This window comes from Lepidochelys kempii, chromosome 3, assembly GCF_965140285.1.
Source record: "Lepidochelys kempii isolate rLepKem1 chromosome 3, rLepKem1.hap1, whole genome shotgun sequence".
Taxonomy (NCBI): Eukaryota; Metazoa; Chordata; order Testudines; family Cheloniidae; genus Lepidochelys; species Lepidochelys kempii.
Window position 1 is genome coordinate 163,215,010 of NC_136382.1, and position 72,089 is coordinate 163,287,098.

At 41.2% G+C, this 72,089-nt stretch overlaps 1 protein-coding gene across 2 annotated transcripts; it reads right to left on the bottom strand.

Moving 5' to 3' along the window:
• Positions 1–19,878: 19,878 nt before the first annotated feature.
• On the bottom strand, positions 19,879–58,700 carry LYPLAL1 (lysophospholipase like 1). Of its 2 annotated transcripts, none has more exons than XM_073338868.1 (5): positions 58,420–58,700; positions 53,659–53,758; positions 35,330–35,499; positions 20,725–20,840; positions 19,879–20,133 (listed from the first exon to the last, which is right to left on the bottom strand). In XM_073338868.1, the coding sequence occupies exons 1-5, from the start codon at positions 58,493–58,495 to the stop codon at positions 19,894–19,896; spliced, it is 702 nt and encodes a 233-aa protein (XP_073194969.1). In that variant the 5' UTR covers positions 58,496–58,700; the 3' UTR covers positions 19,879–19,893. The 2 variants fall into 2 exon arrangements, with proteins under 2 accessions (XP_073194969.1, XP_073194968.1); XM_073338867.1 differs by lacking the exons at positions 53,659–53,758; positions 58,420–58,700 and adding exons at positions 36,005–36,080; positions 43,670–43,742.
• Positions 58,701–72,089: the final 13,389 nt, after the last annotated feature.

Below are 72,089 nucleotides of genomic sequence, written 5' to 3' on the forward strand. Positions count from 1 at the left end.
CAAAAACAAAAAGCTCAGCATGCAGCTATTGCCAGAAGAGAGCTTGTTGAAACAGCAGAGCGGGGTTCCATATTATTTATTGTCTCTCATATTTCCATATCAAATACACGTAGTTAAAAGTCAAAAGTTGATCTTTCAAAGTTTCACCACTGGGATCTGAATATGCTCATGAGAATTTAACTGGATTTTAATGGTGATGAACAAAGAGCAAGGGAATCCAGAACTGAAGCTGGATTGGTGCTAACAGTAAATATTTTTTAAAAAATCACCGAAGTAACAACAGGGAGCTAACATACTGAAAAGAAGGACAAACAAAGTTTAAGGCACTAGTCTGCCACTAGACTTCCTGTGTGGCCTTTGGCATGTCACTGAATCTTTGTGTCTGTTTCACATCTCTGACACAGGCATAATAGGAGCGCTCTCTCTATTTGCTTTCGGTATTTAGATGATAAGTTTCTCAGAGCAGGAACTCTCTCTTTTTGTGTGTGTTTGTACAGTGCCCAGCACAATGGGACCTGATCTTGGGACTAATATAATGCACATAATAAATAATAATATTAACAATCCAGTTCTGCCTATTCCCTTTCATCTACCATTGCATTTTAGCTGAAGTAAACAGAGGGCTCCTCAAAAATAAAAAGCAGTTTTAAGTACTATTTTACTCTCCCTCCACCCCATACTTTAGAACACATTTAAGCATTAGAATTTTTTCTGATATACCCAACAAACACTAAATTCAGAGCATTTGATTTTATAATCCAATGTTCTATACAATGAGTGACTGAAAACTTGGGAAACATGAAGCAATACATCATTTGATTTGGAAAATTTGACTACTTTGAAACTTTAGATGCACATTAAGAAATGCATACTATTGAGTAGTGTTCTTTTTGCTTTGCTATGAAAATAGAGCTTTCTCCATTAATATCCTATGCTTTTGAAAAAGAGATGTCACAGTGCTAGACTTCTGTTTTTAACTGTATTGGGCTTTGGTTGTGCATGTGTGTGTGTTTTGTTTTTAAACATTTCTCATAGGATTTCTCTGCAAATGAAACAGACGTCTCAATAGAAGAGTCTTAATTGCATTTTCCATATAGTGAGGAAAATAAACCATTATAAAATGAGTAACTGGGACCTTGTTTGGTCACCTGAGACACTTGCTTTTCTGCTGTTACGATTCTAAACATTTCAACTCGTTTTAAAATGTTCCATGTTTATGGTAATTCTAGTAAAATAAACATATTCTCTTGGTCGTGCGGTGAGGATGCTAACCCGGGACTCAGGAGACTGGGTTCAATTCTCTGCTTTGCCACAGAGTTACTGAATGACCGTAGGCAAGTCACTTAGTCTGTGCCTCAGTTTCCAATCTATAAATCAGTGGTTCTCAAACTTTTTTACTTGTGACCCCTTTCACAAAGCAGGCCTCTGAGTGTGATCCCCCTTATAAATTAAAAACACTTTTTTTATATTTAACACCATTATCAATGCTGGAGGCAAAGTGGGGTTTGGGGTGGAGGTTGACAGCTCGCAACCCCCCATGTAATATCCTCATGACCCCCTAAGGGGTCCTGACCCCCAGTTTGAGAACCCCTACTATAAATTGAGGATAACACTTCCCTACTGCACAGGGGGTATTGAAGATAAATGCATTCAATTTTTTAAGATACTCAGATGCTGTTATAATGGGGGCCGTATAAATACCATAGATAGACAGATATTGATTTCCACTGTTTATGAAGAAATCCATAAAGCACACAGTTTGAAGGAGCATATTTTCAGGAGGGTCTCCCTAAGTGTGCCTGCACGAGCATCTATTTGCAAGCACAAAGGATGAAATCCACCACTATGCCAAGGACCAGCTCAAGCCTATGGACCTCTTTAATCTCAGTGAAGTCCTATTTTGAGGGCTGGAGTGAAAATTATATTGTGCATACATCTTGCGCTGGTCCTTTGCATAAGTATGAAATTCCACCCAGGACTACATATCGCATACACTATGTTGTAGTTTCCGACATGCAGGTGAGTCCGCTCCTGATTGCAGTGGGCACAGACAGGAAGACTCCATAAGATGTTTGAAGCCAACATTTCATATACATCTTACATGTATTAGCTGTAACAAAAACAAAACGTGCCAGATGCGTAATAGTTTTGGCAGGTGAAAAAATATTTTTATCACGGTAAGAATTAGACGATTAGATCTGGTGCCCAGGCTGGCTAATTGTCATAAGAGTTTTGGAAATTTTTAATAAAAAGTTAGAGGTTTTTTTAACAGTTGATCAAAGGAAAGATACTTGGGACTTGTCATTTACTGGGGATTTTAATAAAATTAGCTCAGTCGTCAAAAGCCAGATTCTGCTACCCTTAATCACAAAGAGAAGCAACTTCCTCTGAAACTAACCCCCATTGACTTGAGTAGGACTGCTACTCATGGAGGAAGCTGTTACTCAATAAAGATATGGGCAGCAGAATTTACTACCAACTACAGAATTTTAACAGCTAGGAAAACACAAACCCATAGTTCTCTTTTACCCAAGCCAGGAAACACCTTAGATGTGGACGTGGTTGTGTAATAATAAAACTCTTCAACTTCAGAGGATTTTAGAAATGGTTTAAATCACTTCTCTGCCTTGTTTTCCCAAGAGGGAGCCTGTGTCAGAGCTGGGATGAGCAACTGAGGAGATACTGCCCCGCAGGCTGGGGCTCAATCTGCTGGAGAATGCTCTCTCTCTCTCCCCCCCCCCCCCGCCCCTCTTTTTGGTTCCATCACTTATGTGAGGAACATAATAGGCCAACTGAATGGTATTGCAAATTGTGCCCAAAGGAGTAAAGCAGCTAAATAGATCATTTGCAATTAAGTCACTTACAGAATGGCTATACACAACCCACATGTTGAACTTTGGCTTCCTGCCGCCTGCCCCAGTACGAAAAATGACTCCAGGAACACTTCTAGAACAAACCTTGTCCTCTTGCCGACTTCTGTGTAGCCTTTGCTCTTACATTCATTTCAAAGTGAAATTACTCCTGGTTGGAATCCAGTTGCACAAAACAAGACAGTCCATTTAATCACATTGCTGTGCTATTTCTTCTGACTTGGGAAAGGAAAATCAGCATTACCGAGAAGTGCTCCCTCTTAAAACTAACACTGTGGTCTCTTGTGAAAGTGCCTGGCTGGTATAGAAGTGTGGGATGGAGTTTGGAAGAATGCTTAAATTCTGGAGCACAATGCAATTGCATCCTTTGCCATTTTATGGGTTTCAAAAGTCACACAATGGAGTGAGCTCTGGACTTATTTAGTGTAGATTTCTCTCATGTTTAGTAACCTCTCCCTGATACATATTACATTTCCTTTCCCTTAGGCTAACAATGGTTTGTCTGAGCATCTCCTTCGGGAAATCTATTGTCTGAACAAGACTAACTGCCTAGTCTATAGGAAGAAGTCCAATGGCAACATAGCAAGTCAGGAAACACTGGACACATCCAGCAGAAGTTACTGGGGGGGAAATTAAATGCCTGTAAGGAAAGTGTTGTAATTTAGTTTTATTCTAGGTCTAAAAGTGGAAAAACTTAAAACTCAGTTGCTCACTGCATTACAGCGGCGCTGTTCAGGGTCTGCCAACATTTCCATCATGAACTGCAATTTTTAGGGGTTTATAACACCGCCAGAAAACCGCTTTGGGATGAAACTTGAAATAAAAGCTCTCTGCCTGAAAACTAATCCCCCCCCCCCCCACACACACACACCGGCAAAAACTGTTGCTGTTGGTTTTTTGCAAGGGAAAGGGGGTACGCGGAAAAATTAAATTGGCTTATTTTTAAGCCAAGTACGTGAAAAATAATAAGTGAGGATCTAGTGCCTGATATTGGTTTAGCAAAGCTTTTTAAAGCAACCTACGTCAGTTTTCTGTGTCCTTTTTACTACTACATTTAATGGCTTACCTGAGAGACTGCTACTCCCTCTCCCCTCCACCCCCTCCCCAAACACCGTTACAGGTCTGGTCAACAGAAATACTAATGCTAGACCCCACCCCTTAATATAACAGCGGGGATAGTGGGCAGGACATTCTCCCCATAAGGGGAACAGGTTTCTAGAACACCCTACTGTCTCTTTCAGGGCAAGCTGCAGGGCTAATTTGTTTCACTGGGGCTATGTCTACACTACAGCTTATGTTGGCAGCCTTAGCCTCAGCCTTTGAAGAGACAGGGGGAGTTGAAGTATAAGATGATGAGAGGAGATGGTTCAGGCCTGAGCTGACTGAACTGTGTACTTGGTTTGGTAATTTTATTATTTGTATTATTGTAGTGCCTAGGAGCCCCGGTGATGGACGAACCCCATTGTGCAAGATTCTGTACAAACACAGAACAAAGAGACCCCCCAAAGAGCTTACAAGTTAACTATAAAAGAGACAACAGGTGGATACAGACAGATATATGAAGTACAAGGAAACGGAGACAATATTGGTCAGCATGGTAGACTGGAGGTTAGTGACGGTGTACATTTTATTATTATAAATCAAAAGAAAAAATATATAAAAAGTAGGAGAACCAAGAGCCAGATTTACTAAGCTTCACCAGCTCTGCGTCACTGACAACACAGAGACGTAAAACCATCTTAACGGTTTAAGCAGAGATTGCATCACCAAAGAAGCACACAGTAGCTGAAGGTTACCAATAAATCTGGCCCCAAGTGTTCTCCTGGTAGAGGTCTAAAATCTATTCTTCCCTTACCATTCCTACTGCTAAAACCCGTGTCCGTGGCCTTTGGCCAATTCTCATTTTGACTAGCTTAACCTCTTTCTGACCTCATTGTCAAGACCTTCCAAAAAGCTGGAAAAAAAATTCATCTGCTGCTTGGATCGTGTCACTCCGCTCGTCGAATCCCTTCACTGGCTTCCTCTGTTTATGCATTAAGTTCAAGACATTTGGCCCAACCTGTTTCCAAATGCATGAATAAGAGCTTCTCTTACCCAAAAAACATCATACGCTCACTAAGCCTGATCTTTTGATTTCATCTGGTTACAGTACCTGGTGCACGGTTCTCTTGAAGTTGGATAGTCATTTTGCTGTAAACACCAATGCTGGTTTTAAAAGAACCGCTGCGCTTAAGTTCCAAGCACTGGAACAAATTGTGAGACTCTTACTGAGACTGAGTAGTACCCGAGTTCCCCAGCAGTCCCACTGACGTCAATGGAACCACGGTGGAGTAAAGTGCCACTCCATGAGAGTTAAGATAACAATCCACAAAGGGATCAGAGTTTGTTAAAAATGAAAGAATTTTTGCAGTCTAATTTACATTTCCAGAAGGGTTCAAAAATCATGAGTCAGCCCCACAAAATCTTGAGACTGCCTTTAAAATCCGGGAGAATTTTTTTTTTTTTTTTTAAAGAGACTGCATTTTGGGTTTTCTATTTGCTCCTGGTTTTTGAGCCTTTAAATCTGGACTGAGGTCATATTTTCAAGCTTTTCTCCACAGTCACGATGGCTAGCAGTTTTTTTTTTTTTATAAATGAAAGCTGAGATTCTTACGTATTCATGTGATGTCAGGAACTAGGGCTTTAAGAAACACATTAAATATTGCTAGACTTGCATTAAAATTATGAGAGCTGTTAACAAGGCTGTCATAGTTCAGGGCAACTGCACCTGCATTCCCCCTCCATGCTGCAGCAAGGGCATCCCCACTCTTATGCTTCTGGTCCCCAGTCATGGCCTCTCTTTGGTGGAGATGCATCTCTCTCCCTTCTGACCAGGGTATTTCCAGTCTGCACTGTTCCCTGACTGAACTGTGATATCCCCAGCAAAAGACAAGCAAAAGACCTAAGCAAGCTTCTTTTACCTTCTCTTCAGAGATGGTACACAGTGTAATTGCCACAGTTATAAATTACCACATAGCTCTTTCTAAGCAAGCCTATTTTATTCTTTGGTAGCAGAAAACATTCCAAAAACAACAAAAGAATCTGCACACATGCTAATAAGCCTACGAGAGATCACATCAACTCCTACCTACATGGGCTCCGGCCAGTAAGCAGTCCTTTAAAACCCCACACAGGTGTTTTCATGTGGCTTCAAGTTCATAACACCCTTTGCCCAGAACAAAAAAACATTATGACTCTGAGTCACTCATTTATCCAGTTAAGGCCTTTGAAGAGACCAGGAATAGGTAACCAGCCAGAAAATGGTTTTCTGCTCAAGGCTCAGCTTTAAAAGAATGGATTCAGAGATGGGTCATTTGCATTCCCCTTCCCACAAGTATTTCCTAAAAAATCCCCTTCACATGTATTCTCCCAAGAAGTCCATTGAAGTACCTAACACTTCCTAGATCGCATTAATTGTGTCTTCCTCCTAAGAAAGTTCTATACAATCCCACAACAGTACATAAACATTTCCATTACTAATACAATTGATTCCTAAAGCACTTAATTTAGTAAATTTTAACTTAATTTCGTAAGGGTTGGCCACAATATTGTCATATTTGTCACAACTGCATTACACCATTTATGTTGTTTGCTTACCTTTTTCTATTTCACTCAGCATGCACTGTAAAACATGACTGACCATCTTTTGTTCCCCCTTTCCCTCCCGCTATGGGTAGTTCCATTGATTCAATAAGACTACTCACGAAAATAAGGTTAAGTGTCTGTATATGTATTTGCAGGACCAGGGACTATATTAGTATTATTTGTGTTTCACACGTAATGCTGTCTGAGGTTACTATACCCTACAAAAATGTTTGGTTAAAGACTGCTGAATGTCATCTTCCCCTCATTCCTTCCTGCCAAGGGAAAAGAGCAACCTGTCAGAGCTGGTTGAAAATAGAGTATTTTCTGTAAACATTTTTGTAAAAAGTGAATTTTGTGTGTATTTGATGTAAGAAAAAAAATCCCCCCTTCCTCCACTTACAGTGGCAAAATGGAAAAAAGGAAGTTTAAAGGAGAAGGGACAGGGGGAGGGAGAGAAATAAAAAAAAAATCTGATTTTGGTTTTCAAAAACAAGGACAAAGTGTTTTTTTCTGAGGAAAAACTACAATTGTGATAAAAACCAAATATTCTCTGGCAAAATTTCCATTTTGTCAAAAAGCTATTTTTTCATTGAAATATTGTTTTGATTAAACAAATTTCATCCAACTCTACTTGTCACATTTCAAAACCTCATGCAATAAGGGCAGCGAGCCTGAAAGCCTGGAATGGAATTCAGCACATCTTAGTGGAGGATTTCAATGAAGCCACAAGGGGAAAACATTTAAAGATCCATATGTCTGTTTGGCATGAAACCAAGTTACATTAAATGCTACCGTTATTCAGCAACACAAATTTACTCACATTGTGTTCACATGAGGACTAATTGCTTTGCTAGGAATAGTGCTGATGTTTATATAAGTTTATTCTAATGAAAACAATACTTTACAAACTATGAACAAATGCATACCGATAGCTTTACAGTGGCTTAACCAAAGTACTGGTAGTGCTTCAAAATGGGAATTTTTACAATAACCATGCTCCCCAATGCTGCAGATGCTAAGTGTAGTAAGAAGCACCACTAATTCTCTTATAACACAAGTAGATTGTACCTAATCTCTACGTTGGCCATGAAAAGTTCTTGGGGTCAGGGGGACTACAAACAATTATAACCTTGGGAGCCTGCTAGGTCTGAAAATGCTTTTTAAGAAACTCTAATGTGTGTTCTCTTGTGCACTGGACCGTGATGTGAAACTGCCTCATCTATCACGATACTCTACAGAAATCATAGAATCATAGAATATCAGGGTTGGAAGGGACCTCAGGAGGTCATCTAGTCCAACCCCCTGCTCAAAGCAAGACCAATCCCCAACTAAATCATCCCAGCCAGGGCTTTGTCAAGCCTGACCTTAAAAATATCTAAGGAAGGAGATTCCACCACCTTCCTAGTTAACGCATTCCAGTGTTTCACCACCCTCCTAGTGAAAAAGTTTTTCCTAATATCCAACCTAAACCTCCCCCACTGCAACTTGAGACCATTACTCCTTGTTCTGTCATCTGCTACCACTGAGAACAGTCTAGATCCATCCTCTTTGGAACCCCCTCTCAGGAAGTTGAAAGCAGCTATCAAATCCCCCCTCATTCTTCTCTTCCGCAGACTAAACAATCCCAGTTCCCTCAGCCTCTCCTCATAACTCATGTGTTCCAGTCCCCTAATCATTTTTGTTGCCCTTCGCTGGACTCTTTCCAATTTTTCCACATTCTTCTTTTAGTGTGGGGCCCAAAACTGGACACAGTACTCCAGATGAGGCCTCACCAATGTTGAATAGAGGGGAACGATCATGTCCCTCAATCTGCTGGCAATGCCCCTACCTATACATCCCAAAATGCCATTGGCCTTCTTGGCAACAAGGGCACACTGTTGACTCATATCCAGCTTCTCGTCCACTGTAACCTCTAGGTCCTTTTCTGAAGAACTGCTGCCGAGCCATTTGGTCCCTAGTCTGTAGTGGTGCATGGGATTCTTCCATCCTAAGTGCAGGACTCTGCACTTGTCCTTGTTGAACCTCAGATTTCTTTTGGACCAATCCTCTAATTTGTCTAGGGCCCTCTGTATTCTATCCCTACCCTCCAGCGTATCTACCTCTCCTCCCAGTTTAGTGTCATCTGCAAATTTGCTGAGGGTGCAATCCACGCCATCCTCCAGATCATTAATGAAGATATTGAACAAAACTGGCCCCAGAACCGACTCTTGGGGCACTCCACTTGATACCGGCTGCCAACTAGAGATGGAACCATTGATCACTACCCGTTGAGCCCGACAATCTAGCCAACTTTCTATCCACCTTATAGTCCATTCATCCAGCCCATACTTCTTTAACTTGCTGGTAAGAATACTGTGGAAGACCGTGTCAAAAGCTTTGCTAAAGTCAAGGAACAACACGTCCACCGCTTTCCCCTCATCTACAGAGCCAGTTATCTCGTCAGAGAAGGCAATTAGATTAGTCAGGCATGACTTGCCCTTGGTGAATCCGTGCTGACTGTTCCTGATCACTTTCCTCTCCTCTAAGTGCTTCAGAATTGTTTCCTTGAGGACCTGCTCCATGATTTTTCCAGGGACTGAGGTGAGGCTGACTGGCCTGTAGTTCCCCGGATCCTCCTCCTTCCCTTTTTTAAAGATGGGCACTACATTAGCCTTTTTCCAGTCATCCGGGACTTCCCCAGATCGCCATGAGTTTTCAAAGATAATGGCCAATGGCTCTGCAACCAACTGCTTTAGCACTCTCGGATGCAGCGCATCTGGCCCCATGGACTTGTGCTCGTCCAGCTTTTCTAAATAGTTCCGAACCACTTCTTTCTCCACAGAGGGCTGGTCACCTCCTCCCCATGCTGTGCTGCCCAGTGCAGCAGTCTGGGAGCTGACCTTGTTCGTGAAGACAGATGCAAAAAAAGCATTGAGTACATTAGCTTTTTCCACATCCTCTGTCACTAGGTTGCCTCCCTCATTCAGTAAGGGGCCCACACTTTCCTTGACTTTCTTCTTGTTGCTAACATACCTGAAGAATCCCTTCTTGTTACTCTTAACACCTCTTGCTAGCTGCAACTCCAGGTGTGATTTGGCCTTCCTGATTTCACTCCTGCATCCCCGAGCAATATTTTTATACTCTTCCCTGGTCATTTGTCCAATCTTCAACTTCTTATAAGCTTCTTTTTTGTGTTCAAGATCAGCAAGGATTTCACTGTTAAGCCAAGCTGGTCGCCTGCCATATTTACTATTCTTTCTACACATCGGGATGGTTTGTCCCTGTACCTCAATAAGGATTCTTTAAAATAAAGCCAGCTCTCCTGGACTCCTTTCCCCCTCATGTTATTCTCCCAGGGGATCCTGCCCATCAGTTCCCTGAGGGAGTCAAAGTCTGCTTTTCTGAAGTCCAGGGTCCATATTCTGCTGCTCTCCTTGCTTCCCTGTGTCAGGATCCTGAACTCGACCATCTCATGGTCACTGCCTCCCAGGTTCCCATCCACTTTTGCTTCCCCTACTAATTCTTCCCGGTTTGTGAGCAGCAGGTCAAGAAGAGCTCTACCCCTAGTTGGTTCCTCCAGCACTTGCACCACGAAATTGTCCCCTACACTTTCCAAAAACTTCCTGGATTGTCTGTGCACCACTGTATTGCTCTCCCAGCAGATATCAGGGTGATTGAAGTCTCCCATGAGAACCAGGGCCTGCAATCTAGTAACTTCCGTGAGTTGCCGGAAGAAAGCCTCGTCCACCTCATCCCCCTGGTCCGGTGGTCTATAGCAGATTCCCACCACGACATCACCCTTGTTGCTCACACTTCTAAACTTAATCCAGAGACTCTCAGGTTTTTCTGCAGTTTCATACTTGAGCTCTGAGCAGTCATACTGCTCCCTTACATACAGTGCAACTCCCCCACCTTTTCTGCCCTGCCTGTCCTTCCTGAACAGTTTATATCCATCCATGACAGTACTCCAGTATGTGAGTTATCGCACCAAGTCTCTGTTATTCCAATCACATCATAATTCCTTGACTGTGCCAGGACTTCCAGTTCTCCCTGCTTGTTTCCCAGGCTTCTTGCATTTGTGTATAGGCACTTGAGATAACTCGCTGGCTCGTCCCTCTTTCTCAGTATGAGGCAGGACCCCTGCCCTCTCGCGCGCTCCTGCTCATGCTTCCTCCCGGTATCCTACTTCCCCACTTACCTCAGGGCTTTGGTCTTCTTCCCCCGGTGAACCTAGTTGAAAGCCCTCCTCACTAGGTTAGCCAGCCTGCTTGCGAAGATGCTCTTCCCTCTTTTGGTTAGGTGGAGCCCGTCTCTGCCTAGCACTCCTCCTTCTTGGAACACCATTTCATGGTCAAAGAATCCAAAGCCTTGTCTCCGACACCACTTGCGTAGCCATTTGTTGACTTCCACAATCATGTAGTCAGTCACTCACTGCCGGTATGGACTAAACATCAACACACCAAATTTCAGATGTGGAAGTTACGGGCATTTATATAATCCAGAAAGACACATGTCACAACCTATCTTGCCAATAAGGCTGCCAAATACTTTCACATATACAAATAAATTAGTGATTGAATTGTACTATAAAAACAATAGCACATCTTACGGATTTTACTTGCTAATTCCACATGGTCTGGTATTAATCAGACGCCTTCAAAAACTGTATTTTCTTCATGGGGAAAGTGCTGTTCTTCCAAGAAAGTCACCTTCAGTGTTTCAGATGTGTACATTTTTCCTTACAGAAGCATCTTTTTAAAAACACATTTGAGAAAGAGCCAAAGATGATTTAATGATGCACTTACTCAGACCTCTGCAAATTGTCTGTTTTTTGGGTCAGACTTCTGCATACAAATGTGTTTTGGCATTTGTAACTGTGGTATTATCAGTCTTTTCTTTTCAACAAGACAGTTCTGACTTCTGGTTGTGAGTCACACTAACTTATAAGGACAAATGGAATCAGAGAATCCATCATTTCCAAAGAAATGTATGTCAGCACCATATTAAAAGATACTGGCAGCCTCTTGCTTTTCCTTCGATCAGGTCAACTCTTACTGAAGTAATTTGAAGTAAGCAAAGTAAGTGTGGCTACCCGCGTTGTCACTGAATGTATCACACATAGGTTTATCCTTATTGGCCTTATAGGATATAGCTACACTGCAGTAAAACACCTGTGGCTGACCCATGTCAGCTAACTCAGGCTTGTGGGGCTCAGGCTGCAGGGCTGTTAAATTGTAATGTAGACATTCAGGCTTGGGCTGGAGCCTGGGCCTGAACGTCTAAGCTTCAATTTTATAGCCTTGCAACCCAAGCCTTGCGAGCCCAAAGTCAGCTGACATGGGCCAGCCACAGGTGTTTTATTGCAGTGAAGATATACCCATAGTGTCTCACAACACGGCAAAGCCACTGCAGTTCCAAAGCACAGATGAAAAGGGGTGGATGCCAGGAGCCTATGCCGAGGGGTGGTTTGTGCTATGTAGACTGCAGAGTATGGCTACATATCATCAGCAAGTGTGCCTGGGCCCCATAGCTTTTTTCAGGGTCTGGTTAGTATGGACAATCTGCTTCTAAATGAGGCCTCCAAACCTTTCCTTTCTCCCCCAACATGCAGGAAACCAGGAGAGCCAGAGAGGTACTTCCAGCCCCCCAAGATAGAGTAGGGGCTGTGAAATGCTCTGGTACCATTGCACACCCTGGGAGAGAACAATTCTGCCTCACTTCACACCCCACTGTGTTACGCAATACTCAGATGAGTGAGGGTTTGATCCTGCTTCCGTACAAGTCAATGGAAAATTTCCTATTAACTTTAATGGTGAAGGATCAAGCCTCTATTGAGACTGGGTGGTGGGGGCAGGATTTGGAGCAGTAGGGGCTTGATTTATATAGTTATATATTAGGAATAAGGCTACAATTTTGGTCACTGAATCCGTGACTTCCAGAGACCTCCATGACTTGAGCCTGCAGTGCTTAGGAGCTGCAGGGTCCCCCACACCACCTGGGAACTGTGGGGGCCCCGAGCTCCCAGCCGCAGCGGGCTACAGGTGCCCCGCAGGTCCTGGCTGCTTTGAGTGCCCAGAGCTCCACACCAGGGCCCCTGCGGGTGGTGTAGTGACCCTGCATCTCCCCATTTTGTCATGCATATTTTTAGTTAAAGTCACAGAAGCCCATGATCTTCTTTATTGCCCGTGACCCGTCCATGACTTGCTAAAAACAGCCTTAGTTAGGAACAATTCTATCAAAGTCAACAAAGTCATATCAATGAGAGAAAAGGAAGCGGGCTCAGTGTCAGCCTATGGACAACACAACTCAAGTTATATTCATCATTCATTGATCATTTTGGCATTCAGTTAATAAAGGACAAAGTTCTCTCAGAAAGTGATCTGAAGGTGGGCATTGGTGTTTTTGTTGTTGTTTTTTAATATAAACGAGGTTTGTTCCTGAACTATATTAACCAGCAAATGAATGATTTAACTTAAATTTAATAACCAAAACCAAACATAGAAGCAATGCCCTTGTCAAACTGCAGAAACCCCCTTATAACACTGAAAAAAACAACAATCAAAACCCAAATCTAATAGGTGGGAAAATTAGAGTTCTAACTACACAGCACGTACTAAATCACTTCATTTGCATTTTTTACATAACTGTGAGTACTGTTCACAAATATGGTCAAGATTACTTTGGATTTCACTGATCCACATAACTAAGGCCTTGGCTACCTACATACCCATACATACCTACCTACATACCTACCTTGGCTACATTTTTCTGTAAAATTCCCATTAGTGCTAGTACTATTTCAGCCTGGGACAACATCAGTAAGTACCGTAGGCTCTGACTGAAGTCACTGGGATTATTCACATTCTTAACGTTAGCCATGTGCTTAAGTATCTTGCTGAATAGGGGCCCTAGTGTAGATACATGACCAGTCAACAGAGCAGCAGGTTTAAGTAGCAAAAACTGGCCTGGCTTATCTAGACTGCGGCTCCCTCTGGTACCAGGTAGCTAGAGAAGGAATGTGCAGAGCTCGTGTGGATGTCTCAAACTTTGTGTGACAAGTATATCTTTTCACTACTAGTCAACTCACACTACAGTCTGATTGTCTAAAGCTCCAGGATTAAGACAGCGATCGATAGCTCAACTCCTCTGGCACAATGGAACTCTCTGAAGTGAGTAAAGCTTGACTGTTCAGGAGACAAGGTTTTCTCAGGGGCTGGTCTGATCCTGTAAAATGTACCCCTCCGAGAACTAAGGACCATTACAAACCTCACCACCTTCTGAGGCGAGTGCAAGAAACTTTTCTTTGACTTTTTCTTCTCCAACGAACATATAGCAACAGGTATATTTATATTTAAAAGACCCAAAATATACACACTTCCAAAACAAGACACTCCATTGCACATGCTTCTTCCTTTGGATGAGAGAACAAACACCACATGACGGATGTGCAGTCATGTGGCTTAATGCACTACTGGAAGTCATAGCATCAGATATTACGATGACATGCCTGGTATAAAAACCTATATAGAACAGAACGTGCAGCATGGTTACCATCCTACACTTTGCCAAGTGCTTTCAACTACATTAACAAGTGTACCAGTAGGTGATCAACTGTCCTGTATCTTATATTAGGTTACTTCTCCTTATTCTTGCATTTCATTTAAAATAAAAAGCCGTTTCAAGGAGCTTATGCTATATATTCTGCCACCACAAAATATAGCCCCTGTACAAAGCAGTGAAAAGGTCAAATTCTTTCACCTATTTTAACCTCTAGTCACTGCTTTTTAAATTTTTATTATTTTTAATCCCAGGTTACCTGAATTATTTGGATCTGCTCTTCCATGCCTGGTCCCAGGACCCTGGCTGCCTTTACAGATGCCATTTGTGGTCCAATAGGGATGTTTAATTCTCACTGTCTCATTTTCTCACGATCAGTACTAAGAGCCAGCAGCCAGTGTAGGCTGGGATTTCAAAGGAGCCTATGGGAGTTAAATTTCCAAATCCTATCCCATTTCAGTGGGATTTGGGCACATATTTCACTTTGGCTCCTTTGAAAATCCCTGCTGTCATTTCCCCAAGTTTATTTTTATTCATCTTCTCTCTCCTTACCCTACCCCTTCTCTTTAAAATGCTGTGTGGGAGAAGCTCAGAGTTGTGAGTCAAATGCATCCGAGGAAGTGAGCTGTAGCTCACGAAAGCTTATGCTCAAATAAATTTGTTAGTCTCTAAGGTGCCACAAGTATTCCTTTTCTTTAAAAGGGAAGCAGACACTTGCTGTTCCAATCCAGCCAATGTTAGCAGCACTTGAGAATAGTTAGGGCATAAGATAAGGGAGTTACAGCTAAAATACACAGACATTAAAAAAAAAGTTATATCTGTTTTCCTTCACCTAGAAAATGGTGGGTTGGAGGGTTGTTTTTTGTTTTACTTAGTGACTCAGTCCTGGTTTTGCATCATTGGGCTTTAGTGTCTGGCTTGGACAGAAAAGCGTAACTGCCTAATCAGAGCCTGGCTTTGAACCACCAGTATACCCTGCGCCACACTGTAATCATTTATAAATGCAAGCATCCTGCATGGTAGCGCTTCTCCTGTGGCAAGCTGTCTCAAACACCTAGACTGTCGTGCAGTCGGTTGGGCTACTCCAGGTGCTCATCCCCTCAATCTGTCAGGGAAATCTTAGCACATTAGCACAGTGTATATTAATTGGCACTGCTTTTCCCTCTGTCCTGTACTAAGGGGGACCCACTGGATGCATAGCTCCTGCAGGAGTTGTGCTATCTCTGGGTGGACATGAGGGAGTGGGACAGGCAGTAGCATACACAAGGGGCATCTGTGCAGATGTTAGGGAATCTGCAAATTGAAAACAGAACCACCAGATTCTTTTGGGGTCAAACTACCCAGAAACTGCATGAACTAGTACTTGTAGTGTTTCCTTTCAAGTCTGCATGTGAAGCCGTAGCTAGCCATCCTATTAATGTAGGTTAACCCAAGTTCATCTCAGAAAAGGGAAGGTTCAATTTCTCTTCAGACGGGACATTTTCTAAAACCTCTCCCAGCTGTCCTCCTTTGCTTTCCTGGAGCATGATCTTTAACCAAAAAACAGATATCTACTACCTTCCTCCATCCATGTCTTAACAGTTTTCTGGCTAGCATAATTCCAACAGGTCCCCATTTCCACGCTTTGCCATCTGGATCTCATCTTTGTGCATGGAAGTTCTGTTCACCCACTTGGCTCCCTTCATCTGCACAGACTTGTTAAATGGTTTTAAAGATGATTTACTACCAAACCTTGAGTGTTATGATTTAACAGGAGGAGAGATTAACGTAAGTGCAGAACTCATAATTTTGATATTAAAAATAAGGTTACCAGTTATTTTTGGCTTCCCAGGTTGATCAGCTGATTTCAGGTTTATTTGTGACTGTCTCTGGCTCCAAGTGTCTGCAGTAACATGCTAGTTAGTCAGGAAGGATTGCAGTTCATAGCACCAATCTATTCACACATTTTAAACCTCTTTTAAATACAAATTTATAATTACAGAAGTTTAAAAACAAAACACACACTTGTGCCTTGTTTCCAAGCAGCACAGAAAACATTTACTGAGCCCAAGAGAATAAGCCTAGTTTAAACTAATTTTCTTTAGCTCACTGAATTATGAACCTTACTAAAATAGCAGCAAGCTCCAGCAGGTATCAGGAACCTGAACAGTTAAATCCATTCAGTTATTTTTTCATATTTTCCAAATGGCCTTCAAGCCCAAAAGTGAAAGGACAGACTATCTAACTTTGAAAAAAGTGATATTTGGAAGGACTACTGAGAACATATGTTACATGCTGGCTAATTGTGTCCTGTTCTTCGTCAGTGACTGATCCACGTAAGAGGATAAGATCCTGCTACTGTTAAAAGCTCATGGTGTTACACCTGTGCTTGGTAGCTCACGGTTCTGCTTTTTATCCCTTCTTACGACCTAGGCTAGTGGGTCATTAAATATATTTTCTCTCCCCCTCCATCAGGAGGAAGCACCTAAAAAAACTGATGTGAGCACGCACCCACAGAATAATAAAAATCTAGTTTCCCAAATATTTCCTTGCTATATCCCCATTGCCTTCAAAGTGCACTTGGCTCACTGACATCTGAACATTTTCAGATGAAAGGCAATAATACATGGATATTTGAAAGTCAAGGACTGGGAATTGGAACTGCTGGATTCCATTCCTGCTATGAATTATTGTGTTTCATTTATTTTGATTTAAAGTTTTAAATGAGCCACGTGTACAAAGCTCTAGGTACCCTAACACATAATATAACACCACCAACCCCACAGTATTAATTATTCAAAAAGGAACTCCTGACAGTCCACCCTTCTGTCATTCAGGGAAGCACATCCTTAAACTCCACCAAGAGACCAACAGGCAGCCAGAGGAGATCCCAGAGTAGTGGTTTCATATGCTCCAGTGAGATGACCTTCTCAGCAAGTGAGCTACATTGCTTTCAGCCTCTGAATGGTTTTAAGGTGTAGCCGTATGTAAAGTTAAAGTTAAACACACATATACAGGGTTGTACTGCACTTCACAGAAATCATTGAGGTTTGTGTTAAAATGAGATGTCTTTAGCTTCAGTACTGATGCTTGCTATGTACTATCATTGTGGTGATATTTCGGGGTCTAGTTTTGGAATAGCTGTTAAAGCCGTATTTTTTTTGTTTTGTTTTGTTTTAGGTATAGGGAATAATAGAGTGAAAGATGCCATAATGGTTCTTAAATATACCCTGTTTTTGGGGGAAAAAAATCATTCTTTGGGAAGAGCGTCTGTAGAGACTTATATTTTTGTCAACAATTGTATTTTGGAGCCTGCAGGATCACATTTTAAACTAAAAGATGAGGACACTTGAGTCCTCAGTGTGCATTTAAAAGAGCTGTAAATAACAATGATACAAAGAAACCTCATGTCCCTGTTATTTATATTCAACCCTGTGTCAGTGTCTGATAAATCTATTCCTATTTCATTTTTTCCTTTGTATTTTCCACTTTGCCCCAATTCCCCCTCCCCAAATTCAATAACTTTATTGGCATGACAAGGTATTTGTGTTGCCAAAGTCAATACACCCAAGTCTCTTGCTTAACCTCCTCCTTCCCCCTTTGTTGAAGAGCAGATTTAGGACACTGTTGTATGCTCTGTCCCAGAAATCACTGCCAGTATTGGCTATGGCTTCAGTGGGGTCAGCCAACTCCACGGGGCTGAGAGGTTTCTTTCTACCCTGGTGTGTTTGGCCCTAAGCAAGCTTTCACCTATCTTGAAGAGTAAGGGAAGGAAAAAAAGTGTCAGCATTAAAGTACAAGGCATGTAATTGGCAGTAGCAAGTAACAACTTCCTGCTGCTAAAAATATTTTGCGTTATTTCATTTCACTGGCATTAGCAAGTCAGCAGTCTGCTCTGAAACACAGGACATTAAATGGCACACAAACTTTACTATTTGAAATAGTAACTCAAAAGCTTTTTTCTTTGCTGCCCTACGTTTCCTAATTATCGCAGATTAAGTTGAAACAGGTGTGTGCTGAAGCAGCTGAGCTAACATTGCCTTAGCACAGCCATAATTACAACCTGTGACAAGTAGTCTCTTAAAAGTGTAATGACGATGCATCAGTTTGGTTTTTGTACTGTTTTCTGCTCTTATTACAGTTGCTGTCATGGGAATTTGTTAAGCACTAACATTGGGTGGTAACTCATTCTGGTGACAGGCACAATGAGATGAAGAGAGATGACAAACTCTTTTCATCCTGCCATTATGGCTTTCTAATGACATCCGAGAGCAGCTCAAAGAAATTGGAACAAATATGGTGAGAATAGGAATAGTTACAAAGAAAGGACGGTCACGAGAACCAGGATTCATTTTGTAATATCAATGGACTACTTTGGTTCCCTTTATTAAACACCATAGTGGACCTGGAGTTTTGTTTAGTCCCATTGTACAGATTAGAGACCAACTGTGACCAAGGTCAGATCCAGATCTGGATTTCACTACATTTTGGAAGATGTTTGGATACAGATTTTGTGCCCATTTCTACTCTATCATCACACCTGTGAAGTAGGTAAGTGTTATCCAACTCCTGAATAGATATGTTATGATTTACACACAACCTGGAAAGGGTTTTATGTTAATCAGTCTTTATGGTACAAAAAGGTCATGAATCGTCCAATAATCTCAAAACTCTGAAAATATTAATTTTCAGAAAATCTCTATGGAACAGGTGCTCTAAGAAGTACACTTTGAAGATTACAGATGATTAAACTGGGCCACGGGGAGGATATAAGTAACGTGTTCAAGGCCTGACTTGGACAGTGAGGTTAGGCCCCCTAGCCAGGGTCTAGTTGAGGTCGGGGCATGAATGAAAGTGAGCAAGACTGCCATGATGATGGGGGGTTGCGGCAAGTGGAGATGGCAGAGGTGATATCAGACCCTTTGACTGAGGGAGTACGTTGGACATTAATTACTGGGGTTAGCAACCAAGGGGTATTTTAGACCACAGTTGCTGTTTGATGACCATATTATAGCAGTAACCATGTTCCCTTCTTGCCAGCTGCCCTGGTTGTGATCTTTTCTTTCAGTTGCGGACTGTGCCACTGCTATCCATACTTTTGTACCTTCCTGCTTAGACTACTGCAGTGCACTCTAAGGGACTACTCAGTGTGTAAAGTTAAGCACACGCTTAAGTCTTTGCAGGAATGGCACCATAATTTTTTTTCCTCAAATGTAACTTGAATCATATTACACACTGCTACATTTGTAGGCTGTAAAATTATTTTTATACTTTTAAAAAAAAAACAAAACTATTACAGATTTTTCCAGCTTGGAATAAAAATAGGATGATGTGGAAAATCATGGAACACTATATATTAAAGTTTTGAAAAGAGTTTGGGCCATTTATAAATGGTTTTAATACTCTCAGTATCTTCCACAGAATGTTGTAGCTTCCATATTTTGCATATTGGACAGTAAAATCATCAGTAAGTATCAGTAGTTTATCATCATCCAGGCTAGGTTTTAAGAAAGTTGTACGTAACATCAGTGTCTATCTGAAGCTGGATTTATATTTACGAAATAAATGATGCACACTCTTAGGGCTTGTGTGTGATGAAGGCTAGTGTGCGGTAGACACACACCCCAGTTTTCCATTCACTAGTGGACCATGCTGCCATGTACTAACCATTCCCTATGTACTTTGATCTACTCCTGTTTCAAAGCAGGGTAGACCAAAGTGCACTAGGGAACTAGTGAGGCAGCAGGATCCTCACGGACACTTAGTGCATGGCAAGCTGGGTTGTATATTTACCTCACACTAACCTGTTGTGCATTAATTTATAATGTAGGCAAGCCCTTGCTATACATAAACATGTTATTTTGAAATGTTAAGTTAATTTCATTTATTCATTTGACATTGCTGTCTCCACAGGCAATTTCTTTACAATCCAGGAGCTCAATTTTTCCAGTTCAGTTTTGTGTAACTCATGATTAAGATTTGGAAAACTATGAAAAGATGTTGCTACTCCCAATGATTTTAACATCTTGTTGGTCTCTTCACCCCACGAGTGCAGAACTAACTCATCAGCTGTTCCATGACACTGAAATAATTCAGGAAGGACACTTTCATTTTTCTGTAAAGCCTAGATGGGGGAAGAAAAAGAGTTCAAATATGGATTTTAGAAGATGCAAATGTTGATATATGAAAACTTTATATATGGAATTCCAATGTGCTAAACAAGCTCCATTTACAACTGCAAAAAGCTACATACGGCGTTTGATCCTGCTCCACGTAACATGAACAGAAAGATTCATGTTGACCTGAATACAGCAGAATGGAGCCCATGACCTTTATAATCTGCTAGACATTCTCAAATAATAGGTACAATAATTAAAGATGCCATGTAACTAAACAAATAATTTGATTGTCTAATGTTCCATCGCACACTTGGCATACTTTGCACAGTATAATAGCAGTGAAACTGCAAAAGTAAGCAAATAAACAATGTGTAAAGATAAAAGTAGTTTTTAAACCTTTATTCCCTGATATTTTGCTTACCAATGTTCTCAGTGCAGAACATTCCCTGCAGTTAATGACCACCTGGAGCTAATCAATTCCACTCCCCAGGTAACGCCGTGCTTCAACTGTTTTTGCCTAATTATCAGTTTATCTTTTTAGGTGGAATTTGTATGTGCTCCAAAAGGCATTTGTAAAAAGACTGGCATTCACTCACCTGGTAAACAGCAGATGTCTTATTGAGAAAGCTAGAAAGAGCAAAGACTCCAGCCACATCTTGATGATACCTGTACGCTAAATGCATTGCCATGCCACCTCCCATTGAAAAACCTCCTAAAACGTGACCAAAAAAAAAAAAAAAAGTATTTTAGATTTTGGAAAAATATCATACATATAATATTTTATGTTATATATATAAAAACAAACTAAGATTCAGTTAGAAAGCTGGAGAGCTAAAAAGAGGAGGAAAAATTTATAAACCAGAATGGTACTATTTCATAATCCTCTCATTTAATGGTCTCCACCAGCTGTTTGGATATTGTAGATGTGTGTTTTATAGACAATGCAAAGCAGAATTCCATGATGTGGGTACGGCTGTCACCTCCAGTTCTTCAGGTGACTTTTCATACTTTGTCAGTCTAGCACTCATGAAGGATGACAGCATATTGCCATCACTGTACATAATCAATATTCATACCACTGGACCACCATGCCAGGCAGACTGAGATCCTCTCTTTTTTCACAGGAGAGATATGGCATGGGCGGTACAGCTGGACAAGCGGAAACACTTCCCTACAAATGTGCCCTACCCCTGTTCTAATAGATCACTTTGAAGGGTAAGAGAATGGATTACTCTCTCTACCCAGGGTCTACCTTTTGGGAACAATAACTAGGCTGCCACCAGCATTTTTTTTTTTTTTTTTTTTTAAGATGACAGATACTTGCCTGTTAGGAAACTGGCTCTGTGACCATCACGTTACTTTCCATGTACACAATGTAGACGGTATTTTATTATTGTATCCTGCTAATAGAGGACATTAGAAGTGAAGCACTTAGGTGGCATGACTGTCCTGTTGAAATCTCTCCCAGTGCACAGACATAAGCTAACAGAGAATGGTTATGACTTATGCTTAATTAGAACAGTACTTTTACACAGTTCACTTATTTGGTGGTGCATTTGGTTTTCACCAAGTAGTTTGGTGCTAAAAATAGATGTGAAATTCTGAGTTCTGGACTTTTTAAACACAAAACGTGCTGAATATAGATTAGAGGAAAAGGAAATACAGATGAAATACAGTACGATTTTGACTGGGGCTTTTAAAGGCAGAATGGCAGGTTGATGTCATAGTCCATCCACTGGGTTGACCCAGTTCCACTCTACTTCTGCCCTGAACAGCATTTACACAAAGCTGCTAGCATGGAAGTTCTGTAAAGACACTGCACTGAGCATAAACATAACTCTGCACTGTATAATTTAGGTACTGTGGGCTTGACTTGGCCACGTCTTATGATAGTGTATCCCAAGCCACAGGGCAGAAAAATCTGTCTGGGGGTAAGAGCAGCAATGGTGACAGATGATTACAGGCAACCAGTGCTACATCAAAAGTGTGAGGCCCTAGCAGGGGGAAAGGAAACAGCCAACATGCCAGGGGATGCACAGATAGGCGCGAGCAGGGGTGGGGGAGACCAGAACGCAACTTAAAACTGCACCTTGTACCACCCCAGCTGAAACCCCCAGGAGAAAACCAGTGCAAATACTGCTTGGTCTTCTCCAGCAGGAAATTTCCTTTTGGGCACAGGATTTCCCACAGCTGTTTATCACACAAAATGCTAAAGTTCAAAGGGAAAACCTAGAACTCAAAAGACCACCACAGAAAAATCCACCGCAGATCATGGGGTGGGGAGGAAGACAGAGACAGAGAGAGAGAGAGAGACTCTCTCTCAATATTTAGATAAAATGTTGTTACAACTACCCAAAACTCACTTCTGTAAAACAGCAATGTGTCTTGGCTGAAGTGTGCTTTATTCTCTCTCATGAGATCCAGTTGCTTCTCACCCACTTCCTCATGCCATCTTCCAAACTCATAAAAATAGTGTATTACATTCCAAAAGGTTATTGTATGTGTTTATATCTATACATATAAATACACACACTATACACAGATATACATTGTCCATATGTAAATGTAAGCACATTTTTATGTTTTAATCTAGACAAATGTGTGCATTGAAAACCCATTACTAGTTTGTAAATGATTTAATCTAAAATTTTGCACCCGGTTAGTCACACTCTGGCAAGACTATCTGCAATTACTCACCGGCAGTCTTTGACAATGCAATCACCTTCTGTGTAGAAGAATATTAGGTAATGGTGCTTTCATGTGGCTCATACTACTATGAGAAAATTTAATACAAAGGGCTAGTTCTTTGAATTCAGTTTTCCATGGGAAAATCTGCACTTTATCACTCAATACCACAGTAGCGTCTGGGTAAATACTATATAGTAAATGCTTCGCAGACAGTGATTTCAACGAGTATTTATACATGAAGGCAAAATATTATGATTCCAAAAGGATAATATTTCAATGTACGTCTAAGTTTGACATAATACATAAAACACATGTTCACTCAAGGAGTTATTTTTTAAAAGACTAGAAATATTAAAATGAAACAAAAAACAAAATATACACATTGTTACAGAAAATAAGATCTCATAACCAACACAACTTACAAGATACATAGACGAAAACTACATGCAAGTTTAAGTACTAATTATCTCAGTAGAAGGAAAGATAGCATGGAACATGCAAGACTTACAACATTACTAACCAGATTCTGTTGTGAGTATCCATCAAGATCAACGATGCAAGTTCAGATGTTTTAATCTTAGACATGCAGACCACTCCACTCCCAAGGAGTGCATGGAGTGCCATTAAAATATTAGAATTTGCCAATAGGTTCCACACAGAAAAAATCTGCAAGTATCACAGATTTTCCCTTATAACTACAATTCGAGAGATCTGCAGTTAGTGCTTTGTAACAGTTAGTAAATGTTGGCTTTATAATGGATTCTGCTGCATGTCAAGAACATCAAAAAGCAATATGCTCCCCTGTGGCCCTGATTCAGCAAAGCACTTAACTGTGTGCCCTAACTTTAAGCATACAAGTAATCCTATTGACATCAAAGGGGTGACTCACTAGCGATGTAAAATGTAAACCGGCTAACCGATAAGCATGAGTCATATCGGTAAGCATTTAATTCCGGTTAGCATTTAAACTCTGCTGCGAGACTCTACTGCCGGCGCCCCCATGCCCAGGGCTCTGCGCAGGGCCAGCAGCCGGGACCCCAGAACTGGCAATGGAGTCTAATGGTTAAACATTTAACCAGTACAATTTTAATAGTTTAAACGTTTACTTTTTTAAAATGCTATTTACATCCCTATGACGCACATTTTTAAAATAGGCAACCACCTATTAGGCCCCAATTCAACAAGGTTTCTCCAAAACAAGCACCTGAGATCCTACACCAAAACCTGCTCTGATGGGGCTGAAGTCTGCTTCCATAATAGGTCTGCTACCCATATGTGTCCTTTCTGAAAGTCAACCACTATTAACAGAGAAGGATATGGATAAAGTGAAATTTTAGGACACACTGCCCATGTGGAGGAAACTGCTTGTCCTTGAAATAGCTAATTGTGAGCTTTCAGCTGAAATCAGAACCCGTCACATCCTCACTTTCCAAATAAAGACCGTGAATCAAGGTTGAGCTCTGCATGTGTGATACCCATCTTAAAAATGAGAGATTTAAGGCAGGCTGTTCTCTAGAATTTCAGGTGCAGTATAGAGTAACTCAATCACTCAAGTACACGGTGACATAACATGGGAGGAGCAGGCAGAGACTGTGCTTCCCATAAGTATTTTATTCCCTCTCAAGGAAGATTAAATCCCAACAACTGCTGCCATGTTTCAGTGGCAAGTAAATAAATTCTTTCATATACAGTCTATAAAAGGGCTTTAGGATTTTTCATAATGAGATGTTCTGTTTACATGTAAGATCTTCAGACTCGATTCCCCTTAAACCTTTAAATTTCAGTGAGGCTACTCCAAATGGACACCTGAGAGATGAGAATCAGAACCATATGTGAAGCAAAATCTGTTGCTTCAACCACTATGCTTAAACCCAGGAATTGACCAGTTTGCTTACTATAATACTTCAGTTATATTCATTTCTTTGCATTACTCACAACCCACTATTCACTCATCAAACAATGGTTTGGGTCTCAAATCTATAAATGAATGCTTAATTTCGTGACCCAGAATGAAGGACGTTTTACCTAAGGTCTCTCTTAGAAGTGCCCTGTATACCCTGTTATATATACTGTATGTTAACAGTTTATCTTCTGATCTCCCTTGTTACATTGTGTTTGACTTCCTATCTCTGACTTCAAAATGTTCAGTTCTTTGTCTTAGAAAGTGGAAGAATATATTTTTCTCAGTCATGCAGACTGCACCCCATAATGGGCTCTAGTTTTGTCTCACTAATGGTTTTCTGAAATCAGAGACTGGAAAATGTACTAGTACATTTGTTGTAGAAAATAATCTTAGATTTACAGTAGAATGGACAGGTGGCCAGTTAGGTTTTTCCATCTAGCTTTAACATGTTCAAAGCCACTTGCCTGGAAACTATTCTACAGACCCATAGACCCATACTGGGTCAGACGATTGGCCCATCTACACCAGTATCCTGCCTTCTAACAGCGGCCAATGCCAAGTGCTTCAGAGGGAATGAACATAACAGGTAATCATCAAGTCATCCATCCCCCTGAATATTAGGAAGCATTCCCTAATATTCAACTTAAACACTCCCTTTATTTCACCAAGTTACTCCAAATTTAGCACCATAAATAATTCTGCCCTTACTCCTTGATGTTTCAGTGCTCTGCAGCGCTAAAGCCTAGATTCTTCTCTCTCTCGCTGGTGTAAATCATGAGTTGCTTCCCTGAGTCATAATCACGCCCTGGTGTAACTCCCTTTGATCTAAGTGAGAGGAGAACCAGGCCCTTAATCATCACTTTGCCAAATTATACATATTCAGCTTTTTAGAATCTTTCCTCATTAGTCAGGCCCTTCTCTGATAGTTTTTCCAGCTCTTCCCTGAATTTCTTCAAGTTTATCAATATATCTCTGACAATGAGGTGGCCAGAAATTAACATAATATTCCATATGTAGTACACCAGCATAGCATGAGGAGAGACAATTACCTTCTTGCCCATTTTACTGCCATGATGCACTGTATATTCAGGTCTAATTTTCTGTCCACTCTTTCAGCATTACTGATACCCGGATTTATCCTTGCCATTGAATATCTGAGTTTAGGATAATTATTACTCAGAAGTATTAGCTTGTATTTTTCCAAACTGACTCTCATTTTGTTATTTTCTCCTCATCTTTCTGCCATCTCTAGGGGCGATTTGGGCAATTTCTCTTTCCCCATTGGTGAATGCAACAAAATATCCTAATAAGTGACCTGCAAAGAGACTCATGTGCTCTTTAGTTCCTTCTTTCAAATCAGTATTTCCATAAGCATAAACACACTACAGTATCCCACCTAGACAATTCCCCCAACCTGTTACAGTTTGCTTTGAGCGGAACAGAAAATATCAAGTAAGCACTAAGTACAAAGGCATATAATGAGCATGTGGCCACTAGCTGAACTGCAATAGTGCGTGCGGCAGGAGAGAGTGCCTTGACAAGACAACATAACAATAGCCTATTATTGTACATATGAACAATTACTGTGCGCCAGAACTAATGAGGCATACAATTGAATATTACAACAGTGGATGAATGTTAACGGGATAGCACATTTTCTTTATCTACATCATACAAAGAACTTCATGAACATAACTGTCTTTTGTCAGTTCTTCAGGGCAAGGACTTGTTTATCTGTAAAGCACTGCTACATTAACTCCCACGCCTATCCCCTAGCAATACTGAAATGTACAGTTCAGAATCCACCACATTCTGTCCTGTTTGCTGTTCAGTGATTTCTTAATGCCTTTACAAGAATAAAGGCAGCTTCCTTTTAGTAGCCAGACACTTTCTCTTTTTACAAATTGGGAGCATGAATAAATTTGCTGTCCAGTTTTCTCTCCTGACAAAACACTCAAGCAACATGACATGTTTTCTGTGAACAGCTAAGTGGTGCAAGTTCTACATTTTTATTGTAAAAGTGATACTTTTTTGCTGTATGTATTGTTTCATGTTGGAACTCAAAGAAATTTTGCCACATTTTCACTTGATATGAAAAACACATTTTCATAAGACTACAATTATTGAAGTTCACTGGCAGAAAAGTAAAGACCAGCAAGAAAATGTCCATTTGTCTTTTACCTGATCATCTTATTACAACTATGGCTTAACCATTATTTCTGTATGCCTTTATGAAGATGAGACCATAGATGTGGTACTGGGAAGATATCTGTCAAACATAACATTAATTTCTTACTGCTGGTGACCAGTCCACACAGACAGACCTCTGCAACCATTTACTTCAGTGGCGAAGTGCATGGGTGTAGGGATCTGCTCTCATTGATCAGGATTGAAGGTCAGCTTTGTAACAGTTAATTAAATGTGCTTTTGCTGATATAGCTTATACAAGCTCCCCAGATGAAATAAGCTGTACTGGAAAAAGAACTTTTTCCCCCCAGTATAACTGCATTTGAACCTGAACTTTTACTGGTATAAAAGTGTTATTAAAAACAATCCCAACACCACCTGCCTGCACTGCACATTGTTATATCAAGCAAATGTTTCTAGCATAGACCTGGCCTAGCACATGGGAATGGCCTGCAACTATAAAAAGAAATTTTTCTCCTAACAGGAATTTTAAACAGTGGAACAATATTGCCAAGGGAGGTTTTTGAGGCCTTACTTGACAGATGAGATTAAAACCTCCATTTATTTTCACCTTTCCAGCCCCCTGCACCAACTTTGCTCCCTATGAGTCTCCAAGCTTCCCTCACAACCCCACATTTTAAAATCTGTATCTCACTCACATCTTGTACCTTCTTCCATGAAGCTTTATCACTTGTGAGGTTGTCTCCCTCCTCGTAAGCATCAAACCATCTTTGCTCTTTTCAGCTCCCTCGTAAAAAAGGGACCTTTTATTCTGGGTTGCCTTTCAGAGATGATCCACTAAAGGTAACTAACACAATGTCAAGCTTGAACCGTCATCTAGTATGTCTGTACCATATTAGGTTTATTGCAGGAGTGGGTGGATGAGATTCTGTGGCCTGCATTGTGCAGGAGGTCAGACTAGATGATCATAATGGTCCCTTCTGACCTTAATATCTATGAGTTTATGAGTCTATTTTGTGTCTCTCATTTTGGCCCTAATCTCAAAGACATATGAGCATGAATAATTCCATTTCAACTGGGCTACATTTGAAGGATCAGGATTTACATGCAGAAGAAACTATCTTCATGTAAATCTCTATGAACCTGAGCACCCAGGTGGCACTAAAATAAAATTAAAACAAACAATAGTAAGAGCTGGTTGAAATATTTTGTATATTAAAAAATTGACATTTGTGTAATTTCACACACACACACACACACACTTCTTTTTAAACCAGCACTAATAATAAAACATTAATATACAGAATAATGTTACACGCCAACTGCAAGATGACCCAGAAGGTTTTTTCCAATCCTAGAATCAATGATTGCATGAGTTTATGGAAATGCTCCAACAATGGGACACTGACAGGTACATGGCAAGCTGGTGATCCAAATGCTAGAACAGATTCAGGATTGCTTATCATCATCTGGTTGGTGGTGCCCAAGTATTATGAAATCCATATTCTACTTGCTTAAAGCAACACTGACAAATTTGAGAATTGGTCTGAATTCAACATGATGAAATTCAATAACGGTAAGTGCAAAGTACTACATTTAGGAAGGGGAAAAAAATCAAACGCATAACTACGAAATGGGAAATAACTGGTGTAAAGGTTCTGAGGGTCACAGTGGATCACAAATTTGAATATGAATCAACAGTGTGATGCGGTTGTGAAAAAGGCACTGGGATGTATTATATTAACTGGAGTGTTGTATGAAAGACATGGGAAGTAATTATTTTGCTCTACTTGGCATTGGTGAGGCCTCAGTTGGAGTACCATGTCCAATTGCGGGCACTGCACTTCAGGAAAGACATGGACAAACTGCAGAGAGTCCAGAGGAAAACAACAAAAATTATCAGAGGTTTAGAAAACCTGACCTATTAAAAAAACTGGGCATGTTTAGTCCTGAGAAAAAAATACTGAGAGGGAATCTGGTCTCAGTCTTCAAATATGTTAAGGGCTGTTCGAAAGAGGACTGTCATCACTTGTTTCCCATGTCCACTGAAAACAGGACAACAAGTAATGGACTTAATCTGTAGCAAGGGAGATTTAGGTTAGATATCAGAAAAAACTGTCTAACTATAAGAGTAGTTAAGCTCTGAAATAGACTTCCAAGGGAAGTAGCAGAATCCCCATCATTAAAAGTTTTAAAGAACAATTTGGACAAACACCTATCAGGGATGGTCTATGATGCCCATTATATGTGATCAATAATAAATACATATTTTAAAAAATTAATTGCACTATAAAGACATGAACATGGCTGAACTGAGTAACTGCTGATTTTATTGCTGTAACCCTTGTCCTTCCCTACTCCAACCTTTCCCTACTGTTTGCTAAGCCTGGTCCCTGTACCACGCATATCTAACTTAGACAGGATGACCAGGTGTCAGGTTTTCGATCCTGGCAGCTCTGGTCAGCACCACTGACTGGGCCATTGACTATCCGGTTGGCAGTGCCGTGCAGGGAACCGCAGCCAATGGGAACTGCGGTGGCGGCGCCTGTGGACGGGGCAGCACCCAGAACCGCCTGGCTGCGCCTCCGTACAGGAGCTGGAGGGGGGATGTTCCGCTGCTTCCGGGAGCTGCTTAAGGTAAGCGCCGCCCAGAGCCTGCACCCCTGACCCCCTCCCACTCTCCAAACCCCTCAATCCCAGCCCAAAACACCGTCCTGCACCCCAAACCCCTCATCCCCAGCCCCACCCCAGAGTCTGCACCCCCAGCCAGAGCCCTCACTCCCCCCCATGCCCCAACCCCCGCCCCAGTTCAGAGCCCACTCCCACACTCCGAACCCCTCAGCCGCAGCCCGGAGTGCCCTCCTGCATCCCAAATCCCTCATCCCCAGCCCCAAATCAGAGCCCACATCCCAACCCCCTGCCTCAGCCCAGAGCCCCCCCCCACACCTTGAACCCCTCATTTCTGGCCCCACCCTGCACCCCCAGCCCAGAACCTGTACCTCCTCCCACACCCCAGCCTCCTGCCTCAGCCCAGAGCCGCCTTCCATACTCCGAACCCCTCAGCTCCACCCCCACAGTCCCCTGCAAACCCCTCATCCCTGGCCACACCCCCAGCTGGAGCCCTCACCCTCCTCCTACACCCCAGCCCCCAATAAGCGAGTGAGTGAGGGGGAGATGGAGTGGGCGAGGCATGGACAGGGCCTCAGGAGGGGAAAGAGAGTTCGGTTTTGTGCGAGTAGGAAGTTGGCAACCCGAAACTTAGAATGCAAATCTTTCAAGACCTATGACTTTCTGTGTGTACTGTAAAACAACTAGCAGAGTTTGGGTGCTGTAAAAATAAAACAATCAGCAAAGACAAAGAAATTGAAGTATATGCTCTTGTGGCAGACATTATTAGTTACTTCTATCCACTGCTGGCACGTCCGTTTGACATTTCTCCTGTTCACGCAGATAGGATGAAGGAAGATGAGAAGAACAGGAATGGATGGGAATAGGACCAGTGGCAAATATAAAAGCTGAGTCACATTTGGGGGTGAAGGTTTTTGTAAGGTGCTGCGCACACACACACAAAATTCTACTTCTTCATCTTCACATTCAGATACTACAGGAATGGGGCAGTAGCACACGACCATAAATTTACCTCTGGAGAGCTCTGTAGTAAGTGTCCTTACATGAAAGACAACATACTTCATCTTCCAATAATTACAAAAGATGCAAGAGGAGAGAACTTGGAGGCTGGAGACATAAAAAGCCATGGCTGTAGGTGAAGTTGTTTGCCCAGCATGTTTTAATGATTTATTGTTGATTTTTCATCTCTCAGTACTTACAATGCCTTCTTTCTCTGGGATGTCTAGTGCCAAGATATTTCTTCCCCCATCCCATTTTCACACATACTGAGAGGGATGACTATGCCAATATTTACAAGAGATGCAGCCCTTTCATGTTACTTCCACCATGGTCCAGTAGCTATGTAAGAAGTCTAGCAATAAACAAAAAAGTGGTTGTGTCTCTCATGTTATTGTTATAGTACAAGGGGTCAGGAATCATGCATGTGTTTTCTGGCACATGATCAAGTCTACAGGACTGTTATTGAAAGTTTATTTTCACTGGCTGCTTATACAAGTGACTACAGGTGGCAAAGACCAACATGCTTGGATCAGCATTTCTGTGGTATACAGAAAGTGACCTGTAAAACTAGGAGAGTAGTAGTAAATCAAAGGTGGCGGAGAGGGAAAGAGGGAAAAGTCAGTTTTTGCTTAGGTATCCAAACATCATAACTGAACGTTAGAGCAGGCTTCAACATTAATTGACACCTCATTTTTAAATCCAAGGATCTTTCTGAAATTCACACAGAACCAGGGTGCTTGTACTACAGTGGTGGGTGTAGTATAAAAACCTAGATATGAACAGAATAAAAATTATTCTCAAGAGTTCTAAAATGTCAGCATGATTTGCATATTTTAGGATCTGCCTAATTTGGCATAAACACAGAAGTTTATAACATAAAAACAGTCAAATTTGACCAGTTTTAACATTCCTTTGCATCTTTAATATCCATATAATTCTACTACTAAGGTTATTTTTAACCAGTAACAGCAAGACCCAACAATAACAAATCAATGTATGCACACAACTGAAAAGAGAGGGGGGCATTTGGCAAGAAAATGTCTTCCATTTTCAAGTTCTGGATTGGGTTATTACTACACAACAATTGAATAAATCCTCTCTTTTTTTAAAACTTATGAAAAAATTCCTTGATTGTGCTCTTTAAGTTGGAAATCTTGCTACCTTTGTAAGACTTTCTGTGATTCCTTGAGAACAACTTCTGAAAACTTTTTCTTAAGGAATAAGAACTGTGGGCTGTATACGGCCTTCAGTCAGTGCATGGAACTCCCTCAGAACTTGCAGTACACTTTACATCACGTATCAAAAGACGTATGTATTTAAAACTGTTAAACTTAGACTGTATATTTGAAAATGAGGATGTGATAATATTAAGGAGGCTGTTCTTCTGATGTATAGGAATTAGATTGAGTTGAAGGGGGAGGAGTGGCAGTACACCACCCAGGTTCCACCTTCAAGGCAAGAGCAGCTGGATGCTTCCTTTAAAATGATCAGTAGTGAAATGGTTAACAGTGTTGATCATTAAGCCGTCATCATTAGGTGTCATGAGAATTAACTGTGTTATTGAGATGAATGGTTTAGGCCACAATTCTTTAAGGAACAAATGCTCCTATTGCATCAACAAACCCCAACCCTGTGTAAAACTTGAATCAGAATAAGAAAGATAGTCACCCATGATAAAAATGTTAGGTTCTCCCTTTCCATTCCTGGAGTTCCTGTCTCATTTATCCTCCTATCTTTTAGACTGTTCTCCTATCCCACTCTACGTAGCTGTCAGCTACCAACCACTTTCTGTCCTAATTTTTACACCTGGCTCTCCCTCCCCTCACAATCTCTGACCCTCATGCTCAACCTGCAACTTCCACACTGACATGCCATCTTATCCCTCATCCTCCTTTGACCTTCACCACTGAATTAAATCCTACTCACTAAAATGTCTACTCCCTCAACTTTGCCTTTGGAAAACACTGCTTCTCTGTTCCTTCAACATCAGTGTTCCCACACCTTGACTATCACCTCATCTCCTTTAGCACCCTATGCTACTTTCAGCCCATTGCCATTGACGGCTTATCTGCCATTTTACGTCTCACTCTCTCCTTCATTGACTCAGTTGTCTAATCCCTCCACTCCTTCTTTCCACAGAACAATGTCCCACATGACTCACCACCACCATTCAATTTCCCTACATCTGTGCCACTGAACATGTCTGGAGAAAGTCTCCTGAGTAACAATGGCTTCCTCAACTATAAGCTTGTTCTCTTTGACTTCCTTGTCAAACAGCACTCTACCTCCCCCCACATCATATCCATGAACCAGCTGCCTGTTCACCACCAGACCCACTCTTAAAATGCTCTCCCTCCTCCAGGTAGAATGTTGCTGGCATTTTCAAAGAGATGACTGACGAGGGCTGATGTGACGTCCCACTTCCTTCTCCTCCTCCCATCACCCTTTATCCCATCACTGATGTTCCTCACCTGCTCTCCTCTCCAATCCCTCCACCTGCTGCATGACACCATCTTCTCCCACCATATGACCTCCCTTGCCCCTACCCTCCCTTGAATTTTCCCTTAATCTCTCATTCTCATCGGGTTCCTTCTCCTCGCAATATAAACACACCACAGCCTCTCCCATATTCAAAAAAATTCCAGGTCCTGCATCTCTCTCTCCCCCCAACTACTTCCCAATCTCCTCCCTAGAAGCCTGGCACCTTGGTGAAGAGGGACTGTATAGATGCTCTAGATTGGCTGATTAAGCCATAGCATAAAAACACCTTGTTGCCCAAAAGTTACACACACAAAAGGCATCATGCAAGGTGCCTTTACAAAATACACCGTTTTCTGTCTCAGTGGAAGTCTATGGCCAACAGTTTAACAATAAAGTCACCTTACACTGGTCCAGATCCATGTTATAACCATTCTTTCCTTACAGAAACTCAAAGCCTGATTCTCTGCTGCCTCTCACATCTGTGCAGAGGGAGTGTACAACCCTACCACTTTGATTTAGCAGTGCTTTAACTCCCTTTTGCACAGGTGTAAATGACACCATGTACCTACATGACCATGGTGAATAAGAGCTTGTGCACCAGTTTTTCCACACCCACATTCTCATCACCCTAACGTACATATTTGCACTTATTTGGTATGATGCTGGACTACTGACTCAGTTCTTATTTCATTATTTGTCATCGTAATGTCTAGAAGCCCCAACTGACTCATAGACGCATAGATATTAAGGTCAGAAGGGACCATTATGATCATCTAGTCTGACCTCCAGCACAATGCAGGCCACAGAATCTCACCCACCCACTCCTGCAATAAACCTCTCACCTATGTCTGAGCTACTGAAATCCTCAAATCATCATTTAAAGACTTCAAGGTGCAGATCAGGGTCCTATTGTGCTAGGCACAGGACAGGCCCATAGCAAGAAAACCTCTCTCAAAGACCTTGCGATCTACATAGACAAGACAGACAAAAGGTGGGAGAAAAGACAATTTTCCTCAATTTAAAGATAGAGAATTTAAACACAGAGGCTGGAATTTTCAAAAGAGACTAAGGGATGGAGACAATTAACCTCAATTACTCCCTTAGATGATTTCCCAGATTTAAAGTGTGTCTCAGACCCTGAAATCTCACTACTTTTATTTTCTCGAGGTCAGATGGAAAATCTAACAGTACAATGAGTGTGTATGTGGAACATCTCCACCCCACTCTCAGAAAAAAGCACCTGCTCTTCTTTAGCTGTCTCCAGGCCTGCAGGTATAACACAGGAAAGCCAGATCAAAGAGACTGTGCAGACAGCCATTCAAAACAATGAATTCTGCAGCCAGGGCAATGAGCCACCAAGGAAAAATAAACAGTGACCTTCAAAGAGCAACACAGGGCTGGGCCAAGAAATATGCAGGCTGAATGGTCCTGGCTCCACCTCTCAGGAGCTCAACGGCAAGAGTCAATTGGCCATGACGTCAGAAGTTCCCACATTAGAAGTTTTCTCCAACCTGAAATATTTAGTCGTATAAGCATAGAACAAGGAGTCAGGCACTCCTGAGTTCTAATTCCATCTCTGACTTATGCTACTCCTGTGGCCTCAACCTCTTTGCTTCAATTTCCTCAACCGTAAAATAGGCTTGAAACAGCATGTCCTTTGAGAGTGCCTGAAGATTAGTAGATATTTGTACAATGTTCTGAAGATGTAATGAGCTAAATAAGTGCTAAATATGATGCGTAAATGCATTTGTTACCAAGTTCTACCATTACCAAACATTTCACAGGACCTTTGTTTTCTCATGACTGAACTCCTCTGAAGCAACCACAGCAGTAAAGATACAACGTGTAACGATTTGTGTTGTCTAGATGCTTATTGAAATAAGAAACTACATTGCCTTTGAGAGAACTCAAAACTTACATTCTTCAGAAGCCCTCTAAATATGAAGAGGCCAGATAGACATAGCAAAGTAAGAATAGGATAGACATTGTTGACTGGTATTTAAATTCCAATGATATATGAGCAGTTCAAAAAACAAACAAACAAAAAACTTACATTTAATTTGATGGGACAGAGTACCCAGCCAGCCAAATGCTGTATACGTTTGCACCCACAGCACCCCAATGAATTCAAAGCAGTTTTACAGGTGTGACAGCCTAATCTGACCTACCAAGGGCTAGATCCTGCAATGCACAGAGTGCTCTCAACTCTGAATGAAGGTCAGCTGAGACCTGGGGTTGCTCAGCACGTGTAGAGATTGCTGGTCAAACTTGCAGGATGGAATCCAATGGGAACCCAAAGTGAGAGGCTCTCTCAGAAGCCTAAAAAAAAAAAAAACCCATAAAAAAAACCTTACCTAAAATTATCTTATTCTTGCTGATGCCATTTTTAACCTCATCATCAATCACGTTTGTAAGCACCCGACACATTGAGTCAATGGTTTCAATGTGTTCTGGGCACTCATTAGATATCTTCCATCTGTCAAACCACACAGTGGAGAGGGCCCCTCTCATAGGTGTATACGGTCTGGGGGAAAAGAAAAGAAAGGTTGATTAAAAATGTCTGAGAACAAAGGCATTCAGTATAACCACGGTAAATAACAGACAATTTGGTGACTGACTGGAAAAGGAGAGGAGGAATCAATTAATTGTGTCTCAATTCTAAATGTGTCTAATTTAAACGTTATTCACCACTAGTTATACAAAGTCTCTTTGTACATCAAGAACTATCCTTAAAGGGTGAGGACATATAGAAAACTGTTTAAGATACAAATGCAAGTTTCAATCAGCACAAGGTCATGGCTATATAGTTTCATATACTAAGTCTTTTAGCTCACAATCCTGCCAACAGATCTGCAGGTGTGACTCCTATTCCTGAGCATACTTCCTGATGAAATAAATGGGAGTAAGGGGTCAATACATTCTGATCTATTGTCTATGGGTTGCAAAATCCTCAGGTCACATATTATGTGTGTGTCTTGTGGGGTTCTGATTTTATATCAGGAATAAGGCTGAGATTTTTTCAAAACCACCTTGGGGATTCAGAGGCGCAATTCCCACTGAAAGTGATGGGAGGCTTTTGTGATTTTTTATTAATCTTCCAGGCACCTATGGAAATTTCAGAGAGAGAGAGAGAGAAAATGAGTGAGTGGTGAGAGATAGTTTATCTTAATAATCCAGATAACTTTATAAATAAGGTTGAAAAACACAACTTTGCTTATCTTGTCAGCGTGCAGGTTGAAATTAGAGATGTAATTACACTTTTCTTTGCAAGACTGTAGTGTCAAATTAGTATCATAAATACCTTACATACACTGTCCAAAACTCAAATAATCAAGGAAGTTGCAATTCAAAGGAGACTTTTTTTATGATGATGAATTGACCCCTAGAATCCCCAGAAAGATGATCTAATTGTCTTACAATGGTAACAATTCAATACCAAACCTACTGCACTGAGGTCAGTGTTTCATGTCAAGGGGTCAAAACCAAGACCCTAAAATCCTTAATTGCTACGTTTAATCAAGAGGCACATTTTTCACTCTAAACTTAAACTCAGAAAAGCTCAGATCAGATTACAATAGTTGCCTACAAACAGACAGCCTTTGATAAATTTGTCTGGCTGGGAACCCACTGAAAATGAAAATGAAGCCTTCAGTCTTTTATCTGGATTTTCTCACTACTAAGGTTTAAACAAAATACCACTAACAATTCCAAAAATGCTTAATGAAGCAGCAAATTCTGCCCTTATTTATACCATGGGGTTTGCACATGTGTGAAGTAGAATTGTCTATTTCTAAACCAGAGAGACTATGACACTCCAGAACCCTAGTTATGCACCAGGACCCCATTTTGCTAGCCACTGTAAACACAGAACAAAAAGACAGTCCTCGACTTAAACAGCTTACAATTTAAGTATAGGCACTTAGACACTAATAGGGTGATAAGTAATAGTCAACATCGATTTGTCAAGAACAAATCATGTCAAATCAACCTACTTTCTTCCTTTGACAAGGTTACTGGCATAGTGCTGTAGACATGATTTATCTTTATTTTAGTAATGCTTTTGACACTGTCACCAGGTGGGGGTGGAGCTTGGGCTTCAGCTTCAGCCCTGGGCCCCAGCAAGTATAATGCTGGCCCTGGTGATCCAATTAAAACGGGGTTGTGATCCACTTTGGGGTCCCGACCCAGTTTGAGAACTGCTAGTCTAGAGAAAAGAAGACTGGGGAGGAGGGGCAGGGGTTGATAACAGTCTTCAAATATGTTAAGGGCTGTTCTAAAGAGGACTTTGATCAATTGTCCACTTCCACTTCAGGTAGGACAAGTAATGGGCTCACTTTGCAGCCAGGGATATTTAGGTTAGGTATTAGGAAAAACTTTGATTATAAGGATAGCTAAGCACTGAAACAGACTTCCAATGGAGATTGTGGAATCCCTGCCCATGAAAGTTTTAAAGAACAGATAAGACAAACACCTGTCAAGGATGGTCTAGGTTTACTTGGTCCATCCTCAGTGAAGGGGGATGGACTAGATGACTTCTCAAGGTCCCTTCCAGCCCTTATATTTCTATGATTCTATAAGAGAAGAGACTACATTCTCGAATCAATTCCCACAGGAAAATGATAGAAGACAAAGCACCCCATCACCTGGAGGTGAACACTTTTCACAAAGTGATCACTCCATACCTGAGCTCTCAGTCCTCATCCTCAAAGGAAACCTGCACAACATTTTCAAAAGACAAACCTAAGAGCTTAAATTCATAACTCTGCTAGACACCATAGGCTGACTCCATGGGTGCTCCAGAGCCGGGATGGAGTGGTGGGGTGGGGTGGGGCTGTGGCCTTGAGGAAAGGGGTGGAGTGGGGGCAGCGCTGGGGCAGAGCTGGGGGTCGAGCACCACCTGGCACAACGGAAAGTTGGTGCCAGAGCTAGACACTAAAAATCATGGACTGAATAGGGACACTGGATTTATGGCTTATTACAACAATCTGTCCCACTACTAATCTGTCCTTTTTTGTCCTATGACTGCAGAGGTATTAACAGACCACACCACCTTAAAAGGTCCCTTAGAATATGTACTAACTACCTATGCTAAACAATCTGTTCTACCTTGTATTTCGCTGTGATGCTTGGAGTACCTTTCTCAGACCTGAAGAAGAGCTCTGAGTAGCTCGAAAGCTTGTCTCTCTCCTCAACACAAGTTGGTCCAATAAAATATATGACCCCACCCACCTTGTCTTTCGGATAGGCAAACAGACAGATGCAGGAATATAACATGTCTATACAACCCAGATCTAGGCACTGATTCAGAAAGCACGTTTGAGTTCCACTGCCTTTAATTTGCTTAATTCAAAGTTAATCATGTATTTAAAGAAATATTGCTATTAAAACACATCACTTATCAGGCCTTAGTTTGGATTCCAAAGGATAAATAGTGATTGTCTATTAAAATAAAGGAAGATCAGCAGACAGTATTCAATACACAGAAGAAGCTCAAGTGAAATCTATTTAACAAATTTTGTTCTTTTCTTCTTCCATTAGGGATTTTACCATTGCTATTGATTTTATATGGAAGGCACTCAGATACTATGAGGAGTCGGAGTATAAAACAATTTGGGATAGATATTATCCAAGTACTGGTTACAGGCCCTTTCTCAAAAACCTTGGCATCAGTGCTTATGGTAAGCACTGCTATTGACAGTGGACCAAATGCCAAGAGACTTCAGCTCCTAGAACTAATGGATTAATACATAGGTTGTTGGGGAAAAAAAAAAAAACATGTAAAAGTTTTTTAAAAGAACTTTGTCCTATGGTTGCAGGATTGCCCCCGCATTTACATGGAAAAGGTATGCGTGGATATTGCTGAAATATCCACAACAAATTTAGTGGTATACAGCTTTGCAAGAGAAACTAACAGATACTTAAAAACAAAATAAAGAAACATAACCACACAACACAGCACCTTTTGTTTGACTTTCCCCTATACTGTTTGTTAGCACAACAAACCTTTCAAAGTTGGAAATATGTCCCCATCCCCTTTGATTCTGTCTCCCTTATTTGGCAAATGATTTAATTTATCAGCTTAGTGGTCCCTTGCTCGCAAGTGGGGAGGGAGACCACTCCACCACACTGTGGCAGGAAGCAGCAGGCAGGGCCAAGCAGCTTGTAGCCTCCTAGCAGGGACAAACAACCATTAACTGTCTGAAGCTCTAGCCCCCTTGGGCAGGGCAGTAAGCAGTCTTTAGGCCAGAGTCTCCAGGCTAAGGCTGACACCAATCAAGAGTCTAGGGCAGCAATGAACAGTCTATAAGGGAAGCTCTGGCCTTCTGGGTTGGGCAGAGCAGGGAGCAGGCTTTTGCCTAAGTGGAGTGCCCCACCAATCAGTCCTGGGGCTGGTTTTGAATATCATCTTCATAATGATCTGGATGATGGGATGGACTGCACCCTCAGCAAGTTCACAGATGACACTAAGCTGGGGGGAGAGGTAGATATGCTGGAGGGTAGCGATAGGGTCCAGAGTGACCTAGACAAATTAGAGCACTGGGCCAAAAGAAATCCGATGAGGTTCAACAAGGACAAGTGCAGAGTCCTGCACTTAGGATGGAAGAATCCTATGCATTCCTACAGACTGGGGAACACTGACTAGTGGCTAAGTGGCAGTTCTGCAGAAAAGGACCTGGGGATTACAGTGGACAAGAAGCTGAATATGAGTCAGCAGTGTGCCCTTGTTGCCAAGAAGGCTAATGGCATATTGGGCTGCATTAGTAGGAGCATTGCCAGCAGATCAAGCGAAGTATTTATTCCCTTCTATTCGGCACTGGTGAGGCCACATCTGAAGTATTGTGTTCAGTTTTTGGGGGCCCCAATACAGAAAGGATTTGGACAAATTGGAGAGAGTGCAGTGGAGGGCAACAAAATGATTAGCAGGCTGGGGCACATGACTTATGAGGAGAGGTTGAGGGAACTGGGCTTATTTAGTCTGCAGAAGAGAAGAGTGAGGGGGGATTTGATAGCAGGTCTTCAACTACCTGAAGGGGGGTTCCAAAGAGGATGGAGCTTGGCTGTTCTCAGTGGTGGCAGATGACAAAACAAGGAGCAATGGTCTCAAATTGCATTGGGGAGCTCTAGGTTGGATATTAGGAAAAACTATTTCACTAGGAGGGTGGTGAAGCAGTGGAACGGGTTACCTAGGGAGATGGTGGAATCTCCATCCTTAGAGGTTTTAAAAGTCCGGCTTGACAAAGCTCTGGCCGGGATGATTTAGTTGAGGTTGGTTCTGCTTTGAGCAGGGGGTTGCACTAGATGACCTCCTGTGGTCTCTTCCAATCCTAATCTTCTATGATTCCTGGCTAAGGCAGCCAACAAACACAGACTCTAGGCCCCCCAGTCTCTTTGCTGGGGCAAGCCACAAACAAAGCACAGGCCTTCTGGTTTAGGGGTGAATAGACCACAAAACCAAAGGTGGGGTTGGCAGCAGAAGGGTAAGGGGACCTGGGCCCACGCTACTCCACCAGGTCCCAGCTAAGGGCCCTAACAGTGACAAAACTGGAGCAAAGTCTGGTTTCCCTGGGCTCCTTCCTACCCCATTCCAGGTGCTGGGCTCCACAGTCCAAAGGTGCTCCGTCTCCCTCAAGGTACAGGGCTGATGGCAGTCCCAACAACTCGTACCCAGGATGGGTCTCCTGAGGGGGCAGGGAGCTGCACAGCGCAGTTTCAATTCCAGAGTGCCGCAGTGGGCTGGAGACATCTGCCTCCTTCCATGGCTCCCACTCACCTTTATCCTTCCTGCCCCGCCCTGGTACTTCTGGTGAGGGGGGAGAGAAGGGGGAGATTTGGCTCCTCCCACCAGGCAGTGTGTAGTGGTCCCTCGTTCTCAAGTCTGGAGGGAGGTCACTCTGCCTCACTACACTTACTAATCAGGAATTACAGCCTTGTAGCTAAAGAATGAATCAGGAGAATCAGATTCTGCCACAGACAGAATCTGGGTGACCATGGGCAACTCACTGAAGCTCTCTATGCCTTTATCACCCAATCTCTGGAGTTGAGATAATGCCACTTACCTATATCACAGAGGTATTGGCAGGCTAAATTAACTGATCTTTAAAGAAATGTGCACTGAGATCCTGAAATGGAAGGTGCTATAGATGCAAGGCATTTATTATTTCCCCATGCAGCCTCAAAAATCCCTAATTTTAATGATGCCATTAACAGAAATGTGAATAACTGTGAGAAATCAGTCACATATTTGCAAGCCACTCCACTTTTAACTCTCTTTTCACAATTACTGTGTTGTGTGTATGTACCTGACATGACAAAAACCTAGGCTGAAGACATGGGAAGATTTTTGTGTCATTAAACCAGAATGGTAAAAACATATACTATATTATTAATTCTCTTATCATAGTGCCTCGTGGTCACAATCCAGCACCTCACTGAGCTAGGTGCTGCGTATACAAAGAACAAAGAGAGCGCACAATCTAGGTATAGGACTAGGGACAACAGATGGATACAGGCAGATGGACAGGGGACTACAAAGAAACTATGGAATATTTTAATATATTATATATGTTTGCTATAACTGAAGATGGATTTAAAATTAAAGATTTTGAATCATGGTAAAATCCATAATGTAATATGACTGTAGGGTTGATCAAACCTGGGATTAAGGGTCTTAACATGCATCTTTATAAAGCCCCAGTGAAGGAGATGGGAGACTGATCCATTTAAAGAGCACAGGAGCAGACCCTCAAATGGATTGCCAGAATATATTCTGTTGTCACAAAGATGTCCTCACAACTAAATTTAGTTTCTCAGAAATACAATAAAAAAATAACTCACATAAAAGAATCTTACTTTTCAGCTTTAACAGTACATCCTACTGGCACATCTGTTTTAGTCATTCACCTTGTTCCTTAAATAAATCCCTTTACTAACCAATATAATACAACTCAGACATTACCACTGTAAACAAATATGTTTGGCAAGGAACTATCTGCACAGCTCCAAGAATAGAGCACAAAATTTTTTCTTTGTGGTTTAATTGTATGAAAAAAAGAACCCTATGTTACAGTAACATGAGGAGGTTGCCCTGAAATGTACAAAAAAAAAAAAAACCCAAGGAAATTTAGAGTGCACTGAAAATTCAGTTCAACACTGATCCTCACCTGACATCATTGCAACAAGGCTCTGAAGCAAAGCAGCTCCATGCCTGCAAGCTGTGTGATCAGTTAAGGACAGCATCAGACCACACTGTCTGTCTTAACTTAGGTTTTCTTGCCTTTGAGAATTTAAATCAAACCCTTACCATTACTCCCAACAGATTTTTGTGGTTCAAGTTTGTTTTTTTTTAAAATGGCTTTGAAAGTAAAGGCCTCATGTCCCCGTAAGCTCTGTTTTTGAAACTCTCTGAATACAAATTTATGGTCTACTAGCAAATGTGTTTTAAAATGTGGATTTACTTTCTGTAGTGATTTTTTTAAAACAGAAGTTATATGAAGTACTTTGGAGCACATGAAAGACTCAACCCTTTAAAAGAAAAAAAGCTTCCTCCTGATCAATTCAACCTCAAAACTCTGGCTTGTTTAAAGAACATAGCCTACCTCTCTCCCTCCTCCTCTCCCCAAACAAGCATTACAAATGCAACATTATACAAGTTGAACTAACTCTAAACACTAAAAAAATGGGGGAGAGATAAACAGTGCTAAGGAACCCCAGGCACCCCGTAAATGGAATCTTTAAAATGCTTCTAAACGTCTTCACATCTCACCTGCATTGTTTTGTCTGAATGGATTAAAGGGGTTTTTTTAAATGTGCATTTTTTATTATAACTGCTTGTTCAGAGGAATATATTAGGGACTGAATCTATGCTAATCCATAATTTCAAGATAAGAATTCAAAATAGAACACATGGATCCAGGAATCTGAACGTATTGTATAAAAAAGAAATGCATTATGAAAACCTGTGACTGACTGACAACCACAGCGACTCACTTTAATCGTTTACATTTTTATTTAAACACAAAGGTAGTTGTCATGCAGATTAAGGGCCAAATTCAAAGGTAATGCATGAAGAAGTGTAAATTAGACATCCTTTAAGTAATTTAGAAATACTTTAGTAATGTGTAAATCTAAGCTGGTGTAATTTATACACCAATGTAGGAAACATAAGTGAAAGCAGGGAGGTAATTTACACCTTTTGCAGCTCTCTGGAGAGTAGATTAAACCAATTTAGACTCCCTTACACCTGGGTTGACTTAAGATAAGTAGGTCTAAATGAGTTTAAATCAATGGAGTGGGAGTCTAATTTATACCATTTTAGGTATCACCTTTAAATTAGTCCTGCAAAATGTCATTTGGAAAATATTGTTAACATAAAAATAACGCAGTATTATTGGTACTGTATTGATTAGTTAATAAATACAGTTAGTTGCACTTGCACAACATAAAACTTAAAAAGATTATGTGAAAAAATCAATCAGCAAAAGCCTAATTATAAGAAGGTGGATGCCTCAGGTAAGCAGGGTAAGATAAGATGGCATATCATTAATTTTAAATGTTCCTGGTACAGAAGTGCAGTCTAATCATGGATTATCAGCTCCACTCTCTGTGTGACTAGCACTCTGCTGATGAAATCACACATGCTACAAACCCAGGTAGAAACCTGGAGCTGGCCTGGAAAGGGCAAGTACTAGCTATACCTTTTTCAGAAGTTTTTAAAATGTTATAATGAGAGCTTGCTGATGTGCCACATGGCATGGGAGCTGGGACTCTGTTGTGGAGCTAAGAACCCTGTACAAAGAAAGAGAAAGGTAAACTTTAAAGTTAATAATATGCTGATTCTCCCCCCACCCCCTTTATTCTGATTGGGGCTCTGTACAAGACATTCTAATGCTGGATTTTGTTGGCTTACATTTATATGCAAGAAAGATCACAGGCAACAGAGCAGGGTGCCAGATAAAAGTGTTTAAAGCTCTAGGGTGAAATCCAGGCAGTGTTGAAGTCAATGGATGCTTTCCCATTGATTTCAACGGAGCCAGATTTCACCCCTAGTGCCAAATTTTTTGCTGGTTCAATTTGACTCATTGCAGTAATTTCCAGCAGCAGAGAATTTGGCACATAGTTTTAAATCTGTTTATTTTTACTTATTTAAATTCAATCTATTTGAACCTTAAGATGAATAAATTTATGAGAAAAGAGGGGGAAAAAACTTTTTATTGCCCTTTTTTCCCTAGTTTAACTTTTTAAACTATTTAGGATGAGTTGTGCAAACCCTTACACTCATGAATAAAGGCACTCAATGCATATAATGGTTTGCAGGATCAGGCTCTCTGTTTAATACACTTGGTTAAAAAAAACTACACATTATTCCTGTATCAAAATCCTAAAGCCCAGGGTACATTTCATGCCAAATTTATACGCCCCTCAAAAACAGGATTTATTTTAGAAACATGGACACAAACACATTGCTATTGTTAACAGGGCAGCCTTACGGTGCCATACCGCACCAATAGTTACAGCATTAGATATGTGTCAGGAGAAGTTCAAGAAAATTAGACTTGAAAGTATACTTAAACAAAAGGGGGAAAAGAAAAGATTGCCTATATACATATCCAATTTTCAAACACTTCTAAACTAGGACCCCTCGCCATTAGCCCTGACTCATGCATGCTGTCCAACAGAACTCAGTGGGCCAGATTCTGATTGGTTACATTAGTGCAATCTATACTGGAATTGCTCTGGATTTACACCAGTGTAAATGAGAGTAGAATGTATCAGTTGGAGTACTTATGTAGCAAGAATTTAGAAGGCTATGGGTATTTTTGTTGGGGGAGGGGAGAATCTGATTACCTTATACACAACTCCTGACAATTCTGGCTATTAAATCTTTTTTCCACTGGATATAATTTTTGCCTGAGAGCAAGGGGACACACATACACTGGTTTTATCTTTTTAAAAAAATCACTCTTATTTTAGACTAGACACAAACAATATTGAAAAAGGAGGAAAAAGCTTTTAATCTCACTTTTGCAAACCCTTCCTGTTTCACAGCTAATCTCTGCTAATGACTGGAAGATCCACTGCACATTAATAAAATACTATGAATTAGTGAATTCTTTTTTTTTTAAGTATAGTACATAAAAATTGTTTAGCTTTAACTGTATGAGAATCCTTCTTAGCCTACCAGTAAATGTTTGACAGTACAGTCTGTAAAAGTATTGACATTTTAATAATTTGAGGCTTCACTGGGATGCTATGGAAACAAGGTGCACCTTTCCATAAGCAACACTCCCTTCCAAGTCAGAACAGAATATACTTAGGCAGGAAAAAAATCAAATGCACAACTACAAAAGGGTCAATAACTGGTAATCCTGCTGAAAAGGAGCAGGGGTTATTGTGGATCACAAACTAAATGCATCAACAATGAAAAGCAGTTGCAAAAAAGGCTAATATCATTCTGGGGTGTCTTAACAGGAGCGTCATATGTAAGACATATGTAAGAGCGTCATATGTAAGGCAATTGCCCTGCGCTACCCAGTACTAGTGAGGCCTCAGCCTGTCTCCAGTTCTGGGTGCCACATTCTAAGAAAGATAAGGAGAAACTGGAGAGTGTCCAGAGAAGGGCAACAAAAACGATAAAAGGTTTGGAAAACCTGACCTATGAGGACAGGTTTAAAAACTGGGCATGTTTACTATTGAGAAAAGATGACTGAGAACAGTCTTCAACTATGCGAAGGGCTGTTATAAAGAGGACAGAGACTGTTCTGCACATCCCCTGGAAGTAGGACAAGTAGTAATCAGCTTAACTGGCAAGGGAGATTTAGGTTAAATATGAGGAAAAACCTTTTGCTTATAAGGATAAACACCTTGGATAGGCTTCCAACGGAGGCTGTGGAATCCTCGTCAGCAGAAGTTTTTAAGAATGGGTCTGACAAACACCTGTCAGGGATGATCTAGGTATACTTGATCTTTCCTCAGAGCAAGGGATGGACAAGTTAACTCTCGAGGACCCTTCCAGCCCTACATTGCTATGATTCTATAACACAGACCTATGTACCACTTAAGTCTCATTCATATCTTAAAATATAGCATACGTGGGACTTTAAGTGGTGATGCACAGACCTCATACAGGCCCTCTACAAAGTGGTGAATTAACCTTTAAATATTTACTGGCAAGTGGAGTAAGGCGATTAGGAATTTTTGGCAAGAGTTGTGTGGTTTGGAGGGAATTAGTGGGCCAATATCTGCTTTTAAATAACTGCAGCAGTTTAAATCCCAAATAACTCAGCTGTAGCATCTTTTAGAGGTAGTGAAAAAACAGATTAAGTCTATAGGATGCTACACTGGAGTTACTCGGAATTTGTATCACTGCAACAGAGCACTGTTCTGCCCAGCGAATTTTATACCATAGTATTATTTTATTGTTTTGGATGTTTCGGTCTGCAAAGCACATCAATTTTAAAAATTTCTACACAATTGTAGTATTTACTATTTGAGTTCAAATGGTCTTCTCAGAGACCACCTCCACCCGAGTGTCCTCCTATTGGTGACTGTAAACCCACTGTCATTTTGCTGAATGAATATGGCCAGGGACATACCAGAAACTCTATTTGGAGCACTGGAAGGCACTCCTAAGCCATGCTCTGAAGTTCAGAATGGCAGCTTTCCAGAACTGGTGGCAAACAATGTAGAAGGGATTGGCAGATGACATAGGGACTCAACAGGCTAATCACAGTGAAAAAAACCTAACATTTACAATGAGAAAAATATAAGGAAAGCTTTAAAATAAATAATGTAACATACATCTCAAACCCCCATAACTTGCTGGGAAACAATATGAATAATGCTGCAACAGCAGAATTCTTACCCATTCCCAAGGTGGAGATAATAGGTTTCCAGCTGCACGGGGAAAAAGTTGAAATGAAGAGAAATGGGAGGAAGAATGCCACTAGAGTATGGATTAAGGAATAAGGAACCTGAGACAGAACCGTTATTATACACTGCTTTTCCCCCCTCAAGGTACCTGCTGGGCAAAGATGCATTCACTGTATGCATGTATTTCATATGGGTATGTTATCCTGAACATTAAACGGTTCACGTACTTGCTGCAGCACGTAAACCACAAAGGATACATGAGAAATGAAATGAAAAGATATTCAATTTGCAAAAATATGCTTTCTCCATGCTGCAGAATAGTGGTATAGTGTAAACTCCAAGATAGGTCTTGATATCTATGTGGTCAGAATAAAGAGAAACAGCTTGACAATATCTGAAATCCGTCTATGTGTCCATCAGAATCCCACTTCTACAAAGCTCCTTTGTTTTAAATTTATGAATGAGGTTAGGGCTCATGAAACTGAGGGATTAATAACATTTGCTTGAGCCAAACATAGTACGAATAGGCACGGTGCATGTTCCCCCTTACAGCTCTGCCAATCCATCTCAATCTTGACCTGCAATACTCCTGCTGCTTTTCCAATCCTAGGCCTCTCACAAGCAGAGACTGCTGCCAATGTAGCTGAATGGTGCCAAACTGTCTGGGGTTTTTGTGATGTGGCCAGATGGGGACTAGTATGAAATGAAACTCACCTCCACTCAACAGCAAAGTGAAGATTTGAACCCAGGTGAAAGGCTGGAACACTAGCCCGCAGTACTGAACAGCCTTTAGCAATATACTTCCAACAGAGGAAGGACAGTGTATTGTGCAAAATGTGTAACACTCAAACTATGCAGAGCGGTCTGTTGGCCATGAGAAGATATGCTAGTGGATGTCAAAAAGATCCACAAAATAGTCCAAGTTGTCTATTTACAGTTTACTTTCTGACTTACAACGGGAAAGACTGTCAGAAGGGAATGCTAAACAGCGCAAAGAATCTTTGACCTAGATTTTTCAAGAGAATTATAAAGGCAAGGTATATTTATTAAAACAAGTGGAGCCTCAATAGTTTTAACTTTACCACGTTAGCTGCTGCAATGCCAATTTAAACTATCACTTTCTATTTTTTTTTTTTTTTAAAGCTAAACTGGGTGGTATTCAGTTCTCCTGATTTAGATAGTCAATAGAAACCGAATGTTTAAGTCACAGTGGTAGCAACTGAAACAGTATTTAAAGCTGCAGCCGTGCTGACCCAAATAAAGAAGAAAAAAAAGGAAACTCTTTGCCTTTAAAACTGTGAGTGCAGAAGTGGCTTTAAGTATTGCATCAGCTACTAGGGCTACAATTTAAACCCCTGGTTTTTAATTAAAGCATGTGCATCAACATTACTGGGGGGGAATCCTAATTCAACCGCGTTTAACAATTTAAATCTGGCTACAGAGACATCAATGGTGGAAGAACACTAAAAAAGAAGTTAATTGAATGTTCCATTAAAATAAAACGACAATCATCTTTTTCAATATTTTAAGCTTATACAGAGATAAAACAAAATGCTTCTAGGAAAAGTGAAAAACTAAAAACAGAAACTTGTAAAATGATTTGGCCTCAGCTACATGTCTGTGCCTTCTGGAGTCCATCCCATTAATCTTCCCCCAACTTCTTTGCAGCCATTACAAAATTATCCACTTCTTATTTTATTAAATTAGGGTTTTATAAATGCATGTATTTCTTTCACATTAATAAACAGGGGCCCACATGCTCTCTGTATCAGAGCATTTGTTAGTATGTTAGAAAGTAGTGTTAGATATACATATATAAAATATTTTCATCTTTTTAAAAGGAATAATGCAAGAACTGAAGTCTTAGACTGACCACAGACTAAGTAGTTTGCTCTGGGACCTGACAGCTATTGCACTGCCTTTATAAAATTTGGTGCAATTTAATGTCAAGAACAAAAGCCAAACAGGAATGTGGCTGAAGTACTTGTCATTGGAAGAGTTTGTTTTGTTTTTTAAAAGAACATTAAAATGAGGCACTGCATGGCTCCAAAGACTGGTGACAAATAAAAAAAAATTTAGCACCACATCAGTAATGACTGAAGCTATCATTGGATGACTGTTTGGTAGTACATTCCCACTTCTTAAAGGACAAGTGACCAATTAAAAAAATCCACCATGTCACTAATTGGCAGTCATCTTGGTAGTCACAACTGATATAACAAGGAATGAGGGCAAAATCCTGCAAGGTGCTCAGTGCCCTCAACTGGTGTCTTCAGTCAACTTCTTCATTCAAATGACTTTTTTATTTAATCATCTTCTGATATCAACATGTCTTTCGACACCTGAAGCCAGAAAGCAGTTGAGACCGTCAGCACCTCAAAGTGAAATACCCCAGCAGATACATTGGTAAGGACGTACAACGAAGTTGTTGTCCATGTTATACTTGTTCTGGGGATAGAAGGCCTTCAGTCTCCAGGGTGGTTAATCTAGTTTCTTATACCAGAATTATTTCCATATACGTATATATATTTTAAAGTAAAACAAATGTTAAAATTATACTTTGTTTTTAAGCAACTGAGAGCCAGCCATATTATACAGACTTTTTTTTTTTTTTTTTAAAGCAGCCAACTCAGATATTTGAAGGCGGTCAGCTCCCATTACAGAAGAGTGTAATTAAAAAAAATGATAATCTTTCTCCGGGTTTTTTAAACCTTCTATAGAATAACAGAATTATATCCCTTCTGCAGACTAGCTAAAACAACTATAACAACGGATATAATTTATTTACCATCTTATCGCTTTAATCCCTATTATATAAGGCTTTTCCCTGAAGAGTTTTACTCTTGGGGGAATTCTGCGCCACTGCTGCACAGCAGAAAAATCCCCCGCAGATTCTCTTTACCTTCCGCAGAAAATGGTTTCTCTGGGGAAGCAAAGAGAAGCTGCATCAGTGCTCACTCACTCCTCCCTGGCAGCTCAGACATGTCTGTTTGGGCCACCAGGAGAGAGGTAAATCACTGGGCGGAGGGAGGTCTGGGGATGCCCTGGCTGCCCAGGGATGTCTCAGCTGGGTGGGGAAGGGGGAGGAGGATGGAAATGTAGTTCCCCCTTCCCCTTCCCTTCCTTGCACAGAGCTGCTGGGGCTGGGTTATATCCACCAAGCCCCACTCCCTCAGCCCTCCCCCCGAGCCCTAACCACCTTCACCTGGACTCCCCTGCAGAGTCCAATTCCCCCTGCACCTAGAACCCCACACCAAGCGCCTGTGCAGCCAGATTCCTCCTCGTACCCAGACCCCCGCAAGCTGCCCACACCCAGACTGCGCCACACAGAACCCTGGTACTCTAGAGGGAATTCTGTGCCAAAAAAATTGAAAAATTTAAAATTCTGCAAAGTTCTGCAAAATAACACAGTAACATAATAGCAATGTAATCACACCATTTTCAATTATTTTGGTAATTTATTTCAAAATACTTGTCAGCAAACATTTGAAAATGGTTTGATTATATTGTGTTATTTTAACAAATAAAATAAGCAGATTTTTGCCAAACTTTAAAATATTTTGAACAGAATTTTTAATTTTTTTGGTGCAGAATTCTCTCAGGAGTAGTTTGCCTTGTATCATTCCTCAATCAACACTAAATAATTTTATATTTTAAAAGTTAATCAGGCAGAATGAATATGTTTTTAGGATTTTATTCTGGAGTATGTTCTTTGGTTGCTCCAAAAGAGTTCGGTCTATGATAGTTGGTGAGTTAAGCCCCAATAACTCCTATAGGAAATAGGAGGGGAAAAAGCAATTATTTCAGTGCTGGGATAAAACAATTTAAAAAAATTCCAAGACAGCATGATAAAAATTATACAAGTTCTACTGCTTGTCAGGTCCCTTAAAAAATTCAGGCAACGTTTATAGGCATGCCTAACTTCTGAAGCTTCTTTTTGCTTTTAATCATTAGGGTCAAAACTGCCAATAAGCGTTATGCTCTGATGCACAACTGTGGATTGCTAACCTCCACAGAACTACTTGGATGTCAACAGAACTCCACTCAGACACAACCATCCCCTCATAGGTTATCAACCATAGGATCAGGGCCTCAGTGTACCTGGACAGTACCACTGGGTAATTTAAGGCCTGATTTTCAGAGGTACTGAAAACCTTAACTGGTGCTCAGTACCACAGGAAAAAGAAATCAGTCCATATATTTAGGTTCCTACATATGGATGGAGGAGCCTACCATTTGTCATTCCAATTTGACATTTTTGGCCTTGATTTTTCTCTTCTATGGAAAGAGGGAAGAGAAACCATTACAGACTTTACAAAGTATATAACATGCATTAGATTTAAACACCAAAATAACAAAAACCCATACTGGCCAAGCAAAAGTTATTTACATTGTAACCAGTAAAGCATACTTTTACAAACTTCCTTTGTTTGTATATAGCCCCAAACAGTGGCAAGCATTACTGTACTTAAGCGCATCTGTTTTATTTCACTGTGTCAGTTAATGGTGTTTAACAGGAACAAGGGGGCTGTAAAGCAATATTCTATAATGTACTTCTCAGTTACCAATCAAAGACAAATGCACTACAGGTATTTTTCTTTGGATATATCCCTTTCACACAAGGAGAACAGAATGGAAAAATCCTGCTAAAAGCTGCAAAGTTGAATCAAATCATGCTTGACCTTAGTTTGCTTTGGAAAAGAATAATGAGAGTAAACTTGACTGAAACCGGGCAACTAATTATTCATACCTTTTACGTTACAATCTAGGCTCTTTTTTTACATGTCATCTTTATTGATACGTTACAATCTGTGTCCAAGTCAAAAAAAAGCTCCTTGGTAAATCATAACATGTACTGATTTAATCATTTACAATGTTGCCTATAGCTGTAGTTATCTACAAAAAAATAAAATAATAGGGCAAGATTGTGGCTTTGGATATGCTGGAATGGGAAAGCGGAACTTTAGTGGCCAAATAGATGTGGCCTGAGGCATTTTGCCCACATAGGACACACACAGGAAGGCTGAAGGAGGAACGTTACAGAAGTTAATTCTAGCAAACCTGCATCTACTGCCAATATTCATGCAGAGGATGGAGCCTCTTGGGCCCCACGGATAACGCTAGCTGCACACTTAGCCTAGCGTCAAGGGAGCAGTGTCTTGTTTGAATAAAATCATGTCCATAGTGGAGCTGACCTATTGAACTACCTCCCTTAAATCTCTCCATAAAACACACTTCTTCCACAAAGATTTTCAGCAATGTCCTGGGCAAGTTTTCTCCACAACCCTGAGTTGCTCTCATCCATATACAGTGAGTCAGTTATGTTGCATGCATAATAACTAGACTGTAAACTCCTTGGGTCAAGGACTGCTTCTATATAGATATGTGAAGAGCAAAACAAAATCTCGACTGTCTTTTTGTCTGTGTTTGTACAGAACCTAGCACAATGGGGTACCGGCCCATGATTAGAGTTCCTAGGTGCTACCGTAATACATATTATTATTATTAATAATAATTTTTGATTTTGTACCACCTGAACCAATTCAATGAAAACTCTCTCAAACTTCTGGTCCTTGAAAGCAAACACTAGATGTCACAAACCCCACCCCATATATATATTTAGGACAAAAGCTTTCAACATTGGTACCTAAAATAAATACTTCAATCCATATTTAGGCCCAGACTCAGAAAAACACTTACACATACGCTTCAGTCTCACTGACTTCCATGGAAGTTCTTTCCTGAATCAGGTCATCAGACATTCAAATAAGTGGCCTGATTTTCAGAGATAAGCCAAACGCCTCTGAAAAATCAGGCTATTTATTTAGATAGCTAAATACGGATTTAAGTGCCTAGCTTTAGGCAGTCAAGTCTGAAAATGCTGGCCCTAGCTTGTAAGCTCCTTAGGGCAAGTACCATTAGCTCCCTCTATTTCCTGTAAAAAGAAAAGGAGTACTTGTGGCACCTTAGAGACTAACCAATTTATTTGAGCATGAGCTAAGTGAGCTGTAGCTCACGAAAGCTCATGCTCAAATAAATTGGTTAGTCTCTAAGGTGCCGCAAGTACTCCTTTTCTTTTTGCGAATACAGACTAACACGGCTGCTACTCTGAAATCTATTTCCTGTATGCCACAAAGCACATTGTGGCACTTTACTATGACTAAACAAATAATAATGGGGCTTGCAAACGCAGGCACCTGCGATGAGGAAACTGGACTCAATTTTTATTGATTCTGTACCCAATTATTCTAAATTAAAAACCAAATCAACCTTGTGATTCAAATGTTTTAATTTCCAGTGCTGTCACCAATAGCTGAAGATGATCCTTGCATTGCTCCTAATTATATATTTATTACAAGGCAAATACTCCTACCAGTCACACAGGACTACTGTTCGTCAGAACCAAAGTGTGATATTATGTATAGTGAAATGTTTGGTTAATTCTGGTAATAGATTTATGGGAATAATTATAGGTATGGAGGTAGCCCAGAATATGATTTAATAAAACCTGGTTACAGCATGTCATAGAAAAATCCCTATCTATATTATTCTTGTGAAGTATTCAATTGTAATGCGGACAGGACTTTAATGTGAATTAGAAGTGTGTGTCCTACATAAAATCTCATGCATTTAAAAATAGGATCCTGAGGTTGCAAAGCATTACTGAGCTCCAAGTATCACCAAAAAAAGGACAGAAAGAATTGCAAAACAAAGCACTACCTGTACCCAAAGGTATAAGAATATTTTCACAACAATGATTTTGTCAGAAGATTAGAGGAATTTAGTCTTAGTAGTAAAAGGCATTGCACAATACCTGGCAGGAGCTGTTGGATAAATTACTTTTATATGCTGGAAAACCAAATCCTGATTCAGAACTTGTTTGATCCACGCTCTTACTCCGGGGCCAGTGTCACCTGCAAAACACAAACACACAGGAAATGTTATTCCACATATTTATAGGTAGCACCATACAATGCCAAAAATATTTATACCTGAAATTCACTTAATTTACAAACTCGATCCTGCAAGCTGCTCAGCAACTTCTGAAAGTACTGAGAACCTTCAGCTCTCTTTGAAATCAGGACGTACTCAACACCTGTCTGATCACACTCTTAAAGGGACTACATACTATTGCTTTTATAAACATTTTGCTACAGCATTACTGCCATTGATTTCCCAGTTGGCCACAAAAATCTTGTGTCCTTATAACCTAGATAATTATCCACTGATAGTAAAGTGATAAAAAACCCACAGGGAAATGCAAGAAAATACAAAGTAAAAAACAATCCAAAAAGCTTGTCAGTTGATGTCCTCTTAAAAAAGATGCATTTTATTATTTTCTTCATTTTTTTTAATTACAAAGGTTTTAAATGAACAGTCCTCAAAACGTAGTTGAAAATAATAACTGTATAATTAAATATGATGTTTTTATTAGAAATAGAGTTCAACTAAAATCTCAGATCCAAATTCCCCTGAACTCTTGGTAAAAAGGAGTTCAAAATATGAACCCAGATCCAACCACCTGGCTCCTAGAATTATGACAGGCTGCTCAAAATCCTAAATCCAAACCAGTCCCTTTCTTGAGAGTTGGCTGAGATCAGGGTCTGAATTTTGTGGCTCTGGCCGACACCCAACAACAGTTGAGTCTGTGATCCTACAAGCAGGTGTCCACATGCGTGGATCCTTGCAGATTCAATGTATTCAAAGTGTCTCACAAACATCCATCCATTTTCTCCTCCTTTTAAGCTCTTATCTTCAGCGAACATCTGCAGTGTTCTCAATGTATAACTCGAGTTTTGCCTTTAACCAACGCTCATCCACACACACAAAAATGTCTAACTTGGAGTTAAGTGTTTCTTTAAATTGGAGCTAGCAGACCAGTCAGGAAAGTGGGTTGAAGCTCTAGTGGTACTGACACTCCAGCAAATAAACAACAGGGAAGCGGCATCTTGAGTTACAGAAACTGATCAGCGGCGAATCCAATCGCTCTGTACTACTAATCCAAATCACTGTGTATCTGAAGTATTGTTTCACAGTATAGTCATTCTCAATGGAGCCAGGATAACCTGAGTGGGGTAACTCCATTGTATTCACTAAAGGTAACTGTTGCAGTGAAGACAAGCCCTCAGGTGGAAAAGGCTTTTTATTGCTTTAGGTTTCAACAAAGAAAGCCCCGAGATATTATTTACAAAATAAAATGTAAATAAATACTACGGGATTATGCTTCAGTTAATGAATGGAAGGCAAAAGGACCCTGTCCTGCTCCTGCTTACTGCCAAGCACAAAATGTACTACGAATGGCCCTATTTATGTCAAATCGTAAATAACTCACAGCAGTAAGTGCTAGTCTCCATAGTAAGTCTTTCCAGGATTGGGCCCAAAAATTTTACAGTGTTTATTTTGACTTTGTCATTTTTTTAAAAAATCTATATACAAATTAAAGACATAACTAGGAGCCCATTGTGGATTTATTCCTGCAAACATGCTCATGAGTAACTTCAATCATGTGACTAGCGTAGGCTGGAATCAAAGCAAATCTCAACAGTCAAATTTGGAACATATGGGTTGTCTGTCTAAGATACACTATTAACAAAATACTTTTAAAAGCTTGAAAATAAAATTCCTTTCCCTACATATATCTTTCCTTCATTAGAGAACGTAAGCCTTGATTCTGCAAATCAAAATTAAGTGTGAATGCTTATAAGCATTTGCCAGATTGGAGCCATAGATCTTCTATGTTTTCTCTGTGATACAGGAGATATCATCACATCTCCCCTTTCTTTACTGCCATTTCATGAGCTTTGAGTGTCAGCAGGAGCATGCATAAAGCTGGGAGCCAGGGCTTGTATACACTACCACTGTATTTTCCACTGAATGCATCCGATGAAGTGAGCTGTAGCTCACAAAATTTTATGCTCAAATACATTTGTTAGTCTCTAAGGTGCCACAAGTCCTCCTTTTCTTACTACCACTTATGTCAGTATAATTTATGTTGGTCAGGGTGTGAATAAGCTCCTCTTTCCCTCCCTCCCCCCCGAGCGACTTAAGTTACACCGACCTAAGCTCCGGTATGGACAGTGCTATGGCGGTGGGAGAGCTTCTCCTGCCAACATAGCTACTGCCTCTGGAGAAGATGGTTTTATTATGCTGACGGAAGAGCTCTCTCCCGTCAGCATAGAGCATCTTCTAGTGAAGCGCTACAGCCGCTGGTCTACTAGTGCAGACTAGCCCTTAGTCTGTTTGAACAGCTTGCAGAAGACTCATTAGTTAAGAGACTTTGATCCTCATGTACCAACTGCCATCATCGCCCTAACATTGTCATAATTACCAGGGCTCCCATTTGGATGCAACTAATCTCTGTTACATAAAAAGCACACATCAGAAAGTGCTGGACTTCAGACATTTTTACATACTATTTTAACACTATCTTCTCTTCTGAACAGTACTAAGAAGAATGAATAATGCACAACCAATTCAGTTTCAGGGCCCTATTTCAAAGCCTGAGGCTAAAATCAGCTAGCTGTGATACCGATTGCTACCTTTTCCTTTTAAAATAAAAACACAAGTTTTAATTTCCCTTTCAACCATGAGCGGCCAAACCTCTCCAACCCTCCACGTGTCTCTCAGACACATACACAGAGTTGAGTAGCTGTCTACAAAATGATTACAGATTTAAGGCCTGACTCCAGTGTCTTAAGATCACCGCTTTTCTTGCTGAACTACTATATTGCTTGATGCTAATACTGGATTTACTGTATGGGGAGTTCTCCACTACCTTCCCATTCAATCTGGGGTCAACTCATCTTTGTATTGCAATTAACTGGTGGCAACCATTAAGGAAAAAAATGGATTAATGGGATTGCTACTGAGCTGTTGCTCTGTCCAGAGGGCAACAATGCAGTATAACTAAGATAACTGGCTACCCCTGCTTTGGAACCCACCCTGCAGAACTGTTAAATAAAACCAGATAAAAGAGCACTCTTACTTTTCCTTACAGCTCCATTGTAAATATTATGAGTAGAGTTATAACAATAATGAAAAATTGTACAGTACTTAAACCACTTGTGGAATCAACCTCTAACCATAATCTTCCCCCACTTTCTAAAAAATAAGAGGAAATTATTTCCTCCAGCATTAAAGTATTAGAGTTAATAGGAGAAGCTGAGCATATTGTATTAACTCCCCTTCATTTGTATGCTTTGTGAAATCAAAACAGTTTTGACAGTCCTGGTTTAATAAACTAAATTCAAACTGGATTATAAAAATAAAAACACATATGAAAACTTTGTCAAATCAAATATAAACATCATGATTATATATATATATATCTCAGTAAAATAACTTTAAGAGATCTAACTCAAGCACTGACAGATACTTGTAGACACCACAACAGAATGGATTCCTAAAGCCTCAATCCATCAAACCCTTACGCATACCCTTAATTAATTAGAGAGAGTCAATTTCAAGATTACATTTCCTCCTGATGTAACAACATTAGGGTAAAAAAAAAATAGCAAGCAATACCTAAAATGACTATAACTTATAATGGAGGAAATACTTTTTCAGTTTGTTCACTCTGTAAAATTAAAAGCATTTTTTCATATAGTTAGTTTAAATATTTCACCTGTGTGGTCAGGTATGAACTGGGTTGGGGATTTCAAAAGAATTTACGTGATACAGCAGCACCAGTCCCACCGATTTAGGCACTCTTGAAAATGTCACCCCGATCCTGTACATTTTTGTGCACACAAGTAATTTTTTACTTATGAAGGTAATCCCCTGCATGAATTCAGTTATCCGTACATCTAAGGCCTTGTCTAGACTAGGATAAATATTATATTTGCTAACACATGCCTTTAACTCACATTGAACTGGTCAAATTCAAGCTGAGGAGAAGCCTCAGCTTTATGCGTGCACGTTAAAATACATCCCACCTTGTCTACACTAGACTTTTCAAATGCCTCAGTTAGGATGTGTTAGCTACCACACCTTTTATCCCAATCTAGACATGGCCTAAGTGTTTGCAGATCTGTAGCCTTGGTTTCCCTGTTATTTGTGTGCAGACTGCAGCAGGGGGGAGAAAAAAACATTTTTGAAAGGGGAGGAAACTGTGGGTGTAAACCCACATAAACTAGCATGGGAATTTGGGAGCAGGTACAGAACTTCAAACTCATTTTGACTCCGTTTTTGAAATCGTCTAGATTTCAAACCGACAGAGTCCCTTTACTGCCCCTATTGCCATTTTACAGGTGGAGAATGAGGCATGGGGGGGGGGGTCCAAGGGGTCTGCTTTTGAGCCCGTACTCACACCAGTGATCTCATTAAAGGTAAGGGTGCCACTCGCCTCAGTAAAGCCCTGAGCCTCCAGCCTAAATCCAGGATGGTCCATACCTGTGCACTAACGACTACAACACACCCCTAAGGCCCCAGCCCAGCGCCTCCCCTGCAGAGTGGGCCCCCGTGGCTCGCCCCAGCCCAGCGGCCCCCACCCCTGCAAAAAGCAGGGTCCCCGGGCTCGCCCCAGCCTAGCGCCCCCCTGCAAGTGCCTCGGGACATAAAGCCTTGAGGCCTGCACCTGAGCCGTGCAGCAGGATCACCGAGGCGCTGTGCCTGCCCGCCGGGGACACAACGCTCCGCTGCAGCGCGGCCATGGCCGCGGCTCCCCTCCGCCAAGCGCCGGGCGGGCGCTGCTTCCCGTCCCGCGCCGGCGCGGCTCGCTCGCTGTCTGTCTGTCTCCGCCCCGCCGGGGAGGCCTTCGCGTGGAGGTGGGGCGGCCGCGCGCCAGGCTGCGGGTTGTGCGTGAGGCGCGAGCCGGGGGCGGGCCTGGGGAGAAGGCGGGTGAGCTGTGGAAGGCCTGAGGCCTTCCCTCACCCGGCCCGCTGGAGCTGGAGCCCCCCTCGTCCCTTCACAGTGCTTCCCAGCAGCTCCCCTACAGAGCCCTCCCCCCAAGGCGAGTGTGGCTCAGGCAGGGCTGTGCCAACTTTGCCTATCGCCATCAGCTCTGGTTTGATCTGAGGTCCAGCTGCATAGGCACCAATGCCCGTGGGACCCTCCATAGCTTGCCTAGTATCCTAGGGGTGCCATCTCCTCCCTGGTACAAAAAACAACCACCACCAGCCATCTGGGATGAGCCTGACCCATAAAACTGGAGAGCTGACAGTGTGTACTGATTTCAGAGTAGCAGCTGTGTTAGTCTGTAGCTGCAAAAAGAACAGGAGTACTTGTAAAAAAAAAAGGAGTACTTGTGGCACCTTAGAGACTAACCAATTTATTTGAGCATAAGCTTTCGGATAGCTACTTTCAATAAGGTGGCAACCCTATCCTCAGGTGGGCATATAATCCAATGCTTTGGATCCCCACGCACCCTTGTGACTCATTGCAATAATCGGTTTTGTTCCCAAGGGAGCAGAGATCAGGGCAGGCATCCGCTGCAGTGAGCCACTGGAGTTCCAAAATTCCAAATTGGGGGGGAGGGATTGCATGAAAAGGGATAGATTTTCCACAGAAATGTCATTTTTTTCAACCCTCTGTAGCTGCCACTGTGTGATTTTAAAAAAATGGGGTTGTGGGGAAAAATGTACAAGTGGTAGGAGGTGAAGAAATGGCAAAGGGACTGAGAGAAGTAGCAGTGATATCACCACAATTCCTAGAAGATTCAAAGCTAAAGATTCTCATTTTCTCATTAACAGGCACTGAAAGAGAGGACTGATCCTGAGTCCCTGGCTGACCATTGAAATTTTTTTCTCTTTACTTTGAAAAAACAAAACAGGAAAACAGAACCACACTGAACTTTGCGACTGTCACTTTGGATATTTTGGATATTTCCCAAGCCCCCTACAAAATAAAGTTTCATGTTGTAAAACAGGTCCCAAAGATCAGCACAGACACCACTATATAGTTTTCAGAGTAACAGCCGTGTTAGTCTGTATTCGCAAAAAGAAAAGGAGTACTTGTGGCACCTTAGAGACTAACCAATTTATTTGAGCATAAGCTTTCGTGAGCTACAGCTCACTTCATCGGATCCATACTGTGGAAAGTGTAGAAGATCTTTTATACACACAAAGCATGAAAAAATACCTCCCCCCACCCCACTCTCCTGCTGGTAATAGCTTATCTAAAGTGATCACCCTCCTTACAATGTGTATGATAGTCAAGTTGGGCCATTTCCAGCACAAATCCAGGTTTTCTCACCCCCCACCCCCCCAACACACACACACACAAACCCACTCTCCTGCTGGTAATAGCTTATCTAAAGTGACCACTCTCCTTACAATGTGTATGATAGTCAAGTTGGGCCATTTCCAGCACAAATCCAAGTTTTCTCACCCCCCCCCCTTCCTCAGACGCTCTTGTTAAACTCTGGATTTGTGCTGGAAATGGCCCACCTTGATTATCATACACATTGTAAGGAGAGTGGTCACTTTAGATAAGCTATTACCACCAGGAGAGTGGGTTTGTGTGTGTGTGTGTTGGGGGGGGGGTGAGAAAACCTGGATTTGTGCTGGAAATGGCCCAACTTGATTATCATACACATTGTAAAGAGAGTGATCACTTTAGATAAGCTATTACCAGCAGGAGAGTGGGGTGGGGGGAGGTATTTTTTCATGCTTTGTGTGTATAAAAGATCTTCTACACTTTCCACAGTATGCATCCGATGAAGTGAGCTGTAGCTCACAAAAGCTTATGCTCAAATAAATTGGTTAGTCTCTAAGGTGCCACAAGTACTCCTTTTCTTTTCACTATATAGTTAGAACAGGGATGAGCAGGAAAATGCGCCAAACTGGGATGCTTCAAGTGCTAACTATCATTATCATTAACCCCTGAAGCCGCATTGTGTGTTACCTTCAGAATTTTATATGATGGATTCAGGGTTGCCTTTAATAATCTATCAATACTATTGTCACAGTTCAGGGCATCTTTGACCTCTCTCTCTGTTCTCTCTAAGTGCACCCCCTCAGGTGACAGGCTTTGTGTCTTCACTTCCCTCTGGGGTGGAATCCCATGATTCTCCCACTCACAGGCTATGTCTTCACTAGGAACGCTGCAGCAGTGCTGCTGTAGCGCTTCAGTGTAGACACTCGTTACAGTGATGGGAGGAGTTCTCCCATTGCTGTAGTTAATCCTTCTCCCTCAGAGGTGGTAGGTAGGTTGATGGAAGAATTCTTCCATTGACCTAGCGCTGTCCGTGCTGGGTCAGCTTAACTGTTGCTCAGAGGGGTGGATTTTTCACACCAGTGTACAACATAGCTGGGACCACCTAACTTTTTTATGTAAACCTGGCCTCAGACTGGTTCTTGGACTACAGCCTCCTATGGACCAACCAGGACTGCTCAGTAGGCCTGACTGGGTTCAGTCCCTGCAATTCTTCCCTTCAGGAGCTGGTAAATACAGTGACCCAAACAAAGTATTGTTTCACCTAAACAGGAACAAAGCATAAGAAGAAAAAGATTTTAACACAATAAACACAATAAACAGTTTAAACCCATATCTGCTTACCTAATGCTTTAAGTAAGGCTGGTTTATCCCAGGTGCCTCACCTCTTGGTCTGGAGGGGACAGTCGGCATCCATGCAATCTCTGTCTCTGTCTCTCCCTTTTCTTCAGGTATAACCCTTTTATTTACTCCTAAAGTTTTTGTCAATGCCCTGTGTCTCTTGAACCTGGTTACACTGTTTTATGTGGTCCACAGAGGTCCAGGGGGAGGAACAGGTATACACTTCAAAGCAATTGATGCTCTACATTAATCTTCTAGATATCAGCAAATGGGTCTACATGCAAGTATTGTCTGCTTCCTAGCTTACATGCTGTCTACTCCTGTTGGAATTAATCCCTTGTAATTGTATAGGAAACCACACAATAACAATCTAACAGATGGACATATAATATAAAATAATTCAGGCATCACTCACTTCCTTCACAACTATGTGCTGATTATGTTGGTCTGAGTATTGTCAAGATGTTTACTGCATGCGTATATTGGGTTAATTCAATATCCGGGTGGTCAGGAAATGGACCCAAGAAGATGGACAATAGGGATTCCCACATAGGAGCTTTGTGGCAACACCCAGGATTATTAACTGTAATATTCTATTTCCGCTTGTTGCGGGGCTTGCCAGACTGGCTTTCCTAGGACTAAGTCACACACACATACACTTCCATGAAGGAGGGGAGATCAAAAGACGGGGATTTAAAAATATTGCATCCTATCAATCAGGGTAGATGGCTAAGGCAGAGAAACTGACCCCCAGGCTTCCTGGGATGCCTTGAGGAAGCTTCCCCTGCCTAGATCTTCATTTCAGGATGGTCAGATTTAAAGTAAAATAAGCATTTTGTTATTTTAAAATTCTCTTCTCCCATTATGCTGTGTTCCTGTTGTTACAATTAAACAATATTTGTTTTTAAGAAGCCTGATATGGGTCACTGTATTTACTACTTGACACAGTCCCAATGGGAAGAATTGGAGGTGCCGAACCCAGTCTGGCTAGCTGAGCAATTGTGATTGGTACACAGGGGGCTAAGTCCAAGACCTGGTCTGTGAGTGGGAGAATGCCAGGATTCCACTCCTGAGAAAGGTGAAGGTGAGAGGCCTGTGTCATAAATATAAAGGAAAGGGTAACCACCTTTCTGTATAACATAGGGTACAAGGACAAGGCAAAGTTTGTACCTTGGAGAAGTTTTTAACCTAAGCTGGTAAGAATAAGCTTAGGGGGTCTTTCATGCGGGTCCCCACATCTATACTCTAGAGTTCAGAGTGGGGAAGGAACCCTGACAGCCTGTCACCTGAGAGGGTGCACTTAGAGAGACCAGAGGGGGTCAAAGGTGCAGCTAGCATCAAACCATAACAGTTGATATGAACCCACCCTTGCTACCGGAACAAATCAAACCCCTGTCACTTCCTTCTATTTGAGATGGGCTCAGAAGCTTTCATTGTTGTTTCCTTTCCTCCGTTTTAATCTATTTATAGAATACATTTTAGGTTTGTGGTTTCTATATTTAGAAATGTCATATAGTAGGCAAACTGTGGAGCAAACAGTAAAGGAGGTTTGTTCCTTTCATGTAGCTATACATGTCTGGAAATGTAATTAAGTTTCAGTGTGACCAGGTGTAGTTTTACAGATAAAGGCCCAGTTGGCAAATGAACTTAGGGGGACCAGGTGGTAGAGACTTTGCATAGTAATTCTTCAAGGCATATCTCAAAGTGAGGGACCTAGATAGACCCAACATTGTGAAAGGCCCAATAGACATTGCCAGTTTTGCCCACCCTTAAATCCATCCCTGTACATAACTACTTTGATGCTTTTGATAGCTCTTACTGTTCTGCGGGTCTGAATACCTTGTGAGAAAGCATAGGAGTTCTCATGTATTACACAGTGTCCCTTGCCCATTTTCATGAAGCATGTATGCTTTCATCAAGGCCATAAGAATATTTTGGTGCTGTGTAGGATTAACCACTACCATGGTGATTTGAGGTCCATAGCATTCAAGTAAGGACAACCAAACAAATCCCAATACTGCCATTTCACTGGCCAGGTGCAGGGTGATCCAGGGGGTGAATAATGAGTTTATAGTTTAGTTTTGCAGTTCATCATGAAGTATTTGGCAAGCCATAGGGGCACACCTGTTAGTCCTTAAAAACGTAATGAAACCTTAACCCCTTGAGGTAGTATGTTATTACCTTAACAATGGCTGTGGGTTATGTAGGTGAAACATCAGTGTATGTGTAATATGAAGAACATGTTGTGCTCATATTTCTGTTTGAGTTACTCTTTCTTTTACCACCCTGGAGCACCATTTCCTAGCATACCTAGGCCATCAAATCTGTGGGCATCACTGTGACTTGCAGTGGCACATGTAAATAGCATGCTGCATATCTAAGATATATGCAAATATCTTCACTGTGTAGCCAGAAGCATTATGCTGTTCTAAGAGGTATTGTTCCTCTTAATTTTATACTTAAAGAAAATCAGGCTTAGCTCTGGTCACATGTTCCCCCTAGTTCAATAAGTAAATAGAAAAAAGAAACTTCCTGAATTTAATGGAAATTGAATGAATTTACTTTAATGGGCAGAGGATCGAATTCAGCTGTTTGTCAAACTTTATAAGACAAACACAGTTTGCACAACACAAGAATGCAAAATTCCAGTAAAGTAGTGATCACCAAGAAAAGAGGCAAATGCAGTGATCAGCGTAAAAAGTAAATATTTGCCAACAGTTATTATCTGAGATACTAGTTATTTTCTATTCAAAGAACAGAGAAATAACTGTGATATTTCCCATATTGATATTGTTGATAAATGTTGACTTTTAAAATGGGTTAATCAGGAAATGTCAATCATTATCATAAGACATATTCATATTTTTAATTATGCTTATTTATTAATAGCTTTACTTCACAGTTGATAATTCTGTTTGTGGGTAAATTCTAGTGCTCATAAAAGTGAGGGGTCACCCTGGGCAAAGGTAGGATATTGCTATCTGGCTTAGCTATGTAGAAAAAAAATTGTCTCTGTCTCAGCCTCTTGTTTTTGTTCTTTGAACTTCAGACAAAACCGAGGCAAGTCCAGTTATCTTTAAAGGTAGAGAATTACTCCGTGTCAATGAGTAAGACTAGATGCCAGAGCCAAACTGGAAAAAAAAAATCTTGGGTTTGTTTGGCAATGTATTGCTTTTGCATGTTTTAAATTATTTTTTAAACAGTGAGAGGGGGAGGCACAGTCTTGGCACATGATTTAATTGTTTATTTTTTATTAAAAACCAATTAAAGGCTGTCATTAACTTTCCTTGAAGTGAATGGAAGGATCTCTATGGCCTCAGTGGGAAGGCTGTAATACCCTTCAAACATTAGAGATTCCAACACAAGCAATGGAGGTGGATGCTAGCCCAGCTGGTTCCCTACGACACTCTTCCCCTCTGTCCCCCATCCCCTACCCCTCAACTGCATTCAAGCAGACCTAAGGTGACCTAGCATGGACAGCACGAGGTCGATGGAAGAATTCTAGCCCATGGTTTTATCATGGAAATTATGGGCATTGCAAGCATACAACTTTACTAAGCAGGAGAAGGTTAAATTTGAACAGATTATTTTAACAATATAATAATAACCCTCGAGAAGTATAGCCACTGTGCTAGTAGTTTGCAAATTGTGTAGGACTGAGCAATTTATACTGCATGTTCTGATGTAAAAAAAAAAATTAAGTCACTCATAACAGACGTATAATATGTCTTCAAAGGGTTTATTGTATTCCACAATATTAATAAAAATAATTCCTCCCTACACCACTAAAAACCAATACATTTTCTGTTGAGAGCACTGGTATTTTTTCCTTTCACTGCATATACACAGTACAGGTATAACATTTTTTGTCTTAAAACAAACTCAACATAAACATTTAAATGAAAACATAGGGGCATATTTGGCTTTGGTCATAGCTCAAAATTAATATTCACTTTCATTATTTGGCTTCTCAGTATCAAATGCCACCCATTGTGCTCTCTGATATATATGTACTAATCTTCACCCTAGTCAGAGGAATCCAGAAGAGTTTGATCCATCTGTAGCTTTTTGATGTTTTTTTCTCATTTAAAGTGGTTTTGCACTTCAAAGTTAATTTTAGCTGAAAACAATAAGCTGCAGAGTACTTTTTATGTCCGGGGTATGTAACATCTAGCCTGCTATAATTACATACAGGGGTCTGAGTCTCTCTCTCTCTCCCCCCTCTTTGTTCCTACCTATAGAAATCAAAATGAAAATCTTAAAGGCCCTATTTATTGAAAAATACAATTTGTGGTCAGCTTGTATTCATTCAACATTTTCTTTTTTATGAGTTAGTTGGCCCACAGGTGCTATATAGATTTTTTATTTCTAACGGGTCTATGTTTGCATGCAGATGGAGTTCATGTAAGCAGGGATTCTGGTATAGAAATTAAGCATGAAATATATGTTAGGACATTGTCCCTGCCACTACCACCACTTGAAGGTCCCATGATTAGTATTTGGTGTTCATCCAGGTAAGTTAAATAACAGTAGATATCATTTTATTGCTTTTTTCCAGAACAGAAGGCATCAGAAATAAACACCAAATCTCTCTGATTCTTTCCTATCCTTCCTTCCTCCTCACATCCTTGCCTCAATTTTTGCCTGTTCATTCTTCTTGTGAAGGCCACCATACCGGTTACAATGATTAGACACAAATAGACTGCCTCCTGAACTTTGCATTCCCAAAACAAATTCAAAGAAAAGGAAAGCTGTGGCATTGCTTTGACCCACAATTCACATGGGGTGTCTTCTTTATTAGTCTTCTCTTTTCAGTAAGTATCATGGCTTACCTGCACCAGGGAATTTTAGCAAATATTTCCCACCAGAGCTGCTGCACTTCTGGTAGCAATTGTCTACTAAAATTCTTCAGTGTAGACCTTGCCCTGATGGTCTATGGTCAAGAATACCTTCTCTGGTAGGTCATATTTCTACACTGGCTTCAGTAGCACTCTAGTACAGTCTGCACTTCTGGGCACTCATTGTTCCAGCTAAAATAAACATAAAAAATAGTTTTCTTCAAAGTTTTTCATGGAAAAGTTTGACTTTTCCATGAAAAACCAAAATATTTAAATTCTGAAATGCTTTTTGTTCTGTTTGTACAATTCCTGGCACAATGGGGTTCTGGTCCATGACTCGAGCTCCTAGGCACTATTGCAGTACAAATTAATACACTAATAATTAATACACTAATACACTAATTCATTAATAAAGCCCCCTGGGTTTGCTGAAACATTCTCCTTTAGGGTTGAAATGTTCTATGATTTCTTTCTTCGTAAAGGTGAATTATTTTTTAATGTTTGGATAGAATTCCTTCAGCAATTGTTGAGTTATGGGAAACTGGAAAAAAAAATACCCACAGTAAAATAATTCTAACCATGCTTATTTTGTACAGGGTTAAAACAAAAATGGCTGAAGCGTGAACCTTGGAAATGTCCTCAAGGATGCGTATGCTTCCCTAAGTTTTGTGTCAGGAAGGCAAAAAGTATAAATAATTGAAAAATCACTTCTGAGAATACTCGATGGACGTGACCTGAAATTTTAGCAGAGCTCAATGAAAGCTCCTCCTTTCCTTTGTGACATTATTGTACATTTTCTCTTCCCAGACTGACTGGCCAAGAGGCTACTGCTGTCAGACACTGGGGGGGATAATTTGTATGAGGGAGACTGTACATTTCTCACTGAAGCACACATAGCAAAATCCCTTAAAACTGCCTTAATATCAGGGATAGGAAAAAGTCACTGACGCACACACAAAAATCAGAGATTGGTGATTTTAATTTCTTTCCCCATTTTTGGCTGCACTCTGAAATACTCTGCAAATTCTGATCTTTTATTATGAAAAAATTAAGCTTCTATTTTTTTCCCATTGCAAATTAACAGCTGTCATCGTGTAAATCATTGTGTTCTTCTTGTTAGCTCAGCCTAGTGGAAAACTAACTCCAGCTAAAGAAATAGCAGCAAACAAGGGAACTCACCTCTCCTTTGCCCCTTTCCCCTCAATGAGGTGTGAACATCAAGGCCTAATTGGTACCATTTAAATGCTAACATTATTGAAGTATAGTTGTAGCCATGTCTGTCCCAGGATATATGAGAGACAAGGTAGATGAGGTAATATCTTTTATGGGACCAGCTTCTATTGGTGAGAGAGACAAGCTTTCAAGTTAATAGTCCACTGCTATACTCTACCTTGAATGGTCCCTTATATGTGCTAACTAGTTGTGCTAAACAATCTGTTCCACCTTGCATTTTGCTGTGGTGCTGGGAGTTCCTTTCCCAGATCTGAAGAAGAGCTCTGTGTAAGCTCAAAAGCTGGTCTCTCTCACCAACAGAGGTTGGTCCAATAAAAGATAATACCCACTCACCTTGTCTCTCTAACATTATTGAACACAGGCAAGTTCTCTCACTCTCTTTTTCTCTACTCTTGTCTACATTAAAGAAATTCAAACTGGCGCCACTAGATAAATGTAGTTGTATACTGGTGCAAATGCCTAATGCAGGGACTCTTGCCCAGTTCAAAGCAGGGTTTACACTGGTGCAACTTAATCTAGTAACAGAACAATTGGGGCTGAGGTAATTTGTGCTTCCCCAATCCTAGTGTTGCAGCCATGCATAAGAGTGCATTGCACTGCAGTATCTGGAGATCACTGGAATGCAGCAGCACACTGGTCATGGCCCCTTCCCTCTGACATCCTCTATACCAGGAACTCTGAGGGGGATAGTGCAGGGGCAGGATATCTTATTTAACTCACCATCTCAGGCCAATTTTAAGTGCAGTGCAAAGCAAACTCAGTGGGCCTAAAATTAAAGTCCTTACTCTGTAAAACTCCATTTGAGAGTTTTACTTCAATGAGAGGTTTGCCTGAGCAAGCATTTCAGCATAGGGTCCACAATATTAATTATTTAAATCTGTCCATTTAGTCATAAGTCATGCTTTTGGGCCCAAGGATTCTTGATCTGGAACTCGGTGTTGCCAACTCTTCTGATTTTATTGTGACTCTCACAATATTTTGTATTTTTCTTAAAGATCCTGGTTCAGGATCACATTATTAGATGAGGACTTTTGTCTTTGCTTTTAAAAGTATGACGTTGCACTCCACAATGTTTTAGGGAAATATGCTTATGAGTGTGAATATGATATAACTGGAATATGCTTTATGCAAAAGGTCTCCTGTAAGGTATCATGACATAGCTTATGATCTACTGAGTGTGTTCATCCCATTTGTTTGCATGTATTATTTCTATGTCTGGAGTTAGGAGAATAAGATATAAACTTATATTACTGACGTAAACATATTAAGTGGAAGCCATTAAGGGTACTTCAGAATCAATTACCTCTAAATAGCTCTGTTTACTTGCAAACCTTCCTGGGTACCTGCGGGCCACCCCTGAAAGAATGGAGGCTGGGGTCTCACAGGACATGTGACCATGTCACCTGATACTGGAATCCATCTTAAATCTGGTGCCTTTCCATTTAGAAGGAGGGGGGGACCCAGAGAGACAAAAGATTCCTGTCTTGTGCCAAAGCTATAAAAAGGGATGGAACAGAACAAAGAGGCTGCCAATCATGAGAACACCCTTGCTTTTCACCTAAGATATCTGCTGGAACTAACAAGGACTGTACTAGGGGAATGGTATGGGCCCAGACTAAGAAGGAGTCTAATCTGTGAAAGAAGCTAATTGGAACATCTCGGAGGGTAAGATTTTACTTGTAAACAGTTTGTAATGTATTAGGCTTAGACTTGCGTGTTTTTGCTTTATTTTGATTGGTGACTTACTTTGTTCTCTCTGTTATTACTTGAAACCACTTAAATCCTACTTTTTATACTTAATAAAATCACTTTTGTTTATTAATGAACCCAGAGTAGGTGATTAATACATGGGGGAGCAAACAGCTGTGCATCTCTCTCTATCAGTGTTATAGAGGGCAGACAATTTATGAGTTTACTCTGTATAACCTTTATACAGAGTAAAACGGATGTATTTGGGGTTTGGATCCCATTGGGAGCTGGGTGTCTGGGTGCTGGAGGCAAATAACCCGTTGAGCAGTTTTTGGTTAAAGTCTGCAGCTCTGGGGGCGTGGACCAGCCCTGGGTCTGAGTTGCAGCAAGCTAGTGTGTCTGGGTCAACAAAGCAGGGTCCTGGAGTCGCAAGCTGGCAGAGAAAATGGGATCAGAGGTAATTTCAGCACATCAGGTCACAGTCCCAAGGGGGTCTCTGTGACCGAACCCACCACAAAAAGAAAGTAAATTTCTAGCACTCTTGATTGCAGAGAAAAGTTTGAAAATATGAACTATGAAAGGCTCTAAACCCAGAAGGCAAAGAAAAAGAATTCAGATTGTTTTTCCTTTTTAAAGTTCATTGTTTCTGTGCCAATCTCATGATTTTTTGGGTCCTGACTCATATTGGAATGCTGAGGGTTGACATTAGGGTGACCAGATGTCCCGATTTTATAGGGACAGTCCTGATATTTGGGGTTTTGTCTTATATAGGCACCTATTATACCCCACCCCCATCCCGATTTTTCATACTTGCTGTCTGGTGACCCTAGTGATCCAATGAGAGCATAGTGCTACATGATGCAGCAGTTCTTAAATTATTACTAAGTTTGCTTTTCTATGTTAGTACTAGATTCTGATCTCACTTACCCCACTGTCAAGCTGGAGGAACTCAGGCTGACAACAGAGATGTCAGATTATAACAGAGATGGTAATTTGGTGCTTGTCTTCTTGACTAACTACTCTCTAATATCATGACAATATCCATGGCACTGTACCTACAGAAAGCACAGTTTTATTACATAGGATGAAACTGTTATAGTAATGCCCAAGTTTAAAATTGTTAAAATAGCGTTGCCAGGCGTTTGATTTTTGACTGGAACACCTGGTCAAAAAGGGACTATGATGGTTCCAGTCAGCACCACCAACCGGGCAGTTAAAAGTCCGGTCAGCGGCTCAGCAGGGACCTGGGGCTAAGGCAGGCTCCCTGCCTGCCCTAGGTCTGTGCAGTTCCTGGAAGCAGCCACCAGGTCCCCGCAGCCTCTAGATGCATGGGTGGCCGGGGAGGCTCCGTGCACTGCCCCTGCCCCAAGGGATGGCTCCACAGCTCCCATTGGCTGGGAACCGCGACCAATGGGAGCTGCGGAGCTGACCCGCAGGGCAGGCTCAGTGTGCAGAGCGTCCCTGGCAGCCCATGGTTCTAGAGGCTGCAGGGACCTGGCAGCTGCTTCCCGGGAGCCGTGGTAAGCACCACCAGGACCCTGCACTCCAAACCCTCTCCCACAACCCAACACCCTGCCCCTGCCCAGAGTCCCCTTCTGCACCCAAACTCCCTCCCAGAGGCCGCACCCCCCCAACACCCTGCCCCACGCCCCTCCTGCACCCCAAACCGCTCATCCCCTGCCCCACCCCAGAGTCCAGACCCCCAGCTGCAGCCCGCACCCCCTCCTGCTCTCTGAACCCGTCAGTCCCAGCCCGGACCCCACTTCTGCACCCCAAACTCCTCATCCCCGGCCCAACCTCAGAGACCGTCACCCCCAGCCGGAGTCCTCATCACCCCCCCCCCCCGCACACACATACACACTCCAACCTCCTGCCCCAGCCTGGAGCCCTCTCCTGAACCCCTCATTTCTGGCCCCACCCAGAGTCCGCACCCACAGCCTATACCCCCCCGCACCTCAAGCCCCTCATCCCCAGCCCCACACTAGAGCCTGTACCCCCAGCCAGAGCCCTCACCTTCCTCCTGCACCCCAACCCCCTGCCCCAGCCCAGTGAAAGTGAGTGAGGGTGGGGGAGAGCGAGCAATGGAGCAGGGGGATAGAATGAGTGGGGACAGGGCCTCGGAGGAGGGGCGGGGCAGGAGCAGGGCAGGGGTGTTCGGTTTTGTGCAATTAGAAAGTTGGCAACCCTATTTTTAACAGTATTTTGTTAAATTTGCCCATTTGGGGATCCAACAGGTAAAAAATGTTCTACAAATTTGTATCAGTTTAAGAAACATATGTTAAATAAAGAACTCCCTGATAGACCCTTCTTATTGCGCTCCTCTCACTTTTATACTACTGGAACCTGATTCTTATGGCTTCCACATTTTGACATTTATTTTTCGAAAGTGGGGCGTAGGTGTAAGTATATTTTTGCCAATTTATGTGATGCCATAAAACAGCATTTTTCATTTTTCAACACTTATTAGCTCAGCTCCCCAGCTGTGTAGCACCACACCCTGGTGTGAAACTTAGAGGCATAATTCTGACAAGTTTATATTGGCCTAAATTTATAGCATTTCATTTGGGAAAATGAGTATCTTGTTCACATTTCCAGTGCAGTTTTGTGATAAGATCGACTCATAACCTTTTTAACACTGAAAAATACAGGGCATTATAAGAAAATTGATGCAGAGTGCAGTAGGCAAAAGGAAATGGTTATTAGAAAAGAATATGAACTATCCACTTAAATATTGTGTGTTTCTTATAACACACAGAGTAGCACATTGCTTCATCAGAGAAAGTGTTTGTAAATATTTCTGGTTGTGAAACATTGCACTGTGTTGGCTGATTGCAGTCTAAACATTCAAGAAAAGGAAACTACACCGTGGCTTATCTTTTTCATGTAAAAAGTAATATACAAAAGGGGTACCCAATGCATTTTTTTTATAAAAATAATATACACATTTAATGTTGAGAGTTAGCATAATGTATAAACTTATTAAGCCATCTTT

What these genes read in the sequence shown, in the direction of transcription:
- LYPLAL1 (XM_073338868.1), bottom strand. Translation starts at nt 58,495, where the DNA reads ATGGCCGCGCTGCAGCGGAGCGTTGTGTCCCCGGCGGGCAGGCACAGC. An exon ending in GATCCTGCTGCACGGCTCAG is followed by an intron (nt 53,759 to 58,419) that starts GTGCAGGCCTCA and finishes TGTGTTTTGCAG; the next exon opens with GTGACACTGGCCCCGGAGTA. An exon ending in AGACATCTGCTGTTTACCAG is followed by an intron (nt 20,134 to 20,724) that starts GTGAGTGAATGC and finishes TCCCCCATCTAG; the next exon opens with GCTTTACAGAAAAATGAAAG.